Source organism: Amborella trichopoda, chromosome 2 (assembly GCF_054954075.1).
Source record: "Amborella trichopoda isolate Santa Cruz 75 chromosome 2, AtrichopodaSantaCruz75HAP2 v2.0, whole genome shotgun sequence".
In the NCBI taxonomy this organism is placed as follows: domain Eukaryota; kingdom Viridiplantae; phylum Streptophyta; class Magnoliopsida; order Amborellales; family Amborellaceae; genus Amborella; species Amborella trichopoda.
In genome coordinates, this window is record NC_142337.1 from 8707823 (window position 1) to 8779911 (window position 72089).

General features: G+C 35.0%; 1 protein-coding gene across 11 annotated transcripts; it reads right to left on the reverse strand.

Moving 5' to 3' along the window:
• Window positions 1–17837: 17837 nt before the first annotated feature.
• Window positions 17838–56171, reverse strand: LOC18443271 (Prefoldin chaperone subunit family protein). 11 transcript variants are annotated; one of them, XR_016049062.1, is made up of 12 exons: window positions 55954–56171; window positions 55722–55781; window positions 55537–55570; window positions 41064–41231; window positions 34043–34112; window positions 31564–31757; window positions 31158–31191; window positions 24872–25034; window positions 21672–21790; window positions 19038–19133; window positions 18722–18784; window positions 17838–18642 (listed from the first exon to the last, which is right to left on the reverse strand). XR_016049062.1 is itself a non-coding variant. In XM_088857834.1 (11 exons), exons 4-11 carry the CDS (start codon window positions 41121–41123, stop codon window positions 18580–18582), a joined length of 699 nt encoding a protein of 232 aa, XP_088713960.1. In that variant the 5' UTR covers window positions 41124–41231; window positions 52702–52829; window positions 55722–55781; window positions 55954–56171; the 3' UTR covers window positions 17838–18579. The 11 variants fall into 11 exon arrangements, 6 of the variants coding, with proteins under 6 accessions (XP_088713960.1, XP_088713958.1, XP_088713957.1 ...); XR_016049061.1 differs by having other exon boundaries at window positions 31564–31766; XR_016049059.1 differs by lacking the exon at window positions 55537–55570.
• Window positions 56172–72089: the final 15918 nt, after the last annotated feature.

Sequence of the window (72089 nt, forward strand, 5' to 3'; positions counted from 1 at the left end):
CATGGATTACATAAAATTCGATCATGGATTACAAAAACAAAAAACAAAAAAAAACAAAAAATTCGATCGTGGATTACAAAAAAAGAAAAAAACAATTAAATCATAGATTACAAAAAATTCAATCATGGATTACAAAAAACTCTATCATGGGTTACATAAAAAACAAAAAACAAAAAATTCGATCATGGATTACAAAAAAAAAACAAACATTTCGATCATGGATTAACAAAAAAAAAAACAAACATTTCGATCATGGATTACAAAACATTCGATCATGGATTACAAAAAATTCTATCATGGGTTCCAAAAATAAAAAATAAAATAAAATCATGGATTACAAGAAAAAAAAACAAACATTTCGATCATGGATTACAAAAAATTCGATCATGGATTACAAAAAATTCTATCATGGGTTACAAAAAAGAAAAAAGAACAAAAAATTCGATCATGGATTACAGAAAAAAAAAAAAACAATTCGATCATGGATTACAAAAAAATCGATCAAGTATTACAAAACATTCGATCATGGATTACAAAAAAAAAATAAAAAATAAAAAATAAAAAATAAATTATGTTCTTCACAGAGCCATTTTACATAAGCCATTTTAACTCAAAAATCCACCTCTAAGTGAATAAATTACATCCAATTGAGTATATTTTCTGATAAACAACAACATAAGGAATCAAAACCCTAAATTTTTAACACATTATTTCTAATATATCATGAAAACAAAATCAAAAGGCGGAAAAAAAAAAAAAAAAACAGTGGAATTTTGGTTCCGCAAACATCTCAGTGTTCATCTCAAATTTCATGCTGTAATTGACCAAATTGCGTAAAATTGAAAATTTTAAATCATCCTAGACACAATAAAGATTAAAAACCCTAATTATTGAACTCATTATGTTCAAAATATGCCGTGAAATAAATCAAATGGCGGAAAAAAAAAAAAAACCCAAACTTCTTACCTAATTTTGTGAACCGAAGCCTTCAATCTCCAAAAAACTCCATTTTTCTCAACGATTATCACAAATTAGTAACAAAAGGTTTTGATTCACAGCTTTACGATCAAAATGCCTACAAATCTTGAAAGATTCATGCCCTATTTGGCATGAAACTTTCAGAAAAGGCGAAAACCCTAAAAAAGCAAGTTTCGTGATCCAAAAACACCAAATTTTTCAACCATTTAATTTTTGAAAAAGCTGAATAAAGATGTTTACAGCCTGCAAATTAGATCACATGCCAAAAAAAACAAGAAAAATGATCAAAAAATAACAAATTTCAAAGAATCCCGTGAAGAACACTGTGCAACCCGTGTTCTTCACAGACTCGCCGATTCCGCACAGTGACTCGGCGAGTCACTGTGCAGAATCGTCCGGTTCTCTCTAGAACCGGACGATTCCCGATTTTTTAGCCGATACGATCCCCTCATTGCGATTTCCGAGTCGAACCGGGCGAGTCCGGTTCGACTAGGCATTTTTTAAAACACTGATTATTACCATGATGGTCCTAAGAATAATGAATCATCACGGCATTAATAGCATCCCGATGGTCTTTTTAGGTCATTAAACCATCATGGTACTATTAGTATTGTGTTGGGATATAAAACAGCTTGAGCTCTGAGAGTTGTTGCTAGAACATCACTATTCTAATAGAGCCATGTAGGGAATTTATGGTAAAAAAATTATATAAAGTTAAAGAATGGGTATGAACGTAGATTTCAAAAAATTTAGGTATTTTTTAAATTTATTAGGAAAATATATACTGAGATAAGTATAGAAAAAGAGATATTGAGATGAGCATAGTTGAGATGGGTGAGTGGGCTGGCCATGAGGGAAATTAGTAGGTAGGCTAGCCGTGTGTAGGGCAAACTCAATACACTAGTTAGGAGGGGAATGCCCAAAAAGACATAAATAGAAGTAGTAACAATAGATATGGGGACTTATGGTCTCACTGATGGTATGAACCTTGATAAAGCATAATGACGGAATAGGATTCATATAGCCAACCCCAAATAGTTGAGATGAGGCTCTGATGATGATAATTAGAAAAAGAGATATTTATGATAATTACTCTTATATCAATAAAATAGTTATTTTAAAAAAAAATCTATTCATTTATAAATACATCCACAAGAATTTTTTTAATTGCCATGTTATGGATTTATAATCATAGACAAGTGACAACATTTTAATAATTTGACAAACTTTAGTCACTTGAAGTAAATGATCTATAAAATACATCGGCTTATTCTAGGCTCTAAACCCATAACATGTTTTATTTTCATTCAGTCATTTATGCAAGCCAGTGATAGCTAATAATTGTCAAAGTCTTCATTTAAGAGTCTGCCGTTGAAGTACTCTCAAACTCATGTTTTACAACAAATTAAAGCACTATTTAATGGTCTTTGTTTTGGTGAGTCAGCCAACTCACCTATTATTGTGCGGTCCCTTCTCTATCTATTGTCCATCTTTAAGATGAATATCAAAAAAACATTACATCCACAAAAGGTTAAAATGGAAGGTGAAGAATGGAACTCAAAAAAATTACATTTATATTTTTTGAAAAATATAATTTTCAAATTTAGATCATTGTTATGGTTGAGATTATTGAACTCTAAAATTTTAAATTAAAAAATACATTTTTGAAATATATTTTATAGGAAGAGCGAACAAGAATAATGTAAGTGGACCGGCTCAACAAGCACCCTTCCCTATTTTATTCTTCTAAGGTCTTAGCATAGAGCAACAAGCGATTTATGACCCAGCATGCTTGTGGAAAAATAGGGGGACTCCATAAGTTGAGGCTTCTATATCCGACTCTTTAGTAGATTACATTTTCGAAGCAAAATTATCAAATGGCAAATTGGTATGGATAAAAAAGGAAAGACCTTTTTGACGTAAATAATCTGGTCGAGAGCCTGAAACAAGTAAGGCATCTTGATAATAGCGTGATTCAAAGATATAAATACTATTGCTTGTTTTAGGAAAAACCACAAAAGAATTTTTTAATAAAAAAATATATCCAAGGCTTCCAACTAAAAATGGGAGTACTCAGGTCATTTAACTCAAAGTAATTTTAAAGTGCTCAAATTATTAAAAGGAGAAGTATACAAAGGGATTTTTTTTTTTTTTTTTTTTAGTATAAGAGGGCCACCATCACTTTTGGCCATCAAATTATAAAGGGTACGGCTATATAGAGCCGATGCTCTAAACAATAAAAGTAAAGCGCACATTCAAATAGTATCAAGAAATGTGGTTTCAATAATGGAAATCTTTGTGGTAGCCTTAAAATATGTTTTCCATCTTTAATTATACAATTTAAAACTTCAAAAATAGTGTAGATCGAGTAGATCTATGAAAACTTAAAAATCTTGAAAATTGATGGTCAAAAAATGAATTACAAGATGTACTATTTTCAAATCTTGAAATTGATGTTTTTCTCATGTCCATGCATCTTGATGTCGAGATGATCAATTTAAGGATATTTGGGCACCAAACAACTTCTTCTAGTGAAATTTTTGATGTGGGATCGAATTTGATTGTTTAGAGTTTCAACTCTATATAAAAAATTTTCAATTTTAAATTGGGTGATTGTAAGTATGTCTTGAATAGACTCAAAGTTCAACAAACAAAATTTTGAACTTCACGACACATTCTAAACTATTAAATTTGACATCTAATGGCTAAGAGTGATTGCGATATTACAATAATAATAAATGACATTTTTAAATAAAATAATTGAGAAGGTACTTGTGAGAAACAAGCTTTAAAAAATAACCAAAAAAAAAGTAAATTTGTTGATTTACCCTTCATTGAGTTTTTGAGTTGGCATGACCATTTTCTTGATATTCTCCCAAAAATTTTCTAAAAATTCTCAAGGGCTATGACATAGCTAGCGCCACAGTCAAGGGTCTTCTAGCAGTTTCAAGCCATCATATAAGGTGGAACCAAGATAATTGTCAGTCAACACAGCAACCCTGTCGTCAAAAAAGTAGCAGTCGATTCACATCACCAGCGACTTTCTGTTTCTTTGCTCAAGATGACGTAAACATTTTAATTAGGGATTTTGGGCAAAATAAATAAATAAATAAATAAACAAATAAAGAAATGGAACTAGCTGCTTAATCGATCCATGTATAAATAAGGGAGAAGTTTATACAGAGCGGAGGCTCTACACAATCAAATTTGAGCTTACTTCAAAACTTTCATTAAAAGATGTTGTTTTGAAGCCCAAATATTCTCAAATTGATCATATGGACATCAAGATGCATGCGCGTGAGAAAAAAATAGATTTCATGTTTGAGAAATATTGTATTTTGTAACACATTTTTGGACCGTCAATTTTCAAGATTTTCAAGTTTTGATAGATATGTCGATCAACACTATTTTTGAAGCTTTAAACCTTATAAATAAATATGAAAATATATTTTAAGGCTATCACAAAGATTTCCGGTATTGAAACTGCATTTCTCGACACTATTTAAAGGTAGGCTCAAACTTGATTGTTTAGAGCCTAGCTCTATACAAACTGCACCCTAAAAGTAATTCCTAGGCTGGCAACGGGCCGAAACTGGCCAAGTTCAGCCCTGGCCCTAGACGTTCCCTATAGGGCCAGGCTGAGGGGCCAAAGAGGCCCTAGCTAAGGTCCGGCCAAGTTGAGCTTGATAGAATCAAATTGGTAATAAAAAAGACAAAAAAAAAAAAAAGAGAAAAAGTTGGGCCAGGCTCTCGCAGCCATGGACCAAGCCGAGATCTCGAGCAGTAGTGTTGTAGCCCCAGCCTGGCGAGCAGTAGTGCTATAGCCCCAGCTTGGCCCTCGGCCACATTTTGTAACCCACTCTAATTTTTCAGAGTCAACCTAACTGTGCTCGGATAGATCTCTCGACCTAGGGGTGGCGTTAGGTCGGGTCGGACCCAGACCCGAACATGGACACAAACCCGACCCAAAAAAAACAAATCTATGAATCTAATTGTATTTTTCATTTGTTGAGACCCGAAAAATATTACCGGACCTAGATCCAAACATGAATACTATTAGGGAGATTTGAGCCTAGACTCGATCCGACCTACTAGGTCTAATTTTTGAACTCATACCCAGACTCGGATTGGGTCTAACCGTCAAGTCGCAAGTCAAATCAGGGTCGATTGCCACCTCTTTATTGCCAAATCTAGAATATTATAAATGCCCCAAATGAACTTTATAGACATCATATCCCCAATACTTTTTAATATCACACATTCCGTGTTTTTTCTTATTACCCCCACTCAAAAAGTCATCATATTTTGGGCCTAGACTACCCTTCCCCTCTCTCTCTCCACCTTCTTTCTCTCTCTATACCCCTCTCAACCCACCCCCATCTCTCTTTCTCTAGTGTCTTTGTCTCTCTAGTTCATATTCGTTTCTGACTGCTTTTTTTAAATACGCAAAACCCCTTTTAAAACAATATGGGTTTTTTCATTCGTTTCTCTCTCTAATTATGACCCACCCTTGAGGCGAAAGTGCGTGTGCGTGTGCGTGTGCGTGTGCGTGAGTGTAAGCGGAAGTGAGAGAGAACGAAGGCAAGTGGAGAGAGAAAAAGAGAGCAGCTAGAGAGAGAAAGAGAGAGGGCCGTTGGAGAGAAAAAGAGAGAGGGGTAGCAAGAGAGTGCGGGTAAAAGGACTTTGGTGTAAAAGCACGAAAAGATAGCGTTGGGGTTAAGAGTATGATACTATATGTATTAGAGTAAGATATCTACAAAATTCATTTTGGAGAGCACTCAGATAGCATGTGCCTAAGTCCGCATATGGAGAAATATGGACTTGACAATAATTATGTTTTAAAAATATAACTTGATCTTAATCTTTAGAGAATATATAATCTTTAATATAAAGATTATGAATACAAAAATAAACAAATTTTAAAAATTATAAATAATAATTATATTAAAAAATATTTGAACTGTAAGTTACAAATTTTCCCTTAAGATTAGAAGGAGCAAGTTTGATGAAAAGCATGTGTAGTATGAAATCCAAAAAAAAAAAAAAATTAGGTAATTTAATAAGGATGGCGAGCTCATTTTTTAAATCATTAATAGTTTTTTTGTATGTTAGGTGAGAATGAAAACTTAAACCTTATCTTGAGCTTGAGCCAGTACCACCCCAACTCATTCTCATCTCAAATTAAATTCAACGCTGGACGGTCAAAACGTAGAGAAAATTACAAAAAGAAAGAGTTCCTTAGCAAGAAAGATTTCTCAATTACTTGGTAGTCTGACATTCTGACTCTCCTTTTCGAAGCTTTTTCATACTACTTTTCACAGTGTTGGTTGAATTTCAAGGCATGGTGGACTATGGTTCTCTATAATTTCATCCCTTGTTTTTTATACCTTTTCACTATGTTGGGATAGGCCGTAGGCCTGGTCGTTAGGGCAAACCTCAAAAGGAATATTTTCCTCAATGGTGTATTTGTCTTTGCAACTTAAGGGTTACATGACTAAATTAAAATGGTTTTTTTTTAAGATATATTATGATATTATTTACCACTAGTATAAGGCACAATGAATCCGATCGACTAGATGTTAAATTTGTGGCTTAGGGTATGTCCTCGAGTGTGAAAAATTTATCTCTAAATTTTGAGTCTAGTGAATGATATACTCACAAATATCGGATTAAAAATTTGACACATACCTTCAAATACTAAAAGTAAATGACTTTTTATATATTTTTCCCTGTTTTTAAGACTTCTTATAAATTTGTTTTTTATTTTGGCTCTTCTACTTAAAAAGATGAATTGATTATTTTGCTGCTTCTTTAACGACAAAATCATAGGGTCTATTTTTCTCTCATTTTATATTTTTTGTTTTTTCCTATAGTTTTTTCCTCCGCCCTATCTCTCTTTATCTAAAAGCCTAATTTTTATATTTTTTCTCGCATCGTGTCTCTAAAAATTATTGAGAATTATTCATTCCTCTTACATTCTCTCTCTAAACACTCAACCTATTTTTCTTCACTTTCACTTTCTCTCTCTAGAACCCAACTCACTTGCACATTCTCTCTTATATTCAATAAATAAATAAAAAAGAGAGAAAAATTAAAAGAGAAAATAAATCAAATAAGAGAGAGAAATGACACTTTTTGGGTTTCTAAAAAATATGATATAATTTCTTCTTCTTCTTTGGTTCGTCTTTCTTCTTGTTGCATAATTTCAGTTTTTAGAGAAAATGAGAGGATGCATAAATGGGCAATATTTTCAAAGAGAGAATGCAAGAGGAGGGAAAATAGGCTGGTTTTTTGAAAGAGAATATGAGGAGAAAAAAAGTATGTGTTGAATTTTTAGAGAGAGAATAAGAGAGGAGGAAAGAATGTATTGGGTTTTCATGGAGAAAATATGAAATGAGAGAAGAAACCATAGGAAAAAATGTCATTCAAGAAAAAGAAACTGTGGGACATAGAGTGGGAGAAGAGATAAATTTTCTGCTTGATAAGCTACATGATCTCTTTAGGATGGAGGAGATTTATTGGAAACAAAGATTAAGGGTTAAATGGCTTAAGGAGGGTAACAGAAATACCAAATTTTTTCATGCTATCACGAATGCTCGTAGAACATTAAATGATATTTCTACTATTTCTCTACAGGGTGTATCAGAAGGCAATGTTTCAACTCGTGATGAAGCCATTGTTAAATATTTTGAGTCTGCTTTTCCTAATGAATTTAACCTTGGGGTTATCTTAGATAGTGTTCTTTTTAAATCCCTGGCACCTTTCTTGGTTTCTGATCTGGCAAGAGATATTACTTTGGAAGAAGTTAGACTGGCTGTTTTTGTTCTGCTTGGGGATAAAGCCCCTAGCCCTGACAATTTCCCTCTTATCGTCTTCAGCGTTTTTGGGATCTGCTACATGATGATGTTTATTTAATGGCTAAGGAATTTATGTCCATTGGGAGTGTTGTCAAGGGCATTAATTCTACTTATATTTTTTTAATTTCAAAAAAAGATATCATTGTTGATATTGAAGATATTAGGCCGATTAGTCTCATGTCCAGTCTTTATAAAATTATTGCAAAAATTTTAGCAGAGAGACTTAAGTTGGTTCCCCTTTTATGATCTCTGATGAATAATCAGCCTTCATTAGAGACCGCATGATCATGGATAGCATTCTTATTGCCCAAGAAAGCATTCACTCTAGAAATTTTTATGTGAAGCCGGGAGTGGTTATTAAATTGGATATAGATAAGGCTTTTGACAGATGTGAATGACAAGTGCTCAGTGAGATTATGAGAAGACTGGGTTTCGGTGTTAGATGGATTTCTTGGATTATGGGGTGCATTTCTTCGGCCCATATCTCGATTCTTATTAACATATCTCCTAAGGGGCTTCTAGGGGCATTAAACAATGAGACCCTCTATCTCCTTTTCTTTTTACCTTAATAGCAGAAAGTTTTAGCCTGATGTTTAAGAATGTTGTAAATGCAGGTCTTCCTATAGGTTTCCAAGCTTTCTCATCTGGGCCTATGATTTCACATTTGTAATATGCAGATAACACCCTGATTTTCTGTGATGCCAATGAAGAGGAAATGCAGAATTTGAACACATTCCTCCTATGTTGCCACCTAGCTTTGGGCTTCAAGGTAAATTTCTATAAGACTTCAATTGTATGCATCTCTTGCTCTAACAGCCTTTTGGATTCTCTTACTTCAATTTTGGGTTGCAGAGTTGAGAAGTTTCCCCTTATATATTTAGGGTTTTCTATTTCTAATTGTATGCTCACTCGTGCAGCTTGGGACCCTCTTATTCACAGTTATTAAGTTAAATTTGACCGATGAAAGACCAAGACTTTATCTTTTGGTGGGCGTATCACTTTGGTTAAACCCACTTATGCACATCATCCTATTTATTTGATGTCAATCCTACAAACACCAAGTGAAGTAATCAAGCTTATTAAAAAATATATGCGAAATTTCATTTGGGGTAATATGGATGATAACCACAGTAAGTTTTATTTCGTGAATTGGGACCAAGTTTGTATGTCGTTAAAGCTAGGGGGTTCGGGTATCAGAAAGCTTAAACTTGTTAATTGGGCTCTTCTTTCCAAATGGTGGTGGAAAATCTTTCAAGACACTTCTCATCTCTAGAAGGAAGTGCTAATTGCTAAATATGGTTTCAATCATGTCACCCACTCGATTAAAAAATGCAGATGAGACAAATTCACCTCACAGATTTGAAAGGATATTTATAGTTGCAGAAATATGGTTTTCAGCAACATCAGATGGCTTATTGGCAATAGAGATAGCACTCTCTTTTGGTTCAACAAATGGCTTGGTGATGCACCTCTCTCTTCTATTTATCCTGACCTCTTTGCTAGAGTTGTTCAACCTGATGCAAAACTTTCAGAGTTAATTTCTCTTTCCCCCTCTAATTGTATGGTCTGGAACATTGGATGTCGCTACAACAGGCTACCGGACTTCGTTATTTCGCAGCTTCATAATCTCGTTCAATAGCTTGAACAAGTTTACATCTCTTCTAATGCCGAAGACTTGGTCATATGGGAATCAGAAACTGACGGATTTTTTTCTGTCAAATAAGTGTATAGGCTCCTTTTTATGGATCAGGTCCGTATGGTTGATACATCTTTGGGTTCTATTTGGAAATGGCTAGTTCTAGTTAAAATCCAAGTCTTCCTATGGGTTGCATGTCAAAGGAAACGTTTAAAAGCAGAAAATCTGCAAAAGATGGGTAAAATTCTTCCAAACATTTGCTTGATGTGCAAAAATGATGAAGAATCTTGCTCTCACATTTTCCTTCAGTGTCCTTTTACCTCTAGCTTATGGCTCCGAGCCTTCTCCCTATTAGGTTTTTTCCTCATAATACCTTTGAATCTCATCAACAATATTAACCATCTTTCTAACATTGGATTACCAAAAAAAGGAGTTGTGATTTGGAAAATTTTCAGAAGTGCAATCTTATGGAAAATTTGGTTAGAACGTAACAGGAGAACCTTTGTTGGGGTGTCTCAGACTATTGAAAGGGTAAAATATCTTATTTTACAATCTCTTTGGAATTGGTTTTCCTCCACGCCTGAAGGACAAGGTGCTCTTCGGACTGATATTTATATAAATCTAAAATTTTTGGCTCAGTCATCTTCTCACTCTAGCCGTCCCCTTAGAACTTGGATTGTACCTATAGAAGCTTGCCTCAAACTTAATTTTGATGGCATCTCATTTGGAAATTCAAGGCTTGTAGGTGTTGGTGGGCTTCTTCACAATAATTTGGGGCTGGTTCTTTTTTCTTATTCGGGTCCTTGTGGGTCTACAACAGCCAATCATGCTGAACTGGCTGCTCTCCTTCAAGGCCTTCATATTATCATCGACATAGGTTTCATTTGTGATATTGTACTCAAAGGGGATTCCCTGAATATTATCAAGTGGTGTATAAAAGAGTAAAGGATCCCTTGGTCCCTATTTACTCTTTGGTTAAAAATTCAAGACCTTTGTGCCTGGCCTAATTTGATGATAAGCTTCAGCCACACCATGCGTGAAACCAATGATGTTGCAGATGGGCTAGCTAAACATGGTATTTATCTTTCTTTTTTGCAAGTTTCTAACGATTGATCCAATCTTTGTAATCTCATGCTCTTGAAGCATTGCTTTAATATAAACTCATAACATTTGTCAAAAGAAAAAAGAGGAGATACAGTCTTTTAAAAGGTCCATTTGTCCCTCCATAAAATGTGTAGAGGTAAAGTAAAAAATACAATCTCTTCGGATTTAATTTCTTAAGGGCATGTTTGTTTTTCAGATTTTGAAAAAGTTTCACATTTGTTTCACACTTTCCATGAAAAGTTCATACATTAATCTTTCAACAAAAATTCTCATTCCTTTATTAAAATGTGAAAGATTAAATTCCTAAAAGGGTAGGAACTTAATCTTTTAGAATTTTTTTGTTGATCACTATTCACTACGTATAATATAAATACATAAGATTAGTATATATAATATGATATAATATAATACCATATTACTATAACATAATATTATATCAAATAATATTATATTATATATTTCTTTTATTAATACAATTTATATTATATAGTATATATTGATTGCATATTATAAGTAATATATAATATTACAATATATTTATATTATATTAATCTATATTATATATTAATTATATTATATATAATATATAAATGTAATATATATTTATTATATTAAATATATAATATTTTATATTATCGTAGATATTATATTTAATATGATAAAAAAAATTTATATAATATATATTTATCATATTATATATGATATTTATACTATAATATTATAATATAAAATATATTTATATTATACTAAATATTATATTTAATATATATTTACTATATTATATATATTATTATATTATATAAAATATATACATATATTATATTATATGTTATATTTTATTGTATATAATAAATAATAATATAAATATTATATACATAATATATAAATATCTTATATTATACTATATATTATATATAATATATAAATATCTTCTATTATATTATATGTTACATATGATACAAATATACGCTAATAAAATATATTATTTTATTTTATTTTATATATGTCATATATTTATATTTATATGATTAATATGTATATGTTTTCAAACACAGTACCTAAAACTTATTTAAACATTTCAGGATAAAACATTCAACTTTAATCTTTCAAAAAAACAAACGCACCTTAAAAGAAATTTCTCTTAGGAGCTTTTCTGAAAAAAACCCATTTAAAATCTTTGGTTTAGTCTTTTAAGATTATTTTTTATTTTATTTTTTATTTTTTTTCTTGAACTTTAATATTTTTCCACTACCTCTCGAGAATCTTAGACCCACCACAGCTCTTACGAGCGCGTCCATAGACCATTTATTAAGGAACCATATAGTTTTCTCATTTAAAGGGAAAAATGATTGATATAACAGATATGAGAAACCGTTCCTTAAAATGACAGGATACCCAAGTCCATGTATAGAGAGAGAACGTAGCCTTTCGATACTGGGAATGTTCATATCGCTCGGGGGTGGCAACGGATCATCAGTCGAGTTGGGGTCAGGTTCGCGTGGGGTCCATATCATATAAATATGGAAATATATATATCATGAGATTATTTATCTTTTGTAAAAAGTAGTCACAATTGATATTGACTATTGGATATGAAATTAAATGGCCATATTTATTCCATTGACCAAAGTCAAACTTGAAAAAAAAAATTCAAATTTGTAACTCACCCAAACTATCAAATTTCACACTTGATAGTTTTAAATTATTGTGATCTCGTTGTATCAAAGGTAAACAATATCATTGTATACAATTCCTATAATTATATAAGATAATTGTTTAATTTTTAAACCTAGATCTGGGTAGGGTCCGGGTCGAGATGACTTGGACCCAATGCATTGGATCTAGGTACAAGTGGAACTAGACAAGTAAGCTTCGGGCTGTGACTAGGGGTGGCAACGGGTCGGGTGGACCCAGACCCAAAAATATAGAATGGGGACCCAAGCCCAACCCAAAAATTAAAATATTTATATATTTAACTATATTTAAATAGGTGCATCAACAGGTCGGGTCAGGTCCAGGTCCAGCCCAGACCCGGAGCCAAAAATTAAAAAATATCTATATATTTAACTGTATTTAAATATATTCCATATATTGGGATCCAAAAAATATTACCGGACCCAGATCGAGTCTACCCCTAAGGTCCCTATCAGCTCCAAGGCTATTGCCATCCCTATATTTAAATATATTTCATATATTGGACCCAAAAGATATTATCGGATCCAGACCCGAATAGTATTTGGGTCCAAGGTTTGGACCTAGACCCGACTTGCCGGGTCTAAGTTTTGGACCCAATTGGACTCGGATCGGGTCTACCCCTCAAGTCCCAAGTCAGGTCTGGGTTCAAACTTAGACTTGGACTCGTCCCGGAACAGGTCCAAGTCATTTGGACCGAGACCCAGATCCAGCTCAATCCAACCCCTACATATAGCTACACCTGTTGCCAATTCATTGGTCATAATTGTTCACCAGTAACAATTGTCCATGTAACTGGAGTGCTAGCAGTCGCGACCCACATCAGTTCAAATCGTCGCACTCAAAGTATCCATCCAACGGCTGTCAAGCACCGTCAAGCTCGAGCCATATCGGTTAACCCATACCTCTCTACGTGCTGTTGAATGGCGTCGGGCCGGCTCCTTGAGGTCAAGCCAGTTGGGCTTTTCGTTCGCATCATGGGAAATAGTGAACTGATATCAACGCGGTGCAATTATTTGTCCTACCAAATAACCTGTTGACTGAGTAAATCATGTGTTTGACCTTGATCGCTTGTTCTGCATTCGTGCATAAGTTAGATTGTCTTAAATCTCCTCGCTATCATGGTGCACTAGTTCGGTTACCTCGATCACTCGCTAAAACGTCTTGGTCAGGCTTGACATCAAATCGATAAGGGGTTTGGTTTAGCCAAAATTGATTAAGTTATTAGCTAAATTATTTAAACCGAATCTAAAATAAAGTAAAATAAAATAAAGTGTAAATTAAAGACAAATATATTACAAAAAAGTATCTAACTTTGTACGTATTCTAGATACGAGTGATTTATATACTAACCTGAAAATTTTAGGTAAAATATGATATGCTCCATTTTGATGCTGAAATTACAAAAAAGGTCTGTCAACTTAGTTTTCTTTATTTTTTGAGCAATTTACATACGGACCCTAAAATTTTAGGTAAAATATAAAATACTCCTATGCATAAATCACAGAAAAAAGTCAGTCAACCCGTCTATTTTATTTTTTTCAAAATTGATGCTTGGTCAAGTCGAATTTTGGTTTTCTTTCATTTTTTTTTTGTTTTTTCGTTAGTAGGGTAGTGCCTCAAGCTTTAAGGCACTGCCTTACTAAAGAAAAAAATTAAAAAAAAAAAAATCAAAATTCAAGTTGACTAGAGGCAATTTGGAAAAAACAGAAAAAAGTGAATTGATCGACCTTCTTTGTAATTTCCGCATATAAGAGAAGCATTTACTAAATTTTTACTTTGGATAACACTATGCATGGTTGACGTGAACAGATCCACCCCAAAGCAATTCAGTCTGGCCTTGACAACTAAATGCCCAACTATTATGGTGCACTTGTCCACCCATAGTTACCCGAAGTAGCCCAACAAGGTGGTACTCCAACTCTAAAATCTAGCTCTAGACAATTTATAATCAAGATCTCACTCGGAACGCAATTATTTTATTTCGGGTTCTCACTCTCATTTTATAGGGTCCTCGTTCCGATGAATAAAAGGATCACAACCCCCACATACCACGATGCATGCTCACATTCTATAGGGTTCTCGCTCTCATTTTATAGGGAACATGATCCGTCCTTGATTGGAGTTTGATCATTTCAAAATAGGAATGCAATTCAACTTCAAATTGGATCTCGTTCCTATTCTGGATGGAAGCGCGATCCTATAACATATAGGAACACAATCCCATTGTATATAGACCGTGTCCCCATTAAGTAAGGATCTAGTTCTCGTTGTGTTGGGAACGCACTCCACCTTTATATGGGATCTAATTCCGCTATTTTTACCCTCACCAAAGCTCATTCCCTGAGAGCCAGAGCTTTGGGCAGCAACCGATGTGACGCTTCCGCTCCTGACCTCGAGGCGTTCTCGCTCCAGCTCCCAATAACTATGGTTTGGGTTGGGCATGGTGGCCCGGCCCGGCCCTAAAAAAATAAGGCCTATGCCACAAATTGTGGCCTAAGGGTTGGGCTAAGGCTAGTACCAGCCCGGCCCTCTTTTTTTCTTTTTTTTTTTCTTACTTTCTCTTTTGCTGGAAACCGATTCTGTCCCAGCCTATTCTTAGTCCGGAGCGATTTCCAATCCCAATCGCCATGTTTTAAAACACTGGATAGGACTGTGGCGATCTCACAACTATAGTCACTAACTAATACTATGATCACACGGATAACAGTATATTTTTTCCCTTGGAAACAATTTTCTCAATTTTTTTTTAATGTCACGTTTTTCAAAATTTAAATTTTATCTATATTTCATTTTTCGTTTTTTCAAAATTTAAATTTTATCTATATTTCGTTTTTCGTTTTCTTTTTTTCTTTTTTTTTGGTCTTTTTAATGGTTTTATGTTTGTTACTTTATTCCCACCTATTACTTACATATATTTCCAGTCAAGGACCTAGGATGGCTTCTCGCCATGCAGAAACACATTTTGCCTTCTCATCAATCACATGCTCCCATATGCCAATGGTTTTAGACAAAATAATAATAATAATAATAATAAACGCAATTAATAATAAAATATGTTAATTAAGAATGCCATACCATCCTGATGATTCATTTTTATCATACTTTACAGCAAAGTCATATGTGATGAATGCGGTGAGATATTTCTCCTTATTTAATCATCATCATTGTCAAAACAGAGCATTTTTCACTAATTGGATTCGGAATTTCTCTGTATTTAATCATGGGCTACAAATTAAGTCCAGTAATACCTTCAACTTTATATTTATTTATGGACCCGGTTTCTATGCGGCCAAGCTCGCATATGTAAAAATGCAGATCTCTTAATAAATCTATTTTTTAGATGGATTTTAAGACTTTAATTTTTAAAGATATGTAATCTCTAACATGGAGATCATGAATATGAAATAAATAAATAAATAAATTTTAAATACAAAAATAATAATTCTAGTAAAAAAAACATTTGGACCGTTAGTTTTTATTGTTTTTAGATGGAACACGTACTTGCATCCATCTTTAAGATGGATGCTTTACACTTTCTAGACCGCATATGTAGAAATGCGGTCCAGCCCACATGAAACAAATTTCCTTTATTTATATGCATGTATTATAAGATATAAACATAAGATCTTGCACTTTAAATTTTCAAAAGCTAGTGCATAGAATTTTAATTAATTTTTGTCAAATAAATCCTCAAACTTCTTAACAAAATCTAGGTTTTTTTTGTTTGTGAGCTCTTTCTTCGGCATTGTAATGATCATGAAGGAGAAATTCTTAAAACTCATAACTATTTTCAAATGATGAACATATTTAGCTGGAAAAAATTGCATTTGTTGCCCTCTACTCTCTCAATATAATTTTTTTCAAATTACTTTTAACAATTGATTTTTTTCTTCACCCTATAAGTTAATAATTCGTAGTTTCCACTTTTCCCCTTAGCCAAGATGGTTCATTGTTAACCGCACTGTCATTGTTAGCTTCCCCTCTTGATAACCGCATCAATCACCATTAAAGGAGGATAATCAATTTATGAAAATTGTGGCGACGACTGACAAGCTGATGACAATTAACAAAGACTTCCCCTTGGAAGCGTTAAGACAAACATGCAGTGGGATGATTAATGAAGAATTTCCACAATCATATAGTTCCAGGTGGGTGGAGAAAATAAGATGTAGTTATCCTATTAGACCAGATCGAATCGAGCTCAAGCTGACTTGTCTGAGCTTAAACATGACTATCCTGCATGACTTGGTTTGTCGAAAGCTTGCTCAAGTTTGGCTCATTACAAAGTTTGGTTCAGTACAACCTGAGGTAAGGCAGTGAACAAAGCTGGCTTGGCTTGTTGACACCCCAGATGCAAATCTAGTCACAGACTCCAACGAAACAAGGTCTCTCTCTATGTGCGTGTGTCCCCTTGCAAAGCATGGGCTATAGTTCTGGTCACTCTAATCATGACATTCATTGGTTGAAAAAGGAATTTGATGAGACCCAGTGAGAAGAGTAGAGTTTGGCATTTGGGTTGAGCAATTGTGTTTCAACCAATATTTTAGCCACATTAAATTTTATTGAAGGCTCTTAGTCTGCTTGCTAGTTAGTTCATCCATTAAGCTCTAGAATTTGAAGTCCTACACAAATATTATGTACCAAACCTCCAACAAAATGCTTTGAATCGTGCCATTGATTCGTACATCAAACTAAAATAATTGCAGTCGATGCGATTCTATTGTAAAATGTTTGTTTGTATGCTTCGTTAGGTCAATAGGGATGATGAGCCCCTATGGTAAAATGTGGATGATAATATGATTGTGATAACAATATGATCCCTACCACACCACTCAATTTTCTCTAGTTTTCTAATATGGATTATCTACTGACCATTTGTCTTTGTTACAAAGAGGTATCAAGTACTTCTAGTCATCAAATTGTATGGCTTGTGGTACATCACAAAGTTCGAATTTTTTTTTTTAATTTTAACTCTAGTTAATACTCTTACGACCACTCAATATGAAATCTAATGGATAAACATGATTGTGATCATATTGTACCAAAAATAACTTCTCTTTATATAACTTTCCTTTCCAATATAGCTTAAGGATCTTTTAGCAGCCAACACAGCTCCCTAATTAGCCACTGCATTTTTTGACACCCAAAATTATTTTCAGATTGATTTTGACCATCAGGGCTTATAAATGCAAGCCTCAACCAAATTTCAGCCTCATTTTCATCCGAGAATGCAAAAACACAGTATTTTCAGACAATTGAGATGGCATGGTTCCTCGTGGGGATCTACACTCCACTGAAAGATCAAGTTCTATCCACACCATTTGTAGTCTCCATCAACAAGTAGTCGAATATTCTCCACGTCAAAGAAGAGGCACATAACCCATACTTGCACTTGGATCATGCCAATTCGAGCACTTCTACAGCATAAATAGTACCACGGCCCATCCCGTACTTGCACGCCAATCCTGCCAATTCAAGCACTTCTACATAACCTTGGAACTCATTATACTCTCTTAAGACACCGTACTAGTTGCTATAATGCCATATAAAGTATTCATGAACCCAACTTTCAGGAGCAGATGAAGCATAGTTGTCACTTTACAGGAAGCATATGATCCCATACCGGGCCCATACTAGTTTTACAGAGATAAGCATTAATATTGCTACATAGTTGACAGATATAACCTAATGGTGCTTCTTTAATTGCAGTTTGGTTCATTCCCTACGTAATAAAGGTCTAAATTGTGGTATTTGTCATGATTGACCTGGCTACTTGCATATGGGATTGATAAGCACCTATTTCACCAAGGAATTTGTTTCAGTCCTTTAAAATCTACACAAATTTCACGAGGTACAAAGGCTGTAAGCATGAATAATTCATTCTTAATATTAGTCTCTGGGGATAAGTCAAGGGTTATTACTCCAGAGCACTGCTTTCTTATGCACTGTCATTCTGCATTGATTATCATGCTGCATTAATAATGCTTCAAAGTCCTCAAGAATGATTATCATTAGCTGAGGGCAGTAGTTTCTTTTCCAGCATTTCTCCTCCCATTTCCCAAGCCATCTCTTCTTCTGGTTGTGAACCACTGAAGGCATTGTTTCTGCTCAGGACTCCCACCATGAACTATCTCCACAAATTTCAAAAACTACAAGTAGATGCATGTGCTTAACATGAAATATAAGAACTAACAATAAATTAGCCGGTAAAAAAAATTCAGAATAATAAGGAAGTTTGCAGGGATCATTCACATTCACATAATTTGGATATAATATGAACATCATTGGCATCTCTAGGTAACAAGGAAATCAGCGGTTTCCCCTCTGCATCTTGAATCTAGAAACTGGTTTTGGAGAATCAGTACTAGGAGCCTGCAGATGGCAGAGTCTGCCATTAGAAGCTGGTCACTGAAAAAATTAACTGCATCAATCATAAACAAAGCATGGCAACCTGAGAAAATGTCTGGCCCTCATTGCTAGAAAAATCGCGCTCCACAATCAAGCCTGTGAAAGCCTGAGAATGATAGACATGGAATGAGAGGGTTATGCAAATATGTCCACAAATGTGTGTTGAATGTGTGTTGGCATGTGTGTGTGTGTGAGGAAAGGAGAGAGAGAGTGGGAGGTGAGGAGACAGGAGATTGGTATTAATAATGGCTCTCACCTAGTAACCTAGGATGCTTATGCATTCTTCGAGAGAGAAACTAATATTGCAAATAGGACAACCATACAAATTGAATAGGGGTAGCATGGATCAAAGAATATACCTTACGATTAGCAGCTCTGTCTCCTGAACTATGACTGCCTAAATTATCAGCAGCTCTGTCTCCTGAACTATGACTGCTAAAATTATCTTTGAAAACCTGCAAGAAAGGATCATCTACATATGAGTGTCCTCCATATGGTAGAAAAGAAAGACAAGAAATGCTCACCACAATTTAATTTTCAAATCAATATCCGGCAACAATTTATTATCCTAATGCAAGGGGAGCACTACTGAGAGGAATTGCAGCTTGAGGCTTTTCTAAGTAACAGATTCCACAACAATTTGTTGCTTAATTATGGGTGGATCATAACTATGCGATTGCCAGTTGTAAGTCCAGATGAGAAAGAAAGTGGGTTGTGTTAGGTTGGTAGCCAGCAGAAGACTTGCCACATCCCTATCATGAATCTTGATCCAACATTATATACTCAAGCTAAGGTGTTCCCTGTCTGACTGAGGGTATGACCCTTGATAGAGAGGATTAGCATAACAGGATTCATGTAGCCAACCTCAAATAGTTGAGATAAGGATTGAATGATGATGATGAATTATGGGTGGATTATATTTTCACAATGTCAAATGCGTAAAATAGGTCATATCTAGGACTTCTGAAATTTGTGCCCAAGTTTATAGATCCCATAGTTTGTACTAGGGTGTTGATTTGTAAGAAGAAATGTAAATGACTTAAATCATATAATTATATGCAAATTTTTAGCTTCTTTGGAAATACTAGCGTTGTGCGCATCGAAAAAACTGAGATCAAGTCCAGATAAGTTTATGCCGGTTGCATAGACTGGAGAAAGGGGCAGCCATCAGGTAGACACTCAACAAAGATTAACTAGAGAAAGAACAACTAAATCTTCAACAAGACGAAGCATGTAGTTATTATCCCAGCATCTTAACGATAAAGTATCAAAGGCTTTCATGAAAGCAATGAAGCAAGAAGCAAATACATTGCATTCAACACTAGAAAGACTGCCGAGTGCATGCGAATGAAATACACAATACATCTTTTAACTGCAACAAATCATATTAAGGGCATCATATACACAAGGAGAAAATTCCTACCAGCCCCTAATGAGTTAGGAGAATAATGGTTATTTGAATAACCAATAAGATGTACAAGCTCCAGTAGACTCAGAATCAGATAATTATCTATCTCAGAAATGGAAACACATTACCCTTAGAAGGAATTTCAAACATCAGTTGCACGTCAAGATTTTTTGAGAAACAACATAGTTGAAACAGTTTGATCACTTTTCATGCAAGTTAAGTACCACAGACCTTTCTGTTGAGAAAATCTTTTTGGAATGTTTTGGACTCAGAACTATGAAGAATTTGCACATCAATACTACCTGCCCTGAAAATTTTGTAACTTGGCATCAGAACTAGATAAGTAAGTCATTTTAAGGATCAAATTCCTAAAAACAGAGTACCTTTAAAGTTTCAGGACCAGGGTTTCAAAATTTAAGTTTAGAAGTACTCTGATAGTTATTCCTGCTTACCCAAAAAATAAAGCAATCACTGACTGAACATATTTCTGTGAGTAAAACAACTCCTGCTTACCCAAAAAATAAAGCAATCACTGACTGAACATATTTCTGAGTGTAAAATAACTCCTGCTTACCCAAAAAATAAAGCAATCACTGACTGAGCATATTTCTGCGTGTAAAATAACTCATTAGACTAACTACAGTAATGTGCAGTCTGTAGTACTGGGCTAACCAGACCATACTTGTGGGATAACTGGACTCCAGAGTGCAGGCAAAGGTTTTCCAGGTTCACCAATGACAATTGAAAAGAAGGAAGGCAAACCAAACAGCTGGGGCAATGAAACTTTGGTTGTGGATTCCCTAGATTCTAGGGCGCAGAATAGCTTTCCTGGATACACACAGGTAAACATCCATCACCACCATGAACTGTCAACAAACACTTTACATGTTGTTCACCCATATTGCCCGTAAGAAATGAATGAATGGAGATTCTTTACATCAAAACCATATGTGGATCTTTGGTTACACTTCCCCCTGGTTATAGTTATTGACAATTCAAAGATGGGTGCATTAACATGAGTTTACAGTTACACAGCAAGCATAAGGCTTCTCATGTGGCAACAGGTTTCTCTCTTCATGAGGAAACCTTTACCTGTGTTGTGGTGGACCACAACTTCGAAATTTTTTTCTTTCATCTCAACGCGTAATTGGTCAGCACCAACTGCCAACTACTCATGTGGAATGAAGAACCAAAATAGTACATTTTGCGTATCACTCTCAGACCTCCATGATTCCACCTATGACATTTTGCATAATTTTTTTTCAAAGTGCATGAGCTCTACAACACCCTACAGGATCAGTTCTCATATGTGCTTTTTACTATTACCGCCTCGGGCATCTAAACTAAGGAGGGGGGCTTTCTAGCCAGAGGTTGTTCATGGGCATGGGTTTCGGCCACAGTGAGAAGCTTTCTCAACATCTTCATTTTGTTGTTTTTTTTAGTTTTGTTCTTTACTACACATTTTCATTAGATTAAATTTCATTGATAGCAATAAAAGCAGTATACCAAACTCCACTTTCTAACTTTCATAAGTATAAGCGGTTCAGTTCAAAAAACAACAAAAGTTGTAGCAAATAAATAATACCTCCCCCTTTGTTGTAGTCCTCATAGAAATTTTCTCCTCAAGTCTTGGAAAGTATTCTTCCATCTTCACATTGCTAGGCATTCCCAAACTCTTGATTACATTCCCTTCAATGGACTCATCTGAAACCCGTAAGAACCCAAAGGGATCAGCAAAACCATTCAGGTGCCCAAGCACCCTTAACATAACATGTTACCCACACCCAGTAAAATGGTAACATAAGATTTCAAACTTTTGAAAAGCAGCTTGCTCACTATGCACAAGTAGAATAGAGTTGACTCACTTAACTAGATTAATCTCAACCATAAAAACCAACAAGAAGGAACATATTACCAGAATTACCAGAAAATATAACAATTTATTATGAGAAAATTATTTAACGGAAGACCAAGTATAAGAATATTATATCAGATTTAACAAATAAGAAAGCAATTTATTATGAGAAAATTATTTAACGGAAGACCAAGTATAAGAATATTATATCAGATTTAACAAATAAGAAAGCAATTTATTATGAAAAAATTATTTAATTGTGTATCATATGAGAATATTATAACAAACTATCCCCTTAAATTTAAAACCCTAAACTCCTTATAAAAACATGGAACATTTGGAAAGTCATTGTAGGAATAAATTTGACACACATCCTCAACCAAATATGAGAATATTATAATAGATGAACAAATGAGAAAACAATTTATGATGAGAAAATCATTTAATTGATCACCAAATATGAGAATATTATGATAGATTGGCTCCCTACATTTAAATCCTAAACTGCTTAAACAAATAAACCATTTTAAAAGTCAAAGCATTTTTTAGGAATACATTTGACAAGCACCAGCCTCAGCTCGCACTAAATAATATAGAATAGATGAACAAGTATGGAAATGAGGCACACAATTGACATGTATGAAATTAAAAGGAGCCTCTTTAGACAACATAAATGAACCTAATGTAAGCTGCATAATATTGTAGAATTTCACAAAACAATAAGAAAGAAGGATCATAACTACAGTAATGCAATAAAGGATAGTGAAGTAGTGATGAACAATAATGTTTAAAAAACGGACCCATCTCAATGTTATTTTCCAGGCTAAGAAGTACAAAAGGTTCATCAATAATATAAAAAGGGACTATTTAATGTGAATATGGTAAGAACAGTTTATCATTAATAAAAAATTTCCAGCAGACCCCTTTGGGAAGTTTGAATAATTTGGTTCACAAACTACAGTAATTTGCATATCAAACTCTGGACAGAAATTCCACGTCAACACATTCATAGAGGAAGGAAAATGAAATTCCAGCCATTTCCTTTTCCAGTACCAGTTAGGCAGACAATATGCCAATTTACTTATCAGAGAACCTACGTAAAACGCCCAACGCATTACAAGCTAAAAGCTAAACACACTCCTCGGAGACAACCATGAAGCAATGATGATGATAGTTGATGTTAATTGTAACATTGACATTTGAAGGTGTAATATTGATAAAACCCAATCTTGCAACAACAAAAAATAGGGCATCATCATTGATGATCAAAAAGGAACAAAAGATATAGTGAACAAATAGTAAGATTATGGGTGACATCAACTTCTCAAAAAAACAAAGAAAAAGAAAACAGAAAAGATAATGTTGCAATAAACCAGTCCACCAATCAACTACTGCAGAGTGGCAAACAAAGCTCACAAGCTTGCTAAGAGGTGAAATAAGGTGAACGACAGAAGTTGAGAATCAAAAAGTTGAGAATCCACAAAAGTACGGAGAATAACAAAGCTGTCAAAAAATAAATTTCCCAATTTGAAGTTCGTTTTGAAGAATATGCAGGTAATACTTTGGACATGTGAATGAATTACAAGGTCTCATCCTCATTCAAGTTGCAGGATTCTCAGAATAGTGCCATTTCAAGGATTTCTATTAAAAAACAGTAAAAGCATAACGTAATGGATTGTGAAGTGGATGGAACTGTGGAACTATTAACTTTAAGAAGAGGATGACACAGAAACTTTGCAACAGCACTGAACCATTACCAGGATAAGGTCAATGGAATAGTAAAAGGACACTAACAAATTTAAAGGATTGAGGGAATATTCGTTGAATTCTATGCGGTTGCTTCCAGAATGGAAACTGATCTTGGTAAAGGATGAATAACATTTATCATATTTATTGTCATGGAGTAATATCATTTCATTCAGTATAATGTTTAGGAGTTTAACGCCCTCACACATCTTAAAGATAATTTGACCCCTTACTCTAAAACTCAGCAAGTTGACTACAAACTTGCCGCATTTGAATTGCATAGGGCACTTGGTGAGTCTCAAAAGACACATCCGAGTCATTTAAGTTATTTTATTTCCTTTCTATTCTTCAAAAAAGACTTCACAAAATACTTGGTTGAATCTTACCAAGCTGACTTGGCTCGGGACCAAGCTGAATTCATGTTTAGAAACCTAGATAAACCAATCAGCTAAGTTTGCTGGCCTCGCCTAAAACTTATGCGTCGTGTGAGCGCCAAAAAGCCCTAACAAACTTTTCAGATGAATCTATGTACAACAAGCTCTACCAAGTAATGCAACAAATTTTTCAATCATAGGACATAGTGGATGGCGGCTCCACATCAAAGAAAGACGGCTGTATAGGACACTTACAAGAATAAAATGCTAATTATTGATCATCAACAGTATTAAGTAAAAGATTCGGCTTGTTATGTTCAGTTCCGTGCTAATTATCAATCATCTAAAGCATTACGTAAAAGATTGGCCGGGTATGTTCAGTTCCTTACCATTGGTTCATGCCTGAACCATTCTCTCGCATTGCATGTTTGCTGGGGTATGGACAGAAACCAAAAGAAAAAGGAATGTGTCACTGGTGATTGAAATTCATGGCCACTTGTAGACTTCGGGTTTTGGAAAACAAAAGCAACACTGGATTTTTCAAGGTAAAGCTAATGATGGAGACGCATTCACTGAATAAGCCATCCAATGGCTACATTCAGACCAAAGTGAAATGTGTGAGATCTTAAAGCATCTAGGATTTTCACCAAAGAAACAAAGAGCCACGAACAACGCAGGATGGAAACCACTGTCATCAAGTAGAATCTCGATGATGCATACAATGGAAATTTGAGTCGAGTAAGGTGACAGGCTCATCTATGCCCATCTTTAGGACCAGAAGATGCATCATGGGCTGAAGACAGAACTTACCACTTTATGGCAGGTCCATTATCAGGTCCAGCTTGCTAATTTGTGAATTGCCTCGATAACGATAGTTCCATTATTAGAATAAAGCTCTCGCAATTCTGAAAGGCGCAACTGTACATGAGAAGGTTCACTTTGCCAATGACACCATCACACCTACCCAGATTTCCTACAGATGTATCAACAACATCCAATGTAATCTTACTCAAAAAAGAAAATGAAAAATAAAAAGTAGAATCCAACTAATGATGTCCCAGGGGGGAAGGTTTAATTCCAGCCATCAATTGCTCCACGGATAGGCAAGATTCTGGAATTACAAAACATGTTCGTACACTTCCCTAAAATAGAAAAAATCAGAGGAACTTATTCGAAACTTGTGGATAGTAGACCTACCGACACCGCTACTAATTCCATCATTAAGAATCTGTTTGCATCTATGTTAAACAATAGCAGCAAAACAAATAAATATTGGAGATGAATCAGTGGTACATTAAAACTTTCAAATTACCAAAAGAATTATCAAGAACATTCTGAAGAATATTGTGATAAATAACAAAACTACACAGAATATTGGCGAGAGGAGATTTCCATGTTTCCAGTACAACTAGCTAAATGTTACTTGTACAGTGGCAAATCTCACATCCTTGCATGGATCGTCCTCAAAACCACTTTAAAATGCGTAAGAACAGGAACAATCTCTTAACATCAAATACTTGGATCAATATTAAATGTTTCAACTTGAAGGTTGGACAAAGGTGATCTAGCATGGTGAATACAATTTTTATTTCTATTTTTATTTTTTGTGAAGGGGTTTAGCCAGGGCTTTCCATATTTAGAGGATCCGAGATTGACCATTGATCATGTGCGCCATTGGAAGAAGATACCCGGTGTGGGGTGTACTAAGTCCAGTTGAGGTAACTTTCGGCATCTTGCTTTATGGTTTGCAGTATTTTATTTCTTATTCCTATAAAGCATTGTGTTGGTTTTATTCAATAAAGAAAATTATAAATAGAGGCAGCAAGTGACAGCGATTTATTTATTTATTCTTTTCTTGAGTTGAATTTATTGTAATTGGACCATTGCAAGTGTTCTAGTCGGTGAGGGGAAAAAAATTAAAAATTGTATACACCGTGCTAGATCACCTTTGTCCAACTTTCAATGGTATCAGAGCTATATCTACTTCTTGTCCTATTTCATTTATTTTACTATTTTTGGTGAGTTAACCAATGACTTTTGTGGTCAAGTAATACACCTCTAGAAGAATTATTGGCACGTTCAAACACCAAAAAAGCACTCTGCAGAATCAGGATTTCTGTGTTGTTTTGAAGCACTAATATGAAGAATATAATGAGGTATTTCTCTAATGCATACTTTAGTGATATTTTATATTTTTTAGAGTATGATCTTCCTGCAAAATTTCAGTGGGAGATCCTGAGGGAATTGAGAGTCATGGACTCATCATTGAAAGGTGTCAATTCTGACCCTACAAAATTCGAGAACTGTCCATTGAGTTCCATGAATTTTTCTACCAATCAAATGATTATATTTTTGGGTAAAATTTGACTGCAACTCATCAAATTGAGTCTACTTTCAAACAAAAATAATTTCATGGAGAAAACCCTTGTGGTTTGAAAGATATGCTCATTTTATTGAAGGGTGCACAAGTTTTATTTTCTGCAACGAAAATTGTTTCAGTGACAATTTTCCTCTCCATGAGGGTAGAGAGGAAAGACAATTTTCTTAGATAGCGTTCATCCTAGAAGGGCTTACAATCTCTCTTCTCCACATTCTCATCCCCCCAATTACAAACTCTCTCTCAAGCATTTTTCACTTATTCTCTCTTATTACATTAATCCTGGCTTTCACAATCAATCCTTTCACAAAGGATTTATGGAGGCAGCGCCTCATTCTCTTTGTTGCTCGGATCTCATCCCTAACATGGTCTTAGTCCATCTTACATGTCACATCGCGAATCATAGACATGTCGTAGAAGATCATCGTGTACCCTTATCGTATGAGGTCGCATCTTCAAGGGCTCAAAGGAGTTCTTCAATCAAGTAGCTCCCTTCTGTAGCCATACAACTAGCACCACACCTTCGGGTTCTATGGGTGAAACACATTATAATATGTTGTTATAGCTTGCTCGTCAAACATAAGCAGGTGCTCCCACTGGAATGTTGAGTTTATCTGGATCTGAAAAACCACGTAGTGTGGTTCCTGGGATTACTTGATCATTGCTTTTGTTTGCTGACGAAGTTTTGTGATCTTGGAAGAGCACACAACTGATGAAGAATCACTTGGTCATCATATTCTACATGTCGATGAAGCATCAACTTCTTAGGCCTTTGGATTCTCTCGTACTTATATGAAAAAATACTCTTCTTCATGTTAGCACACCAAAATTCACTATCTTGATTTTTTTACAAATCGTGGGGTATATATGCTGCCACTGAGGCTCTCTACACATGGCTTCATTGTGAATAGAAACCAAGATGTTTTCATAGGTATTGAGTTTCTTCTACTTTCTGCAATTCCCAGATTGAACACGCTTCACATAGAGTGTCATATCTCCCCAACTTTGTATTACCTCTCACAGAAGTTTTACTATACTCATGGCACACTAGAAAACTTTTGAATGAGCCCTAAAAGGCTTCCATTGTGAGGAGTACAAAGATGTGCCTTAACATGCCACATCCTTTAATTTACTGCAGAATAAAAGATGAGCATCCCATGATAAAAATATAATATCTCTCAACTCACAAAGAGTTTATCTCTGAAACCTTTTGAGTAATGAAATTAACTCAAAAATATAGAATAGTGCTCAGTGTCATCCTCACACCATTTAGTGAGTCTACGATTTAATGACATTCACGTCACAATACAATTTTCACAGCAGAAAATCAAGTTGCACACCTCTCACTAAAATAATTGTTTCTCTCAATTCACAAAGGATTTCTTCCTCAAACGTTTTCTGTTCAAAACTAGACTAAAAACTAAACCTTGAAATCATAGTGTGAATCCCAAATAATATTTTCTTCATAGAAATAAATAATTGACATTCATATCACAAAACAGGTCACTACAGAATTCCAAGATGAACACTATCGAAGAAAATTACCTTTCCTCTCTACCCTCATGGAGTTTCCCTTTCAAACGTATTTTGTTTAAAAGTAGACACTGAATGGCAACACATATGTTTCTACAAGCCTCATATCACTTTGTTAGGTAGGCTTAAAAAATGCTGATATTCACTTCTCAATGAACACACCAAACTGCAAAAAGTCAGAATGACCTCCCTCCAATCAAAAATTTTTATTTCTTATTTCCCATGGGCATTTCTCTCTAAAATAATTTTTATTAAAAATAAAATTGCAGTTTAGAAACTTAATGTGAGCTTTAAAAAATTATGTTAAGAATGGAAATCAAATCATGACCTCCATGGCACTTAAACAGTTTTCGTAACAGAAAATAGCACTTGCACATCCTTCAATAAAATGACCATATCTTTCAAACCACAAGGGTTTTCTCCATGAAATTATTTATGTTTGAAAATAGGCTAAATTTGGTGAGTTACACTCAAATTTTACCCAAAAACAAAATCATTTGATTGGTGGAAAAATTCATGGAACTCAAAGAACACTTACAATGGTCCAATTACAATAAATTCAACTCAAAAGAAAAGAATAAATAAGTAAATCAGTTCTCACTTGCTGCCTCTATTTACAACTTTCTTTTATTGATTAAAACCAACACGATGCCTTATAGGAATAAGAAATAAAATATTGCAAACCATAAAACAATATGCCGAAAAATTACCTCAACTGGACTTAGTACACCCCACATCGGGTCTCCTCCTTCAATGGGGCACAGGATCAACGACCAATCTCAAATCTTTCAAATATGGGAAAGCCCTGGCTAAACCACTTCACAAAAATATGAGAGCAATAACTACTTGATCGAGCCATGGCATCAATGCCTTAGTCAATTTTATGAGTGAGGTGTGCCCACCTCTATAGTCTCTTATGGGGCCGTCCCCCCTATTTCTCTTTAGAGCGATAAGACCTTCAAGAGGGAGAGAGAAGAATTTCCCAGAGGGTGGCGTGCCACCCTAGAGAATTTACACAAAGATAGAGAGAGAGAGAGAGAGATTTTTGGTGTAGAGAATGAGAGGTGAGGAGGTCTCTATTTACAAACTTTTAAGGGGAATAAAGTTCATAGGGATAGCCATTCTTGTAAGTCATTCAATCATCAAATCCGCCATCATGATTCAAAGAATGATGCAGAACCTTATCCTTCAGTGTCCTAAATCTACATCCCATCAAATAATATATAAGTAAAATATCAGATGGTATCTGTTTATGTAAATATCTCTTTTACATAATTCTAATCTTTTAGGAGTTGAACTCCTTAAAACATATCTCTTTTAGAAATCCTAATCTCCTTAGGACTTACAGAGCATATCTTTTGAATATCCAAATTTTCTTACTTATCAAATAAAGTTCCATATCACATATCCTATTTAATAATCTTTAATCAATATGATATACAAATCAAGTAAGAGATGCAACCACCAAAAGTGGTGTGACCTACATGGGGGTCCAAAGTGGGCCCCCATGCACATCTCTTATAAATTTATGGTGGGCCTCCATATCACATATGATATTTATAAAATATGGAATTGATTTTTAAAAATTGGGAAGTAAACTTTATTTTATCTCTGAATATCTAAATACTGAAAAATAGAATATTTTTAATTTATAAATTCATTTTGCAAAAATAAAATATCCAGAGATTTATAAAAAAGGTGCTGTTTGTACAAAGCCTAGGCTCTAAACAATCCAATTAGAGCCTACCTTCAATAGTGTCGAGAAATGTGGTTTCAATACTGGAAATCTTTTTGATAGCCTTGAAATATATTTTCATCTTTGTTTATAAAGTTTGAAGCTTCAAAAATAGTGTAGATCGACAGATCTATGAAAACTTGAAAATATTGAAAATTGACGGTCTAAAAATGCGTTACAAAATACACTATTCCCAAAATTTGAAATCCATTTTTTTCTCATGTCCATGCATCTTGATGTCGAGATGATCAATTTGAGGATATTTGGGCATCAAAACAACCTCTTCTAGTGAAATTTTTTAAGTAGGCTCTTATTTAATTGTTTAGAGCCTCGACTCTATATAAACTTTTCCCTTATAAAAATCAAATAATCATTCTAAAAATCAATTAACATCAAAATAAACAAAACCAAACAATTTTGATTGGAATAGGATCCTTTTAGGTTTAAGAATTAATATTTCTGAAGCACTTCATCTTCTACTATGAGCTATAATCCACACTTGCTTTCTAAAACCGACCTAGCAATTCTTATGACCCACAGACCACTACAAGGGTTCATGATTGGGCTACCAAAGTCAGCCAATAGGCAAGGAGATATAATCCCAGTCTATGGATTACAGGTTTCTCCCCTAGAGACGAACCCATGGTCACCAAGACCAGATGCAACCACAGCTCTATGGTGCATAAGGGTAATATCTCGAACATGTACACGTTGCACCCTCAATGGTGTCTTGCTTTCCCGATACGGCTATCATATGCACATGTCATGTGATAGTTCAGTGATGAAGCTTTGTCCCTCGTCTCTATCGGCCAACCATCAGACACAATAGTCACATAGGCCCTTGGCTCACTCCCCTGGGCAAGTCCAACCTCATCAAGGGATAACCCATAAACCCTAATCGGTTGTGCTTTATGCCCAGGTATTTCGGGGTTTTTCCAACTCGACCGGCCTAGCTCGTCAAGCCAAGTCTGAGTACCGAAAAATAGCATTTGCCTATCTCGATCCCCCTGGACCATAATCTCTCGGTCCCTTGGAACACAATCTCTTGGTCCCTCGGGACCATAATCTCTTGGTCCATCAAGACCATACTCCCATTGGAGTTCTTTGATCCACTATATTAGATAATGATTACATGCTCTCATAAGGTGTTTAATGGCCTCAAAACCCTACACAACTCACTAAAAGCATGCAACCCAAAACTAAATACAGAATCTCGAGCAGCAGTTGGCTCGAATTGCACGTGCAAAAGAAAAGTAATAATTAATTGGTAATTTTGTATAAGTAGCATTTAAGTAACATATAATATAATTTTATGTACAGTCATGAGCACACTGAATGATTACGGGGACAATGGATAGATTACAAGAATTCATGGATAAAAATGGCCAGGCTACTTTCTAATCTTTATATACCAATCAAGTACAAAGAAATGAATTTTTCCACATGTATACCTTGTTTGTGTGGCTGATTCTTGATATCTTCACCCTGTATTTGAAGCATAAAGAGAAAAACGTAAGTATTTGTCTAGTATGAGAAGTCTTAACATGAGGAGCATCGTCAAACAGCAACCAAAAACAGATAATAAACATTTAACGAAATTATAAAGCAAGAAAAGAATCCATAGAAGAGGCACAACAAATAACTCAGTAAGAATGACGGCAGAATAACCAGCACACTTGCTTAACAAACAACTCTCCTTATCCTTAAATAAATAAATCTGTATTATTCAAACTCGCGGTTCCCAGCCCTTATCATACGCAACTTATCTAGTGTCAATCATCCACAAATTATTCACTGCACAATTGCACATATTAGTTTCTTCAAGAAGAAATCTCAAAATTAAAAAGTTTAACTTACTTCATCACCACTACAACGAGCAGAAGTTTCATCATCTAAATCGGGAAGTTCTTCCTCTTCAATCCCTGAAGCATTTTCATCAGCACGAGCTTCTTCCAACTCAAGTTCATCTAACCTCAACATCATTCGGGCATATTCTTCATCCTCAGAAGATCTGTTGCCACTTGTTCTAGAGGAAGGATCAGCATTTGATTCTAATGCACCTGACATGTGCGAGAAATCAGCAAAAATGAATAAAAATATAAATGCAAGTAATCCCCATCCACCCCAGGCTTAACAGCTTAATTGCTACAGCAACAGATAATTTGTAAATTACCCAAAAAAAACAAAAAAATTGTACCAATCTGCATGATTTGACTCTACATTCCTTAACTAAAATCATAATACTTATTAGCAGATAATAATTACCTATCTTGAATCATATGACAAAACAGATGGAGCAATGACATACATGGTACTTACACATTGCAGAAGATAGACGCTTTGCAAGTTTTATCACGAAATCCTACCATTGAATATGATTTCTAGATAGTTCATAATCTTTAAGAGAAAATATAAAGCCATGCAATAAAATGAAAGAAATTTGGATAGATTTAAGTATGAAAATGCCATACAGGCATCAATGAGAGACCACTATGATTAATTCTAGACATGTTACTGCCAAAGTAAAATTGAAGCAAGAAAGAAAAAGTTTTCGTCCATGACAAACTTCTGAAGGTATTGAGAGTATGGGTTTTACCCTGCAGTCCTGAGGTCTGAAGCCCTTCGGTCAACCTCTAAGTTGTGGGTTTATATATAATGATTATCCATTGAAAAAGATTACAAACTTGCCAAAGAAACCAAGAAACTAAAATCAAAAGCCCAAGAAAATGTTAATTTTTTCTCTTGATTTGTTGGACACAAATCACATATCTTTACAAACAAAGAAAGCTTATCAGTGAATCTTGAAATGGAACAGAGAAGAATTGCAAAGATTGAGACAAGAGATGCACAAGCAACAGAAATCATAACCAACAGCACAATAAACAAATTTTTATATTTTCCTGAAATAATCATTAGTCTAGGTAAACCATTCCCATTCTTTGGCCTTTGAGTAAAGCACAGCTGTCCACCAATATTCGTTCTGGCACTAAAGTTGAGAATCGTAAGCAGTTATGCTTTAAAAGTCGACTCTAGAACATGGAAATCGGACTGGTGAGTCCTAAAAAAAAAATCCATCCAAACAATGTCAAATATTCCAAAAAAAAAATAAGAAGAGAAAAAATTTAAAAACCTTGGAAGTGCATAATAAAGAACAATAAAACCACATCACAGGTTTTTAGGCTCCATTTGGCATACACAAAGTTACTGGGGTCTCCAAATTAAGGTGGCAATCCTGCTTCGGAATCACGATCAAGCATTCCTTCTCCATGGGAGAATGATTGAATTTTAAAAAAAAATTAATTGAAATTTCTATTTTTATGGCAATTATTTATTAAGTTAACAAATTATACGAAATACGCTCCCGACCTAGGGAGCTTCCTACATGTATTGATCTGTCACTCCCACTTCCAGTCCCCTGCTCCTGCATTCGCTCCAAGCAACTATGGATATAAACCATGCTGTCTGTATCTTGATATGCCTGATTTGTTGTCTTCAATGTGTATACTTCCAAGTTTCAATAGTTGAATATTTAAAGTTTATACTCTATTCATAAATTAACTATTTACATTTGAATGATTTTCAATAGAGGTTAACATTTTTGCCAACCATTTTTAAAAATATTAACAACCATTTTAAACTATATTTAACCATTTCTTTCAGGTTTTTATATTGCATTAGTTGAGAATCAAGACAAAAAAGTTCTTAAAAGAATTAGTAGACCTGCTGACACAAGTTGTTTTGGTCAACAAATGACTTCCAAATTGTGATTAATTTCCCAACTATGCTCTCCACTTTACACCTTTATTAATTACAATAATCCTCTCAAATTCTATAATCTTAGACACTCCAGCAATGAAAGTTCTAAAAAATTGTAAGAATTCTTGTCCTAGATGGTATCATATTGAGTTGTACCATAGTTTTGTATGTTAATTCATGGGTCTCCAATTTTGCTTCATTCCTTTGTATCATATTGTAATCTATCTATATACATGGAGTTGTGTCACCAATTGATAAACAATGAAGGAAGTCTCTGCTATCCAAGCCATTAGGCCCTACTTCTACCTCTCAATCTTCACCTGAATCTTACTTCTCCTCCTATCCTAAGGATCTGACAACCAGCACAACAAAATATATGGAAACTAAGAAACCATGTATCCAAAGTTATTAGCAAATGTTTCTTCTATACTTGTACAGAGGATGATCAAGAACCACATGATGACAAGTGTACCTCAAGCAAGACCAAATTACAAAGTTCCTACTTGAAGTCATTAAGAGAAACAAGAGAAAGGCTATTACAGTAAAAATACAAAAAAAGCATGGATACCAAAATAGATACCAGTCTGATTTTGGGTCGCTATGTTAGTACTTTGTTCGATGTAGTCCTCCCTTATTTCAAATAGACCTTCCTATTGCAAGAGAAGAATGAAAAGCAAACAGGTTATGATATGAAAATACAAAGTTATCATGTAAAAATCATCAGAAAATCAATAAAAACAATGATTACAATTACAATGACCAATGATGTTATTTTACTGTATCCACTGATATTTAATAGACAAGATACATTGATCACTTATAAGGATAGAAGTCTAAAATTATTTTGCAATAGACTGGTATTCTGGCCTTAATTGCAAGGATTTCCTATGACCCACTCCAGCTACGTGATCCTAAGCTTCCTTATGTTGGGGGGAACATGGTCCCAAGCCAATAGGAGTTAGTCACTAGGTTAACAAACCCACTAGGTTAACAAACCCAAATTCTTCATATTTCAAATGAAAAGGAGTAATAAAATGCCCAACAAATAAAAAAACAAAAGCAATAAGTGCATATCCATCATATAAAAAACAAGAATTGCATATCAGTTAAAAAATAAAAAAGCAATAATTACTCAAATCCACTTTTCTTAAAACTTTTCAAAAGAAAAGGGTTTTGTAAATATGGGTTAACCACAGAAACAAAGTTATAAACCCAATGCTCCCGAAATCACATTTAATGTAGGGAATAGGGGCTACACCTTTCATCACAAATGGCTAAGGGATTTTGGCCATTTGTACAAATGTGTACAAGATCTCTCTCTCTCTCTCTCTCTCTCTCTCTCTCTCTCTCTCTCTCTCTCTCTATATATATATATATATTTCAATATTTAATTGCTCGATTTACGTAATGCTTTAGGTCATTTTTGCGGTTAAATTAAAAAGGAAAAGGATAATGTAAAGGAAAGGGATATGTATATTTTGACTGCAATAATATCCCTTAGAATTAATTATTATGGAATATCAATTAGAGATCTTTAATGTATTCTGAAGAGCTATTATATGAGATGACTTATAAGTAAATACGAGTTATTACTCTACTGAATTTTATTTGAGTAAATGCATTTCAAGTATGGTTAAATACATTAATCTTTTATATTTAAAAAATTATCGAATGCTATATATTTATTGTTAGGGTACCATCATGCCACTCCCAAAGGACGAAGTCTTAGCAAGCAACAACCCTCCACACGCACTCCCACCTCAACAACTAGAACTCTAAACTATTAATAATACTATGACATACATGTAAATCCATGCAGACAATAATTATAGAAAACTCATAACTCAGTATTTTAAAAAATGGATCTGTGACCTAGAACGGCCACCTCAAAAACCGGGTCGGATCAGTAGATCGGTGATCAGGACTGGAGAATCGCTCAGATTGGCCGCTTCTGGTGACAAAAAAATTCAAACATCACTAAAAATCCCTAAAAATAGTGTTTTTTGAGTTACCAAAAAATTGGGGGTATTGCATTATGTACTTTCATTATTTTGCAAAAATACGTGAATATTGAGATGTTGTTTCCCTATCTAGATGTCTGTTGATCATTACATTCACATCATTGAAAAAAAAAATAGAGTGCGCAATCAAATATCTTTATGCAGTATATTAACTCAAGTCATGCAAACATGAAACCATTAACGTGCTTTCTCATAAAGGTATACTGCCATGGAACCAATCGATTTTTAATGAAGCAGTCACCTTCGCATGTTAGAGTTCAATCCAGTTCAGAGATCATAAATCAGCTAATTAAACTATCAGAAATGAAGCCCTAGACTGCATCCTACAATCATGAAAGGCATGATTTGTGCACCAAGTGTATTAGGAGAAGAATCCAATCATAAACAACAGGAAAAGTATGGAAGCGAATGCAAAAAAATCACATACTAAAGCACACGAAAACCAGAATTTCATATTATCAAAGAATATTAACCTGTAAAAATAGATAATTAGAACAAAAATTCAAATTACAAGATTTGGATTATGATGTATTATTATAATATATTGCTCCATACATTCATGCTATTAGATTAAAACAAAGAAAAAAATTCAATTTCCATGTTATAACATTAAAATTTTATTTAAAAATGAATTTTTTCTGATAATCTGCAAAATAAAGACACAAAATTCGAAATAATTATAAAACAATGAGAAAATCTAGATAACACACCATAAATAAATGATTTTTTTCATCAAAAAAATTTAAGAAAAGAAAATACAAAATGATAAGTGAACATACCTAATTTAGATGAAAATTAAGTCTATGGAGCTAGAGCACACTCTGCCCCATATAAGCTTATTTTCTTAATTTCTCAAACCTTTACGCACTAAAATTAATATGGTGCAAAGTTCTGAAAATTAGCTTAAAAACAAAAGGACAGTAATAAACTGGACCAAGAATACGATGCAAAGGGTGAACCATAGTTAGCAAGTAGGGGAATAATAAGCTATTGGTGCACCAAAACATTGTTAATAAATACGTTTTATTTAAAAAAGACGGAGGAAGAAATCGGCTCAAAAATACGAATCGCAAAAAAAAAAGGCCAGTTATAGAATCGTGAATATTTTGGATTTGGCTCAAAAAAACAGAGTGAAAAAAAGGCAGATATGTAAAGATGACAAAATATAAAATTATGATTTGCAGTTATTGTATAGATGCATTAAAGCCATTGAACAATAATTTTATAGCCTTACATAGTGTCATTAGAGTAATACTTGATAATTTATTGTCTAAATTTTCGATAAATCCAATAACAATGCATATTATATTGTCGCAACACAAAACATATCATAAATTTATTGGGAGTATAAAATGAAACAATAACAATGACACTAAACACAAGAATATATTCGTAAATAACAAGAACAGTAAACCAAGGTATAGGATTATTGTTCAAAGAAAAAGACAAAAAAGACCCTCAGTAAAAGATTGTAGTTAACTAAAACAAAAAAAAAAGACCCAAATATGTAACATAGTGGTCCATCCAAAATGCTATGTTGTATAAAATATAACAATATGAAATTAATCAAATTTCTCTATGTATAAATTCTTGAGCAAATTCAAATCTCACACTCAATTCCCAATCTGCCTAAATTTTTAGCATCATTGAATTTCTCTCTTGCATTTTACAAGGTCGCTCCGGGTTTTAACAAAAAAAAAATATTTTCATTGGGTTACTCTTCTTCTAACTCTACCTATTATTTTGAGATATACGATTGTTACGATATCATATTTTTTGGGGAATATATTACTTGCATTTTTTTGTACACTTCTTTTAAGGGAACTTATTGTTGAAATTTTGAATGGAAAGTTTTGCTAAATCAAGATTCTTAGCTTTAAACCTAAATTCAATAATATTAAGTTAATGAAAAATAAAGTTATAGGGAAAAAGTTTTTTTGATTTTTTTTTTGAAGAAAGATAAAATACAGATTTATATTGGTTCCATTAAAAAAAGTTAATTTTTGAAGGTCTTTTGAAAAAAATTGTGTTTTAAACGCAGACTTGCTTACCATGGAATGAACCACCACATAAGTTCAGGTATAGTGCAACTCGAGAAAGCATAATCTGCTGCATCTTAGGACTAGTATTAAGAAGCGCACTCCTCAATGCCTCAAAAACTTTGTTGACCAGAGTTTGTGCAATGATAGAGTCTAGGTTTTCTCTTAGATCACTAAAGTTCCAGTCCCAACACTTTCAAAGGTACTTGATTTCTAGAGGGTACAACCTCGAGGGAAAAGATCAACTAACTAAAAGAGTGGGCTATGTAGAGTTGCACAGTGTATGAATTCAAAACAGTCTCTCTTTTTCTTTTATTATACAGGTAAATTCTACTTACAAGAGCCAATTACAACGCAAAATCAGAAAAAAAAAAACCTTCTATAATGATCGAACTCTTACTTCCTTAAAAATAAACTTTACTCATAAAAAATAATGAATTACAAATAACAATAAAATACGAATCAAGAACAAAAAGTACCAATAAAATGGCAAGAAACTTGAAAAACTGAGCCTAGGATCACCTCCGTAGGACTTATCACCACACTCCCGATTACCAAGTCAATAATGCACTAATCCAATGGTCCTTGTTGAATCTTCTACAAGATGAGCATCTATGGAAAACCCTAACTCAAACTGGGGCTGAGAGCATAACCACGATAACCCTAGGGTTTCTTTTCAACACTCTAAAAAGCAACTAGGGTTTCTTTACAACCCTTAATAAAGATTCTATTGGTGGGGCATGCCACAATGTGGCACCACCCCTCTTATGGGCTGGGCGTGCCTCTCGATGACTCACCTAGGTGGCACAATAGGCAGGTCAAGGTGCAGCGTGCCCACCTAACTAGAGCTAGAGAGACAGATGAAAGAAAGGAGACATGGGAGGGGGGAGGGTGGGGGAGAGAGAGAGAGAGAGAGAGAGAGAGAGAGAGAGGGAGGGAGGGAGGGAGGGTAGGTTCCGGTGCTAAGAATGATAGGGTTTATGAGGTCTAGGGTTGCCATCTTCAAATAGTATTCAGCTTTGACCAAGGAGTCCTAAGTAATATGTGAGGTGAAGAGAGAATTAATCTGAGCCATCCAATTTTAAATCAGTCATCATGATGACGGGAAGAATCCTAGAGCCGTTACCCATTAGATCCTTGACCCTTATCCTCTACTAGTTCCACTAGGATTAGATTTCTCCATAAATCCAAGTTCCATTAGGATTAGGACTTCAAAATCTTCTAGAGATAATTTTCAGTCAGAAATCCATAATCCTTTAAGAAAAAATAGTTCTCATAATTTTATAAATAAAATTATTTTAAGAACCTTATCCTTATCCCCTTCAAATTCTCTCTCTCATAATTACCTCATCCACTTGTAGGAGAGAGAGAAAGAGGTGCGTGGGCAGAGTAAGATGTGGGTCCCATGTAGGGCCCTCATCCCATATTAGTAGGGACATCAAACACACGTGGGGTCGTGGCCTTAGGCCCTCCATGTTAGTCAAACACTTTATAAGACCCATAAAATATTTGCAAATTGTATAAATGCTCATAAAACAATTTTAAGAAATAAAAAAGAATAATTGCGAAGATTTATTTTAATTGAATTAAAAAACCACATTGCGAAGATTTATTTTAATTGAATTAAAAAACCACATGGCATAAATAAAATTTGGAAAGTTATTTTTGGTGTACCATAATTATTCAAAAACACAAATAAAAACTTTATAGAAGAAGACTAGTACCAACTGGTCAAGAATATGCGATATCTAAGGCACTCCACCACCTATGCTAAAAATCTGTGACCCACAGACTATCTCCTCAACCCAACCTAATGGGATCCATGACACTCAATCAATCACAAGGGCTCATGACAGGCCCAGTGAAGTTGGGAAATAATTAGTGGGAGCGCGATTTTATTGTATGGATTATATGCTCCCCCTAAGGACAGATCATGTATACACGCCATGTGGTGGTTGTTAAGGATTTGACCCTTGCCCTTACAAGCTTCCAACTACATGCAGGACAAACATCATCCCTAGACATCTCTTGGACATCAACGCAAGATGACCCTTCAATGAAACCCTCAAGGGTTATGTCATATGCCCAAAGATAAGGATTTTGGACTCAGTCCCAAGCCTGGATCAGTCAACCTAGGTGAGCCAACCATTAAATTATAAAATACCATACTAGTCCCATAAGGACCATCTCCCATTGGAGTATATATCCACTATTATAATGATTTTGCTCTTAAGGCGTTTAATGGCCACAAAACCCCAATACCACCAAAAGCTTCTATCAACTCAAGCATGATCCAATCAATATTACTTCAACATATATGTCCATATTCCCCTAGCAAGTGACAAATAGCTCATTGAGTTTTGCATATTTATCCCTAAGCATGATGCTCCAGAGTAGGGATCTAAAGCCTCAATAGTGAAGAAGGTCCATTGAGTGAGATGATGTGAATGCAAAAGAAACTAAATGACATTATTTGGCCACCAGTGGACTTCTTAAAATTCTTACTTTTGGCACATACTCTTTAAGGAGTCATAATATTTTTGGATGTGTCAAATATCCTCTAGTCATCTAGAATTGCAAAAAGGTCTGTTCATAATGGAATGCAAAGGCATATAATGTGTGTCACAGACATGAACTAAGCTTGAGGGTTCTCAGAGAGGTAAGCACACATTTAACAATTCGTAAGGAAATAGCCCTGGTGCAATAGACATTTTATTTAACCCAACATTCATGAGCACAAGGAACTAACAAAAGCACTTTGTCAAAGTATTAATGAGAAACTGATTGATCGACATCTCTCTTTACCATATCACCACAAATCAGCATGCAGATCTCCTAAACATGAGGATACATACTCTCAAGTACATCATCTATTTCTTTCCAGCAATCTACTTAAGGCAGATCCCTAATCAGTTTGACATCAATATGTTGTTGTATAGTGTTAGTCTGTTAGATATGAGACATGCATGTTGAATTGAGTAATTTGGCCTGCAGGTCTGTAATTGTATATATGGGATAGGTGATACTTTAAGTAATTCAACCTTTTTCTAATGGATGAGTCAAATTTGTCTCCAACAAATATGTGTAATAGTTATGCATTGGCTTCTACGAAGAATATAACAAAAAAATCTCATAGATCCTACAGCAGCAAAAAGAAACCAAGTGCAAAAGGCCCGTAAAGATGATTACCAAAATTTCACATAACGCCACAATAATCTATTGTGGTACCTATTAGATAGTTCATTCTTTATAGTAAACTTTTATTGAATAATTCTGAATTTAATCAAATCCAATTCATTGTAGACAGAATTTTGAATATGTGAACAAGTTTTGTTATAAATATCAGCTTAAAACTTGAAGAGTCCTCAATAATTACCAAATCATAATAAAATGGCTCAAGAATCATTTTACAAGGGCATCAGATATGAACAAAAAGCATCCATAAACGCATGAGCACACGCGCTTAAGCAAGCACATACACATATATACATATAAAAAGAGACGAGAGAGAGAGAGAGAGAGCTAGTTAGCCTAAACTTACAGCAGCTTCAGCAGCCGTAGCATTGAAAAACGATGCCTCAGCTTCAAGGTCTAACAACATGGCTTTTAGGCCCTCAACTTTAGACTCCAAGGTTTTCGCTCGCCTGTGTAGAATCTCTGAAGTTTGTTTCGAACTACGTTCTGCGTAGTATCCATCTCCTAACAGAACCTACAATGGATGTGAAAGTAAGTTATGGAAGCACAAAAAGAGTTGCAGCTGGAGCTGCAGAATAGAGTTAAGAATCACATCTATACATACATAAGTTATACATGTATGTTTTTATGTACGAGGGGGAGAGACAGAGAGAGAGAGAGAGAGAGGAATCCAATATGGTCATTCACAGCACAGTGTGTATTACCATAAGTATTTGCTACGTGAACTAATCAACCAAACTACACAAATCTGTATGCATAATTAGATGGAAGAGCTCGCAACACATTTCTCCACAGCTTGCATTTGCATCTGCATCAACTATCAATATGAACCAAAGTTGTCAAACTGGACTGGGCATCAAACTAGTGAGGGCACCAATCGGTCCAAACTGCTCAGACAAGATAGTTCACTAGTCCAGTCTTAAACATATGGGTAAAAATATATAAAAACCTGTCAAAAGTGGTTCAACCAGCTGGCAACTGGTTGATTTAAACCTGCCATTTCCGACCAGTTTTGACAAATTGCTGGTTCAGTCATTAGACCAGATCGGTTGGTTCGGTGATCAGACCAGACTGGTTCCAAACCCTAGTTCGACAAGCTGGTCGTTTCCAGTCTTACTAACATTGACATGAATGCACACAATGCCAACTTTTAGATGTCTCTGGATGCCAAAGAAGTTACACAAGGTTAGGGTAAAGATGCCATGGGGGGGCTTCACAAAGGACAAAAAGAAACAACTGAGGAAATTGGTGAAGCATGCAACACGAGAGGTCACCAAAATACATTAAGACATGAGAGAGAGGTAGGTAACACACATTTAAATGGAAAGAAGATGTATAATATGCATTTCTGAATTTTCAAAAAGACAGAGAAGCTGTTTTTTCTTAATTCAAAGTTCAAACTAACACGTATCAAAATGGGCATCCTAAATTCCATGACCAACACTGACTTCTAAAATTTTACTAAGTTCGTATATTTTTTCTCTAACATCAATTCTTAAGCAATTTGCACAAGAAAATGAGAGTCATCCATTTATTTGAGGGAGAAGATAGGAGAGACATGCAATTGGCAGAAGAAATTCTCAAAAGTTTTTATACACCTCAGGAATGAGAACTTGTAGTTATTGAAAGCTAAACTGCAATGACAGGTCCGACCCAAATGATAGGGAGGCCCGTAGTCATCCCGACTATCTCCATAAGTTTAGGAATGAGTCTATCAATGAGTAACTTCAATTGTCCCTCCCAACGGAAAGTCCCAAGTCTAGCCCAACCGTCGTGCCCACTCTCACCCCCCCACTCATGCTCCCTCCAACAACTCCATTTAGCTTCATTGTCATCATCTCCTCCCCCACCATCCCTTGCTTCTCAACTTGTGCAACTCTTCCAATGGATGTTGAAGAAATGCTAATTCAGATATGTATATGTATAGGTTGATTCGATCGGGAATCAATGGATATAAGTGTGGTTCCCAATTAAAACAGGGATCAACCAATCCCCATATAACCGGTCAGTTCCTTGACAAAACCAACCAGTTCTGTTAGGGAACCATGCAATCTGGCATTTTCATTTTTTTTTCCAATTTTTTATTTTTGTTTTCAAATTTTTATCTCTCAATTCTCTCGGCCAGATCACCAATTTGGATCAGGGATTCTCCAATCTGAATTGGCTTTGCGAATGACCAGTTCACCCAATCGATCTGGGATTTTAGCCATCATCTTGCTTTTTGCCTCCTGAGCAGCTTCATCTCCTTCCACTTTGATGGGGCCCAACTATTCTTCCAGTATGCTCTTATTAAGAAGTGACTCCTCTTCGAGCAAGGTGCAAAAGGACTTGAGAGCAAACCTGGATCCAGCTGAATGAGATATCTTCGAGCAAGGTTTGTTGTAAATTTCCCATGAGCATACATACAAAAAAAGTTGAGGAACAACCAAAGTCTAATAGTTTATATAAACATGGCTTGCATTACTCATGATGACGTAAGCCGGGGAAACTTCATCAAAAACTCTTTTTTACCTCCTTCAAAGCTTAGAGATCCAATCTCTCCATGCAATATTTCACCTCGTCCATGATCTCAATGTGAGTTGATTGTCCGGGGTTATAGAAGTATGCTGGGTTGAAGAAGAAACCTCAATAGCATGCACATTTAACACAGGATCCCATTGTTAATTATATGAACCCCAGTCAATTTTAAAACCATAATCAAAATTCCAAAATTCAAATGGTTATAATTATTAGATGTCTAAAAGTCAAAAATACTTGTTGTCTGTTTTGGTTAGTGCAACAAGTTACTCTATCAATCATCAATTATTCCCCATATTGGGTGATGGAATGAAAATGCGTCTCTAGTTACCTGCTTCAACTGGATTGCTTAATACAAGAAACCCATCACAAGATTCCTCCTATAGGAGTCCACCATCTTCAGAACTATCATTTATGTGTTCCTTTTTTTCTTTTTCTTTTTCAAGAGATCATCGGGGAAGAGGTCCCTTACCCATGATAGGAATGGAACTCAAAACATCATGTTGTGACACCACCAACACCACTCTCTCATTCCCTATGAACCTCTCATCTCTCTCTCATCCTCCCTCCTCTCTCCCAGATTTCTCATCTCCTATCTCGCCCTTTCACATCTCTCACCCTCTCTGCTTTATGGTCCATACCCCTCATCTCTCTCCATCCTTTGAACTTCTCTCATCCACTCTCCGATCTCCTCTCACTCTCAAGGAGATGGGTTACCATGAACTGTTCTGCCCATCATAATCCCCAGGGAGTCACTTTCGCTCCCTTTTCATATCTCAGGAGCGTCCAAGTGAGTCGGACCCTTGAACCTCTTGGTTATCCACATCAACAAAAATCAAAGTTTGACCGTGACATACGTATATGTCAAATTGGGATGCTCCCTAACCCCATGGATAATATTTTGACCATGACATACTTCTACTAGAAAGGTAGATCAACTATTAATTAGAAACAAAAGAATCTTGGAACCTAAACCTACACATAAATTAAAATAAAATGAAAACAAAAAAAATAGAAGAGGCTTTTCATACACAAAAAATGCATGTTCCAAAATTTTGATCAAATTCTTTTTGCCATTGGAAAATCAGAACTTTTGGACAAAAAAAGAGTTATTGACATACATCACAAGGCATTTCAATCCCAAACATGATAAGGCATTTCAATCCCAAAAACAATTGAACATGTTTTGGTGGTATTAACATCCCTGAAAGCATCAAACACCCATTAACGTGTAAGAAGGAAAAAATAGAAAATTATGCATAAAGTAGATGAAAAGATAGAAAAATTGGGAGAAAGTCTTGAAAAGTCATAAATAATTTGAAAAAATCAAGAATAATTTAGAGAAAATGAAGTATGGAAGAATAGAAATATGGAAATAAGCATTTCCCATGCTAAAAAAATGACATTTCTAACTCTCTACAGAAACTTTCTACATACTAGCTGTCAGTAAGCAAACAAAAACTAGATCTAGCTGAATAAAACAGAAATCAACATAGATCTAGAGCATTTAAAAGAAATCAAACGATATCTATTGCTTTAAAATGAAAAACTAACACTGTAAAACCAATCATGTGATTAACATTCAAAGTTCACAAAATCTAACCACTCAAAAGTAATTCTGGGGTTAGGCTTTGTATTGACAAGATCCAAAGTTTGTCAAAGCTTTTTGGATCTCAAATTGAAGATTTCGATTTCTCTCAAATCTGTAAAATTTTGATCTTATTTAACGATTCGATAGAGGGTTGAGAACAACCATAGAGATGAAATTTGGGGATTGATACCCTAGATTGGATGAAATGCGTCAACTATTCACCTTCTCTTGCTGAAATTAATATTAAAATAAAATCAAAAAAGAGGTCAGTCTCCACAATTTGGGCTACGACTTCAAGGACTCACTCGAGTAGGCCCATGAACTCGCCAAATCCCTACAAGAACCAATCCAGTTTGAACCTAGATCTAAGTCTACCAATTTGGGACCTCCATACCTAACAGGGAATTGGATCCAAGTGACTCAAGCAATTCCACAACCTAGTCACCAAGTTTTGCAACAATGGTTGAAGTGTATCTAGTAGCTCATGTGAAAAATAATGAGTGTTTCCAATTCAAAAGAATATAAAATTGATCAAGTTCTTTATACCTTAATGCAAATTGTTCACACGAGACAATGTTTGCTCATTGGGATTCGTTTTGTCATGTTGTTTACTTGTTTGATGGCTTTCTTATGTCAGCTTGGATATAGTTCACGCATGCTAAGTTTTAGAAGAAAATTGCTTTACGACCTTTTTTACTTGGACAACAATATTGTGAAGAGTCTCAAGTTTCTCTGAAGAGACTCAGTGTCCACTAAACATATGAAAATACAGAGTTGTCTTTTATAAACAAATTACATATGAGCAAAATAGAAATAAATCACAGATACCTAAACTATACCAAGACTTACCACAAAACACAGAATACTGCATCTAGTCATCCCATATATACTGATTACAATATATACCTTCTATATTAGCATAGTATACAATATATAGTTTCCTTTCACACTCCCCCTCAAACTCAAGATGGTAAGAGAAAGAGCAGTTGGAGTTTGAACACCAAGTTGCAGCAACTAGCAGTTGCATCTTCAAGTGCATAGCGTGATCAGTAGAAGCAGTGGTTGCCATGCTCAAATTGCTTGAACAACAAGCACAGAAAGCAATGGCGGATCAACAAGCCTTAGGAACAGATGGCCTCAGGAACTGAGGGCCATATCAGAGTAGGCTCGATCAATCAAACAAAAATTCTAGACAAAGCAGTCGAGACAGTTAAAAGAACATAATGGCACTTGGAAGAGCCAACAGAACTCGGTATGGATCCGAGACAGATTCAACAGCTCGCAGACCAAAATAGACATGATCGAATAACAGGAAAACAAACTCGATCATACAAAAAAATTTCAGAACATTTTTTTTTATTTTCTTTTTTCAAGTTTTAGATGGCCAAAGAATAGGATTGAGTAATAGAGTAACAAACTTGATCTTACAAACAAGAAGAGACAGAGCAAGGATAAAATCAGAATAATGCATGATTTTATTTTTTTAGGAAGCAATTTTCCGAGGTGGTTTGTCAATAATGAGAACAGCACAATCAGCCTCTCAGGTACCCATGATCATGTTCTTGATAAAGTCCCAATGGCCGGGGGCATCAACGACAGTGCAGTAGTACTTGGTTGTCTCGAATTTCCATAAGGCAATGTCAATGCTGATACCACGCTCACGCTCAGCCTTGAACTTGTCAAGAACCCAAGCGAACTTGAATGACCTCTTGTTCATCTCAGCAGCTTCCTTCTCGAACCTCTCAATCACAAGCTTGTCAATACCTCCAAGCTCGTAGATAAGGTGCCCAGTGGTCATGGACTTGCCAAAGTCGACATGGCCAATGACCACAATGTTAATGTGAACCTTCTCCTTACCCATCTTTCAATACGCGCGATATAACACTATTAGTTGCAGGGCACTAGAGTGAGAAGCGAAAAGATCCCCAGAAGCTCTAGAGAGAGAAAGGAAATTGCAAAGCAGATCAGAGAGTCGCCAACAACTCAACAGAGAGACAGAACTGAGAGTCGAAATACGACTCAGCAAAGAGTCGAAACACGACTCAATAGAAGTTGCACCAACTGAGTGAGCAACAGGCGCGTCTTGAAAATCGGCAACAATGCAAGGACGAGGAATGGACACAGCTAAGATAATTTGGCTCTGATACCATGTAAAGAGTCTCAAGTTTCTCTGAAGAGACTCAGTGTCCATTAAACATATGAAAATACAGAGTTGTCTTCTATAGACAAATTACAAATGAGAAAAATAAAAATAAATCACATATACCTAAACCATACCAAAACTTACCACAAAATACAGAATACTTCATCTACCCTTCCCATATATATTGATTACAATATATAACTTCTATAACAGCATAGTATACAACATATAGTTTCCTTTCACATGACCAGAGATTTAACAGTCTCAGGCTCACAACATAGAACTTAACTGGTACTGACAAGTTTCTTCTTGCCAATGATGTCATTCCTCGTAGTATATCCTACAAATAAACTACTACTAGATAGTAGTCATAGAAAGGAAAAAACATGGCTTACATAAGATAGAGCTGGGGCCAAAAGCCAAGCCCCAGCATTGGCCCCACGCCGAATGGCACCTCCCATGATGGAGGAACTAAGGAAACAGCTAAAAGAGCACATGCCGGATTCATTCAACCTGCGAAGGCACCCTATTGAGCCCTAGTACCATTCCAAAAGAAGCAATATGCACTGATTATCAGGACTTAAAATTACAAAGGAAATTCACATGAGCATTTATGAGCACTTGGATTACAGTGTTTTGTTTGTCATCAATCTTACTCAAGGAATGAATCTATCCAATAACCATTAAACCATTTACATGGGATAAAAACAACATGGATATCCTCCATATTTTAGAGTGTCCAAACTTAGATACTATAAAATCACCACTTTTTATAATCAACCAAATTGTTGAAACTCAATAAGAGGAGAAACAAATCGGGTTGCAATGTTTGGGGACTTAGGCAGTCCATCATTACATGAGAGCATTATCTTCAAAGGAATTATCAAATTTAACTAATAGCTCGTAGGAACCTTTGAGAAGACTTCAGAATTAAAAGACCCAGCTGGGAACAAATCTTTTCGTTTTCATAGTTAACACAATGAAGTCTCTTTCCAGACAAAAGAGCCTATGAACAGCAACAAAACAAACCAAATGGAGGAGCAACCATCAAAATGGATGTTGTTCAACCAGCCATTTGGGCGTCATGTAGTATATACAAAAGCCTAGTCATCTCAACCAGAATAAACCAACAAAACAGATGCAGCTGGTGCTAGTGCAGTATGCAGTTAAAAATCCATTTGCGCACATATTAGATGTGTGAGAGAGAGAGAGAGAGATACAGAGAGAGAGAAAGAGAGATCTAATGAGGTCACTCATAGCATATTAGAGATATAAAACATTTGATACCTGAACTAATCGAGCAAACCACTAAATCTTTTTACAAAGTTTGCAGAAGCACACACTAACCATCAACCAGAGTTTCTCGGAGCTTGTACCAGCAACAAACGTCTACCAACTTTTAGGGCTCTCCAAGTAACAGAAGTTTTTCTTTTTCTTTTTTTTGTTACTTTTTATCTGACTGTTGCTACTAAAGAACATAAAAAAGGTTGGATAAATAAATCACTGAGTAAATAGCTCAACCACGATATACAAGGGATTAAAACACGTGCGAGAGGTAGGGGACAATTTTAATAGAAAGAGGAGAAGTGTTCGATGATATATAACAATTATTCCTAAATTTTCAATAATAAAAGGTTATCATTTCTTTTCTTAATTTGGTTGAGAGGAGGACTATGTGACACGTATCAACACTGACTTCTTAAATTTCAACAAGTTTGCATAATTTTCTCATAACATCAGTGAAACCTTAAATGATTTAAACAGGTAAATGAGAGATAATTATTCATTTGATAACCACAATTAAATCATAACACTTCATCTATTTGCAATTAAACTTCCAATTCTACCCCTCAATTTTCTAACACAAAGAAAGGCGGCCTTTGGAGATGATGATGATGAATTCTCTACCACAAAGAAAGTCACAAATACCCTAACTTAAATAAATAAAAAACCATATAACATAAACCTAAATAAAGCCTCGTAAAAAAACATTTCCACAAGGATAACAAAACAAGGAGATGCAGATTGGATACATACAAGGGTAGTTCATCGTTACATTGAACGGATCATCATCAAACTAGTTGAAACAATCCAATTCAACTAGGAGCAGGTAGCCACCATTGAGCAATCTCAAGAATTGAGGGCTACAACTCGGTGGAAATATGTTCTTTTTCAATAGTCAAAAAGACAAACTCTAGTTCTAGACCATCATCATCAATCCCTTTTCCCAACTATTTGGGGTCCACTACACGAATCCCGGCCTGTCATTCTATTCTATCAAGGGCCATACCCTCAGTGATGCCATAAGTTCCACACCTTTGCTAACTACTTCCAACCATGTCCTTTTGGGCCACCCACTCTGGTTCTAGTCCAAAGTACCTAATTACTTATGCTAGTTACATGGGCATGACCAACACAGAAAAATAAAACAAATGGTACTAAAGCAACCATTTTTGCATTTCTATATCATATAGCAAAGCCTAGCCTGTAGCGATCGTTAAACGATCTTGTATTTATTTTATATCTCATAGAAAGTGTGTTATTCCAATTGTATATAATTAGTATACTCTATCTTACAGTGCAAGTTAACTTGTTGCACAAGTTAGCTTTGGTTGTATATATACATGTTGATAATAGTGGATAAATATGTGTGTTCCTTTTTACCACTTTATGTGTTTTAACAGAGCAGCCACTGATCGGTTTTGTCCATTACTTGGGCTTGTTTTACCAAAGATCGATTATTCTTTGATTGGTTCCTCAATCACGGTTCTTCTCCTTTTTTTGTGTTCTTGATCACCATTTTCTTCGGCAAATCAGAGTTTTATTGATCGACGCAGTTTCTTTCTTCGGTGAATCAGATATCCCTAATCATTGTTGTTATTATCTCTTCCTCCGACCGATCAGTTTCCTTTGGTAGCTCCCTTCTCTCATAAATCATCTTCACAAGGGCTAATTCATTGCCTAGCCCGTGCGGCCTTGGAACTCACGTGGGTTACTTGGATGCCAGGTTCAGCCTCTCTCAATGCCACCACAGAGCAAAAGAGCATACTTACAAGGGTAATGTGTTGTTAATCCTCTGTCACGCATTGCCAGCATCTGGTCGTGTCCGCCATCTCTCAGTCACACACCACTACCTTGATCATGCACCACAGTCCTATGCCCTATCAACTGCATTCCACTGCTCGACCCTAAGGCCCCCTTTGGGATCCAAGACGGTCAGGCCCTCAGCTTCCTCATGTCAATACGCACTTGTTCGCAATGTCTAAACCCTTGCACCAGGCCCTCCACCTGGCTCCCCACACACACATCACACTGATCACATGAGCCTTTTGGAGAAAAGGGGTCAAGCCTTCCCCACCTAAACTCAGACATCCTCATCGGATGTTTGGCCTTCACTTGGTCCCCATAAACCACAGCTCCAACCAATGCCCATTTCCACACACCTGTCGCGTCCATTGCAGCCACCAAGCCTCTCATCATACACACACGGTCCGTCCTCGCGTAGTCACCATGCACCCGAGTGAGTGATCAGCTCCCTCACCACCACGTCCCACTCACCGCCTGCATGGTCTATACCTCATGCCACCACCATGTCCAGATGTAATGGCTAGGTCCACTGATGCCACCATGATCAATGTTGTTTCCCGCGGATGTCTTCCAAGTGCTCCTTGGGTCATGACACGAGCTTCGTGCCTTCACCGTAATGCAACTGATCCACATGAACTTGAGGTGGTCCACATGATCCTAGGTACGTGGCCAATTCAGTTCCTTCAACCACGCCCAATACCTGCTTTAATATCATCTAGCTTCAAACCTCGAAGGTCTAAAGGATCAATAGGTGTAAAACACATAAAGAGGCAGAAGAGAAAACGTCTTTATTTACTATTATCAACATGTATATATACAACCAAAAGTAACTTGTGCAACAAGTTAACTTGCACAGTAAAATAGAGTATGATTACTATATACAACTGGAATAATACACTTTCCCTGATACACAAAATAAATACAAGAACTTTCAACGATCTCTACACTCCCCCGCAAATTGAGGCTGGTTGAACAGCATCGGTTTGTCAATGAGATCGTCATGACAAGCACGAGTCATTGCTTTAGTAAAAATATCTGCAAGCTGTTGCAGTTAAGCAATGTGTGGGAATGTAACTTCTCTAGCCATGAATTTGGTACGAGTGAAATGACAATTAAATTCTATGTGTTTTGTGCGCTCATGAAGCACTCGATTGGAGGTAATACAAACAGCGCCCATATTATCAGCATATAACGGTGTAAGAAATCGATGAAGAATGTTTGGGTCATGTAACAGATCTCTCAACCAAGTGATTTCACTACGAGTGAAGGACATAGCTCGGTATTTGGCTTCTCTGCACAAGATTTCGACACATTTTGTCATTTATTATATTTCCATGATATGAGAGTCACCCAGAAATACACACCATCCAGTGGTTAAGCATTGAGTATTTGGGAATCCTGTGTGGTCAGCATCAGCATAGGCTCGTAACTCGAGAGAAAAATTAGAGGAGAACAACAACCCTCTAGGGCATGTCCCCCGTAGATAACAAATGATGCGATGGACAACCAAGAGGTGGATCCAACGAGGAACTGAATCAAATTGACTAACTACCTGCACTACATGTGATATATCAGGATCCGTCATAGTGAAATAAAGCAAACTGCCAACCAGTTGTCTATAAAGAGGGGAATCCGGAAGTTTGTCCCCAACATTCTTTCTATATTTTACATTCACGTCAGTTAAATTTGACAGTTTGATCAAATATTTGGTATACTTTTTAAATTAACTATATATCCATCAAGAGAGTAATGAACCTCTAGGCCACGAAAGTAGGTCAGCGCACCCAAATCCTTCATTGTAAATGTGATTGAGAAGCTCCTTCAAGCGTTGTATATTGTCAGGACTATCTCCTATGATAAACATATCATCAACATATAGGAGAAGAATTGTTATCCCTAAGGAACAATGGTGGTAAATAACGAATAATCATGAGCACTTTGTGTGAATCTAGCATTCAGAATGACCTATCGAAACCTTTCAAACAATGCTCTTCAAGCTTGTTGTAAGCCATACAAGAATTTCTTCAAACGACATACTAGAGTCTTGTCATGGCAATGCCCAGGAGGAGGTCGCATACATACTATCTCTTTCAAATGTCCATAAAGAAATGCATACTTCACATCCATCTGAGAGATAGTCCACTGACGAATAACTGAGAGCATAATCATTGTACGTATGTATAGTGCTCACTTTAGCAACTGGAGCAAATGTTTCTTCACAACCTATGTCATACTCCTCCTTGTAACCTTGAGCAACTAATGGTGTTTTATATCACTCAATCCCTCCTTTAGATTAAACTTCGCAGAAAATATCAATGTAATTCCAATAATGGATGTGTTAGGAGGGCAAAGTACAAGATCTCAGATGTCATTTTCCAACAAGGCACTTATCTCTGTATGCATGGCCTCCTTCCAACATGGTATAGTAGAGGCGTGTTGGTTAGGTAGAAGGAATACCAACTGAATCTAAGGGGGTAAATGATGATCTACGAAGCAAACAAAGATCTAGGCGGTTAGAAGGAATATCAAGAGAAGCAAACAAAGATCTAGGTGTAGTAAAAAGTCACGTGAAAAACGTCGTAACTGGATAGAGCTATCAGAAGAAACAGGGTTATGAGAAAAGGAAGAGGGAGGAAAATCACTTACAGGTAGGGAAAAAGTTTGATCTTGCTCTGCTTTGTGAGCTGAAGGAGGCGTGAATTAGTTTTGTTTACCCTATTGTTGATGCACCAAAAATTGTGATAATGTCTCAGAGGAACTAGCATCGGAGAAATCTAGTAAGAAAGGTGCACAGGACCCTGTTCGTTTAGTAATTGAAGAATACTAAAAGAGGCTTTTCAGAAAGATAACATTACGAGAAACACGTACATGACGAACTGCTGGATCATAACATAGAAATCCCAAGTAACCCACAAAAATACAGGTGTTGCTTGAACAGAAAATTTCATTCTTTCATGTGCAGGAAGATGAACAAACAGACACATCCAAAGACATGCAAGAGAGAATAATCATGATGCATACGAAATAATGAATAATATGGAGACTCTTTATGCAAAATTGAGGACGGGAAATGGTTTATGAGATAAACAACCATTGATGCAGCTTCAACCCAAAAACTATGAGGAATATGGGAGTCATGCATAAGGCCTATCTTCCAGTATATGACGGTTTTTCCTCTCAGCTATGTCATTATGTTGTGGAGTATAGGGACAAGTTTTTGTGATTAAAAATCCTAAGTTTTCAAATCTGTTTGAAAATCATGTGATCAATATCCCCCCCCCCCCCCCCCGAGTCTGACAGTAAGCTTTTAATTTTTGTACCAAATTGTGTCGCAACCATAGATAAAAAGGTTTTGAAATAGGAGAACACTTCAGATTTATGACACAAAAATATAGCATGTACAATCATCAATGAACAAAACAAAATCCTTATATCTCATTCTAGATAAAGTTGGAGCATGACCCCATACATCACTATGAATAAGATGAAAAGATGTAGTTGATTTATCTACTCGAGTAGGAAAAGGAAAACTAGTGCTTTTATTCGGACAACAACTAATACAAGATTTATTGACAGAATTTAAAGCAAGTGCTCTATTAGGCAAGGAACCAGAACGAAACAAAGTATCTAATGTATTTGCATTCAAATGACCAAGTCTTTGATGCCAAAGATGCCATTATTTTTAGAGAAAAAAATTAGAATCCGACGGAGTGAAGATAAACTAGTTTCTTAATGATCCATCACTACTATTTTTACTAACAATGGATGCATGCTCCTTCTCTCCCCAAAAGATGACAAATTTCTCTCCTTTTTTGCCTCTTTTTTTTTTTTTACATGAAGGGGGGAACAAGGAAAGCCCACTTCCTTTTAATGATGCCCATGATCACTATTTTTTCTCTCACCCACTCCACCACGTAATTTAAAAGGGAGTGGATTTATCCCCTTCTATAAGCGACCCTTTAATCATTTCAAGGGCCCATCACCACATGCAATAATAAACCAAGGATCCCCTCTCTCTCTCTCTCTCTCTCTCTCTCTCTCTCTCTCTCTCTCTCTCTCTCTCTCTCTCTCTCTCTCTCTCTCAAACTTATAACAAACAAGACCCATAAGGAATTTTACAAAGACCTCTCTCACTAAAATTACAGAGAAGAGCATCCTCTCTCTCGCTAAACCCAAATACCTCTCTTAATCAGATCAGATACCTAATCAACAGAGCACGCTATGGAAAAACCATTAGAAAATGGGACAAAGAAGCCAAAAATAAGGGGGAGAGAGAGAGAGAGAGAGAAACCCGAGGAAGAAAATTGTGAGAGTGCTTCATATGAGCTTTTCTCAGGTGCAAATAACAAAGGCAGCAGATCCGCAGATGGTGGAGTCGGTAGATCTATCATATGGCGGTTTAACAAAGGGTTTCAGATCAGATTTTAGAAGGATTTCCGTTTCCCAAAGGCAAGTTAATTTCAAAAGGGGAGGCAGTGATGTCAGATGTTGTGATTTTTAAGAGGCCATTTTCGAATGGGCGTTTTTCAAAGGACAAAACGGGAAGTATTTCAGATAAAACGGTTTTTGGGATTTTTTTTTTTTTTTTTTGGACGAATTTTTAGAGGGGTTTATCGCAGAGAACCGGAACAATAATTTCAAATCTGGTTGAGACAGATCTGACCGAGCGGCTGAGGGAAATCCAGTTGACTGAGTAAGTAGCTAAATGGCTAGGTGGGTGGCAGATGGGCTCTCAGGCTCATAGATCAGGCTTTCAGCCAATGAGAGTAGGCTCAAGCAACAGACAAAATCTTCGGATCTTCACTTGAGAGAGAAAAATAGTCGAGACAGTCTAGAAAACAAAATGGCACTTGGAAGACCCCAACAAAACTCGCCGCAAATACGAGACCCATTCAGCAGCTCGTAGATAATCAGACAAGATCGAGTAGCATAAAAGACTCGATATTACATAAAGGAATCATCCTCGGAGATAGAAAAGAAGTTGAGGCAACCGAGAAAACAGAATGGCACTTGAAAGAGCCAACAAAACTCAATGAAAATCTGAGACCCTGTGACTAGCCTCAGTTTGAGGGGGAGTGTAGAGATCATTGAAAGATCTTGTATCATAGAAAGTATGTTATTCCAGTTATATATAATTATTATACTCAGTTGTGTATACACATGCTGATAATAATGAATAAAGACATGTTATATGTTTTACATAGCCATCTCAACCAAAATAAACCAGAGAAATTTTTCTTAACTCCTCAATAACTGATGCAGACAAAAGAGACCAAACGAAAGTAAAATATAATCTACTATTACTTCATATAAGAATTTGAATTCATATATTTGATCTAACTTTTTAGAACTCAAAAAATGACAAAAGTCTGAAGTGTGAACAAAGATTGAGAAGAAATCATAGGTATTCAACCAAATGATCCCTAACTCTTCTATGAGAATGAAACATTATCAAAATTAAGAGCAGAGAAGAAAGCAGACCAATGTCAACAACTCCCTTTCATGCACAATTGACCTACAACAAAGAAATCAGGAAGTGAAAAGGACAAACATCATCATCATCATCATCATCATCATCATCATCATCCGAGCCTTATAAGGACTATTTGAGATTGGCTAAAAATAAAGTAAAACAAAATAAAGATCGAAGAATTAAAAGAACATACCAGGAACTCATTTGTGTGAATTAGACGGCCAGGGAAGAAGGCCACCTTTCCAAAGGGGACCTGCAAGATTTCAATTTCATCAGATACAAACTAATAAGAAGTGCAAAATGTAAAGAGAGAAAGAGTTAGACATTAAGATGGGAAGCACCCGCAACAGAGAGAAAATCAGCACATAGATAAAGTAATGGAACAAATAAATTGTACAAATAGTTATACGGTTCCAAATTTTCACCATGATTTCGTGAGAAATCTCGTCGGGGAGCCTCTGCACAAGGTTCATGAGAGAAGAATTCTCCGAGATGAAGAGGTTGAGCTGGTCCAGCTCCTTGGTCCTCTGCGCTATCGCTTCTTTAACTCTCAGCTCTGCCTTCATCGCTTCTTCGACAGGAAACAAGGAAGACAGAGAAGTCACAGTGCCCTTGCTTCCGCGCTCCATAGCTACTTCGTGACTGAGAATTTTCACGGCGAGGCTTTATAAACTGCAAGGTATTGCCATCCTACGGTTCCCCTTGGGACTCTTTGAATTTGCAAGGACGGAGCATTTGGGGTAGCCCGCACCTAAATAACTAGGGCACGTGTGGGCCAAAAACATGAGGCCCGAGGACCAGGCCAACGCGGCCCTAAGGTTGGGACGGGACTCGTCCTGGCGAAGCCCAAGCTTTTTTCCTTAACTTCATTTTTTATAATGTTTTTAGGCGGGCCTCATCGTCACTTGGTCTTCCCCAAGCCTGACCCGTCCCGACAAGCATTTAGATGTTCTTTTATTTTAAAAAGTTTAGCTTTAAAGCAAGAATGACGTAATTTATACTATTTATTTTTATTTGGATAATGCAGGATGGATACTATATGCCGCTTTTGTTTTTTTACAGAAGACATATCAAATCTATTATTGTTTAACTAAAATAAATAATGAAGAACACCACAACATTATTTTTACAAGTAATCTTTTATTTTATTTTATTTTAAACATCAAAAGTCACTCAAATGTATTTAATGCTTTACCCAAGTGTTTTAAAAACTAGCGATCTACCAATCTAGATTGGAAATTAGTGGCGATTGAAATGGTTACTAGTTAGAACTAAGACTTGGTTTGGCATCCTTAGAATTGGTTGATTATGTCCGGAAACTTGCCAGTTTTGTTAAGAAACTAGGCGATCCAAACTAGATGGATAATTATTTTTAATTGTTTTACATTTATTTTTTATTTATTTTTTTTTTTTTGTGTATTTATTTTTTTTTATTTTTTTATTAGCCAACTCTCAACTGGGGGAATCAATCATAATTAGCCACTCAGTGGTCCGAATAACCAATTTCCCTGATGGCCATTTCACCTAGCACATCCGGGTTTTACAACGCTACTTTACCCATATTTTCACTTTTGGGGGGTAGTTGGCAATTCAAAATTTTGTTGCCAGAAACCAAAATTTTTAAAGGTGCACCATTTTCTAGTTAGAAGGCTACAATATGGAAGTTCATAACTTCTTGAATATGAAGAGTTTACACTTTGAAACCCCTCGTATAACTCCAAACTTCACAAAAAGTAAGAACCATTTGCCTATCTTAATTTTGAAAATTAGATCGAGATGAAATTTTGAGAGCCCAGAATGATCAATAACTTGTATCTCATTGGTGTGTGCATATGTAAAAAGGTAATAATTTTTAAAATTGTAAAATGACTAATAAAATTTTCATGGGTATTTTGGTTATTTTATTTTTAAAATTTTTATTTGTATTCTTTACAAGTGCGTAAAGGTAAGAAGTACTGGCATCTGAAGTCTTAGCTTAGTCTTATGTATAGAAAAATAATAATATCGAAATACTCTTATGTTATCTCAATCACCCAATCAAGATCGAATAGTTGAGACCAGTAACATTTTATTGGTGAACTATAACCACATTCTTTTTATTTTTTATGTGATTAAGACCATCAATTTTGTTAAAGCTACTATCTATGATTTCAAAATAAAGTTCATTTAACCAAGACCACCCTTTCATCAATAAAAACTACACTAGACGATAAAATAAAAGATTGTATACTATGAGACCATTTAGTATTGGTACCAAGAGGTCACAATCGTTTTTAGCCATTGGATGTAGAATCTAATATATTGAAGTGTGCTACAACATTCGACAAATTTTATTTTGAACTTTGTGCTGAAGCAATGACACATCCTCAATCACTCAATTTCACATTCAACAGTCATTAATGATTGTAACCTCTTAGTGTAAAAAATAAAGAAAAAGTTTATATAATGATGTTACCTTATAATGTAGAACTACGGATGCCCCTCAAAAATCTACCGGAAAAGGTAGTTTTAATGTTGAAAAACCCTTTGATTGATCATCTCAACATCGAGAAGTATGATTATGAAAAATTAAAAGATTTTAAGTCTCTAAAATAGTGTATTTTACGATATATTATCTACACCGTCCATTTTCAAGATTTTTATATATTTATAGATCTACTTGAGTTTAACTATTTTTTACATTTTAAATTTTATAATTAGATATAAAAATAGATTTTGAGATAATCCTAAAAATATTTTACATCAAATTTATATACCATGATAAAATTTGAAGGTGTGCATTACCACTACAAGTACGAATGCATCCATATGCCAACTGCACCCAAAAAATAAACGGTCTCTTTACATATATTTCCATAAAATAATAACTAATTTCTATATTTAGAAGTTAACAAAATCCATGTTAAGCCAAACACAATTTTTCAGAATTCCCAAAACTTATTGCATTTTTTAACCAAAAACAATCTTTTCCTTATCAGGTACTCAAAGTTTTAGCTTCTAAATTCCATAACTTGAACCCTAGTGAATCCATGTTCCAATTGCCAAAGGCCCCCTTAGTGTCAAAACGCCCACCAATGGTACATTTTCATGTTCAAAAAATTGTGGTAGGTGCACTTTTCACTTTTGCTCCTCCATCAAGATAGAGTGAGGAAGTAAGAGTTTTAAATTAAACTTTGGACAAAATGGGTCTAGAAATTCAGCTGGTTTTGAGCTTGGGTCTCTCTTCAATTATGCCTTTTGGAGGTGAGATATTGGGTGTAGGTTTATCTCTGCAAGTTTTTGAAAGGCAAAAATGAGATCTTTTGCCTTTTAGATGAGATAAATGGAGGGTTGGGTTTTGGGCTTCCTCTATCCACAAATTCCTTTCTTTTACTGTACTTATGGATGTGGATGCAGGAAATGGAGGTGCATGTTTTGGGGTCATGTCAATATGTGTTTGCAACATTTAATTTTTGAAAAAATAAAATTGGGACTCACCCAAAGCAATGAACCTTATCATCCATTAAAAATATCCCACCCAAAGATTTATTCACATGATTAATGAGCAATTAAACCCTAAAGTGGTTTTAGAATTTTTTTCACTGTGATACCCACTTTATCTTTAGGGTGTACACTAAATATTGCAGAGTTAAATTGTTATCAAATGTAAAAATAAATAAATTTCAATAAATTTGGCCAAAAAATTCTGCAATGTTTTTGTTCCTAACCAAAGTTTTAAGGTTCATCTTAAGATAGTCATAAAAAATATAATTAAGCAATCCAACCTTCTATGGGCATTAATTGAAGTAGCAAATGACACATGAGTTACATCATTCTCCAGCTGAAAGTTAGATGAAAATTATTGTTTGAAAAACACTTTTTCTCTTTTCATGTCATTCAATATTACTTTTGCAATTGTTTTATTTTAAGGATAAAAGACATAAACTTCCCTCTCTAGAATTGTAATTTTAAATAACCCCCTGGTCCTGTAGATGTCCTATGGAACCCCATAGTTAACGAAAATTGATATTTAACCCGCTCTTGCCTTTTCTATTGTGTAAATTATAAAATTTACTCTGTTTTTTTTTTAATCACCATGCCACCTAAGTTCTAGTAAAGTTCTCATTCTCTTCATCTTTCTTCCTCATGCGTGAATTTCTTCTTCCCTCTTTCTCTACCCGCCTTGAATACTTATTTCTCTCTCATCTTATGAACCTCACAAATAAATTAAAATAGGCATCACAAACTTGATTTTCATGATGCGGTTGTTAGAAAGAAGAACATGAGTAAACGTCCTTTTATGTTTGACTTGGGGGTTTTATGCGTTTTTTTTCAGGTCAAGGGGTTATTTGGGATAATAATTTTAGAGATGGGTTATGCATCATTTTTTTTTATTTTAAAAAAAATTACGTAAATATCTATTTTTGTTTCCATTATTACCAAAATAACTAATACTTTCTGTTATTACACGCATGTCTGTTTTTTCACTTCATTACGAAATTTTTTAAAACACGTTGCCAATTTCTGTTTTTGAAAAACCAAAAATTAAAAATTTTCGATTTTTGAAAAACTGAGAACTCATTTTTAATAGGACTAACCTTCTGTTGGGTTACACGATATTTTCGGTTTTTCAAAAACCGAAAACCCGTAAATTTCAATTTTTGAAAAACCGAAAATGTAAGGTTTTTAGTTTTTGAAAAACTGAAAACCCATTTTGATAGGAATAACCTTCTGTTGGGTTAAACAATATTTTCAATTTTTCGAAAACTAAAAACCCTTAAATTTCGATTTTTAAAATATCGAAAATGTAAGGTTTTCAATTTTTGAAAAACCGAAAACCTAATTTTGATAGGACTAACCTTCTGATGGGTTAAACAATATTTTTGGTTTTTCAAAACTGAAAATGCAAGGTTTTCGGTTTTTAAAAAACCGAAAACCCATTTTTGATAGGACTAACCTTATGTTAGCTTAAACAATATTTTTGGTTTTTCAAAAACCGAAAATCTTTAAATTTTGGTTTTTCAAAAACAAAAAACGCAAAGTTTTTTGTCTTTGAAAACCCAAAATCCCTTTTTTGGTAGAACTAACCTTTTGTTGGGTTAAACAATATTTTGGTACGGCTAACTTTGTATAACAATAAATTTAATTGGTCCTCATTGTCGTCTTTTTCAAATAGTTATTTTTTCATTTTTATTGTTTCCTTCATCATGTTGTATCCACCACATCAAAATTATTTTTATTAAGGGCAAACTTTTTATGTTTCCCTTACAGCATAGAAGTTCTATCATCCTCCTTATCCAACCCTCCATTCTGAATGGAGGGCTAAAATTGCTCCAATCACAATGTCACATCTCTACACTATTTTATTATTAATTTTTTTTTATAAACTCTTTTGATACCAAATTTTGGACGTCCATTCCTCTATTAAACTCGCACTAGCAAAAAATATAAAAAAAATATTTTCAATAAAATAAAATAACCAAAATACACCTGAAAATTTCAAGGGGTATTTTGGTTATTATATTTTATCGAAAAAATATTTTTAATATTTTTTATAGGAGAGCCCCAATGAGAAGATGGTGTGTACCAAATTTCATATTCATACAATTTGTATAAAAAAAACTAAAAATAAAATACTTTGAGACATCGGATCTAAGATCAAACGGTGAGTGGCTCTCTTAATCAAAATTGGACGGCTGGATGATAAAAGAAGGATAGAACTTCTATACTGTAGAAAAAACATAGAAACTTTTCCCTTTTATTAATAGTCACAACTGTAATAGAAATCTCAATCTTGTTAATAACAGTGTATAACTCACCACTTTCATCTATACATGTGTCAAAGATAGCATAATAGACATATTCACATGCACAAACAACACATGACTGCACCCATAGATATGAACATGCACCATGTGGAAGTGAGTACATGTATCCCATAAAATTGTCCCCTAAAATTTTAGGAGTCAACCGGAGACACAACATGTTTATGTATTAATAGAAATCATCCCATAAAATTGTATTTTAAGTGACATAAGAATGCGGGTTTTAACAGCACTCAACAATTCCAAGTACAAAACATTCAAAACCGTCGAAATGCCTTCAACATCCATCGAATTGAGTTAAAATCCGTCCAGTTATGATTTTTTTATTTATTACATAATGGATCTTCTTGTAAGAGAGGTAAGAGAGAGAGAGAAATTACAAAGAGAAGAAAGAGGAGCCTCAAAGTTCGATTGTTGTGAGAGAAGCAGAGGTACATAGTGTTTAAACGAGCCATGACAAATTTGGTTTTGCAAAAACCAAAAAACAGGTAGAACGTTTCTTTTTATTTAGAAAATCATTATGAAGTGGAAAAAACAGACATACGTGTAATAACATAAAATATTAGATATTTTGATAATAACGGAAATTAAAACCGATATTTATGTCATTTTTCCCTTTATATTATGTGGAACCTTTTCTATTGTCCAAGATGCAAATAATTAATATATAAAAGTTTTATCCTATATATTTATCTTAAATTTTCTCATTTTCTTTATAAGTCAATTAGAGTCGACAAATTTATTCTTATTTTTTTAGTTTAATTTGGTTTTTTTATTTTATTTAAAAAAACCAAGATTTGGATAAAGGGTAAGCCTTCTATGCTTCCCCTTCAGCATAAAACTTATATACTTTCCCTTATCCAACCGTCCACTCTGAATGGAGGGCTAAGATTGACCCAATCACAATGTCACGTCTCTACACTATTTTATTTTTTATTTTTTTTATAAACTATTTTGACGCCAAATTTTGGACGTCCAATCCCCTATTAAACTCGTACTAGTGACAAATATATATATATAAAATATCAATAAAATAATATAACCAAAATGCCCCTTAAAGCTTCAAGGGGTATTTTGGTCATTATATTTTACCAAAAATTATTTTTGATAATTTTTATAGGTGCGTCCCAATGAGAATATGACATGTACCAAATTTCATATTCAAACAATTTGTATAAAAAAACTAAAAATAAAATACTTTGAGATATCAGATCTAAGATCAAACGGTGATTGGCTGTCTTGATCAAAATTGGACGGTTAGATGGTAGGAGAAGCATAGATCTTCTATGTTGTAGGGGAAGTATAGAAACCTTTACTTTGGATAAATTATGAAATATATTTTTAGAGGAGGTAGATACTTTGAAGGGATGCTCTAGAATTTTTAAAATTAACTGGACTAAAATAAAATATATGGAATGCAAGTTTACTAATAATAGGAGTAAAAACAAGGTAATAGTTAATATTCATGGCCAGGAAATACCTAAAAGAGATTACTTTTGAATCTTGGATCGATAATCTATAGAGAAATTGAAAAAGGTATCGCATATAGCATTAGAGCTGAGTAGATGAAGTGGAGATGTGCTTCTAGAGTTCTGTGTGATCAATACATCCCAATGAAACTAAATGTAAAGTTCTATAAAACAGTTATAAGAATAATCATGCTTTTATAAGAAGGAATGTTGGGCAGTCAAAAACAACATATCCATAGAATATGTAGTTGAGAAAGGGGTATTGAGATGGTTAAATGGCAAGACAAGAAAGGATCGAATTTAGAAATAATACCTAAGTGAACTTAAGGGTGACTCCAATAGATGATAAAATGAGGGAAAATAGACTTAGGTGGTAGGCCATATGTAGCATGGGTTTAGAACAACATTGGTTAGGAGGGTCAATTTGGTTCAAGCGGAATGGCTCTAAAAGGGCGAGGAGAAGATCCAAACGTATCTAAATGGAAGTAGTTAGAAGATATATGATGATTGTGGTCTAGTTGAGGGAATCGCCCCTAATAGAGTGGAAGGGCAGAATAGGATTCATGTAGCCGACACTAAATAGTTGGGATAAAGCTCAGACGATGATGATGAAATACGGTTATGGTAACTTTGTTATTGGATTTAGATAACTTTAATATTGGGTTAACATAGCAATTTAAATAGATTTTTATGGAGAGATTTTAGGTATAAGACTTGCCTATATGAAAAAGTCAGTCAAGGGAAATTAAAATCTTAAGAATGAATGATACTTGAGAGAAAAAGAGAATAAGTATAGTTTACTCTTCTTCTTTTTATAGGTTTGGTAGAAAGGAGGAGGGGTATTACAATATAAAAAATTGCAGTCTTATTTGTTGCTTTTATAAACACTTAGAGGACTTACTTAGACTATTAGATTCATGGGCACCTGCATGATCTATGCATGAAATGAACTTTTAAGGAGACATTTTTTCAACATAGAAAGTATAAAAAGTAGAAAGTTTTACAAATTTAGCGACTTTACATGCACGCCGTTCGCATGGATTTTCAAGGAAAAAGAAATTAACATCCTTTGATATAAATATTGCAGTGGGAGGCCTCTCTAATACACTGGGAAGGTCGAGGGCCTTTTATACTGTGGGATAGGAGGGTCGGCAACTGGGCCAAGCCATACCAGGCCTGCGCCAACATTGCTCCTAGCCCAACCCCAATCCCCGTAGGGTTGACTAGGCCGGAATCTAGCCCTATTAGGGTTGGGTTGGGCCGGACTGACTCAAATAAAATAAAAAAACAAAGAAAAAAGACAAATGAAAGGAGGGCTGGGCGAGTTGAACCGAGCCGGCCTGGCCTTATCCTCAGGCCATGGTTACCTAGCCTTAGCCAGGACCTCAGGCCACATTTCATGGCCCAAGCCCTATTTTTTTGGGGCTGACCCCTAGAGATTCACAAGCACTAGGAAGTAATTTGGGAGAACTAAAATAGAAAAAAATGGGACACATATTTCCTCTTGAACTCAAAAGCAAATTACAATGTCATTGTCCTCAACACAATGAATGCATCGTCTTAGGTTTCTCCAAGTTGCAACAATTCAAGATATTTGTACTTTAGGGCATACCCATGTTAAACAAATAGAGAAGCACGGTGTTTGTATTTACATGAGAAAACCCATATACTTATACAAGTATTTTAGCGTGTATGTACTCATTACAACCTTTAAAATACGAATTGATTATCCTATACAACAAACTCATTCAACCTACAAGAGCCTTATCATTATCCTACTTTACAAAAAGATAGACATTCAAACTACAAAGATATGTATTTGCTAACACTCCCCCTCAAACTGATGGGGGTGTAACAACATCAATTTGCCCATCAAATCATCGTGGCGCCTTTTGGACAATGTCTTAGTGAAAATGTCAGCAATATGATATTTGGAAGGAATATGGGGTAATGATATATCTCATCATTCAAACTTTTCTCATACAAAATGGCAATCTACCTTAATAATCTTTGTTCGTTCTTGGAAAACTGGGTTAGTAGCAATCTTCGTTGCGCTTTCATTGTCGCAAAATAGGAGAGTGGGGGAAAGCGTAGTGACGCCAAGATCGGCCAGAAGTCGCCGCAACCAAATAATTTCGCCACATGTAGAAGACATAACCCGATATTCTGACTCTGTAGAAGACTTCGACACTGTAGCTTGTTCATTAGATTTTCAAGAGATCGGGGAAGTGCCAAGAAAGATACTATAGCTGTTAGTGGAATGACGCGTGTCAGGGCAACCAACATAATCAGCATTTGAATACGCTGCCAAGACTAAGAACGAAGAGTTATCAAATGAAAGGGCTATGTCAGTTGTGGATCAAAGATAGCAAATAATGCGATGAACAACATGAGCTTTATCTGGCCGTGTCACAGTAAGATATATTAAGCTACTAAGAATCCTCCTATACAAAGACGGATTTGTTATGGGGTCACCATCAGTCTTCTCATATTTGACATTTATTTCCAATGGTGTATCGACTCGCTTATCATCACTGAAGCCAACCATTGCCATCAAATCCTTGATGTATTTTCTTTGACTAATTAAATAGCCTTTGGGTGAGCAAGAAATTTCAAGTCCTAAGAAACGCAAAATATGCCCCAAGTCCTTCATTAGAAAGGAATTTTGGAGAACCATTTTTAAAACTTGTGCACCTTGATGATCATCACTTATAATTAAGTTATTATCAATAAAAACCAAAACAAAGACACTCCCCTTGGACATGGAGGAAAAAAAAAAAGAGTAATCATTGTTACTTTGATGGTACCATTCTCTCCTATTGTGGGTTTTCCCCTGAGTGGTGCTTTATCTCTCTACCTTATGCCGGGGGGTTACGTCAATCCATTTTTGTTTTTTTGTGGGTTTTGTTAACTTTGCCCACCTTTGCTTATTGTTGGATTTTGATCTCACTTATTATTTCGTTGAACGCCAATTCATCCTTGGGTCTTATTCTGTTTCTCTTGGTTGGTTGCTTTGTTTTTTTTGGTGGGTAATTTTTCTAGTCCCTTTTCTCTCTCTAGGGAAATTTTTTTGGGTTTCTTTTTTCTTCTTGGCACACATGGATTCCCATAACTTAGATGTTAAACTAAATGGGAAAAACTGTTTCTTGTGGGCTTCCTATTTACAAAATTTTCTAGAAGGCCGAGAATTATGGGGCTGCATCAACGGTTCTATTGTTAAACCAGCAAGTGGACTTGTTGATTCCAAATGGATAGCAAATAACACAAAAGTAAAGACATGAATCATAGAGTCTGTTGAAAACTCCATTGCTTTCAATATGTGCCCTTTGCGCACAACAAAGGCTATGTGGGAATATCTTAAGCGTATATATCAGCAATCCAATGAGGCAAAGATGTATCAACTTGAGCAAGAATTAAACTCTTTGAATCAAAGATAAAAAGCTATTCATGAATTTTATGCCATGATGTTAATTTGGAATAAAATGGATATAATTGATGTTGAGATTCCTGCTGGGGCTATAGATACAATACTCAAATTTAGGTAACGATCGTGCTCTCGACATTTTTTAATGAAACTATGATATGAGTTTGAACATGTGCGAGCTGCACTTCTCAATTGAGATGGTAGCCATGACATTAATAAAATTCTTTCTGAATTGCTTGCTAAAGAAACTCGCTGAAGGTCACTTTCCATCCATGGCGATTCTTTCAGAGATTATGCCCTTTTAGAAAATTGAAGTAAAGGGAAAGATCGGGATATGAGCAAAGTTTAGTATTATCATTGTAAGAAGATGGGTCATTTATCTAGTAATTACAAGAAAAGGAATATCAACTACTGTAAGGAAGTTGGACACCTAATCACTGAGTGCAGAAAACGACCAAAACATGAGGCACCTCCTAGAGCTTATGCTGCAGTTACCACCACTGCAGAAATGACCAACACTCTCACCCCACCTTTTGCCGTACCTACACCAATATTCCCTAACTCTCCAAGTCAGTCACCTCCTCTTACACCATATTTTCTTCAACAAGTCATACAAGCACTCCATGTTTCCGGTTTTGGTAAGGCTGATCTTAAAAATTCATGGGTTTTAAATTCTGGTGCCTTTAATCATATCACCAACAACTTGACATTTTTAAAATATGTTGTTCCATATAAAAGCACTCAAAACATTTATATCGCAAATGGTCAATCACTTCAGGTATCGAAAGTTGGCTCATTGCTCTAATACCATGTTAACAAATAAAGAAGCATTCTTATTGTATTCACTTGGGGGAAAACCCATATGTTTATACAAATATTTTAGCGCATATGTACGTGTTACAACCTTTAAAATATGAATTGGTTATCCTATACAACAAACTCATTCAAACTACAAGATCCTTATCCTTATAGCCCACACCCCATTTCAGCCCGTTGGATCCCATGTCCTTTTTCATCTAGTAACCTCAAAAATTATAAATAGCACTAGACAACTTGCCTTAAGAAAGTCCTTCTAGATTCCAAAACTTAAATTCCGCTTTAATTCTCTATACAGCACAGAGGCCCATCCATGGCATGTAATACTCCATGGATGTCACGTAATACATTATGGTGTCAATTTTAGGCCTAATTTCGACAGTAATCAATTCAAAGGGCTTTGGCCTTGGTGTGGACCAAAATATGCTTGAAATATAACTTACAAAAAAGGGAAAAGGGCACGGTTTCTCCGAGTCCCTGAACTCATATGTAGAAATTCCGCTTCCCTTAATAATTTATTTTTTTTTAAAATTACGATCCTGGTTTTGAAAGAATATAAAATCCGTAGCATGGAGATAACTAATGAGCAAAAAAAAAATTTAAATTAGAAATGACATTTTTTTAAAGAGGAAGTATATGAGCCATTATTTTACTACTTTTGGAGGGACCAAAGTTTACATTCATCTTTAGATGCATGGTCTATGTCTCAGAGGATGCAAATATATAAAGGAAAAGCTTTCTATGTTCTCCCTACAACGTAGAAGTTCTATCCTCCCCCTACCATCCAGCCGTCCATTTTTTATCAAGAGAGTCACTCGTCGTTTGATCTTTGATCCGACATCTCAAAGTATTTTATTTTTAGTTTTTTTAATACAATTTTTCTAAATATGAAATTTCGTACGTGCCATCTTCTCATTGGGGCGCACCTATAAAAAATATTAGCAATAATTTTTCGATTTAAAAAAAGACCAAAATACCCCTTAAACTTTCAGGGGTATTTTTATCATTTTATTTTATTGAAAATATTTTTTTTATACTTTTTGTTCGTGCGAATTTAATAGAAGAATGGACGTCCAAAATTTGGTGTCCAAACAATTTATAGAAAAATAAATGAAAATAAAACAGTGTAAATACATGACATTGTGATTGGGGCAATCTTAGCCCTCCATTAAAAAATGGATGGTTGAATAAAGGGGAGGATAAAACTTCTATGTTGTAGGGGAACATAAAAAGCTTTCCCATATATAAATACTCGCCCAATGCATTATCTACTTTAATTAAAAATAAAATAAAAATTTATCTCAATTGGTAACCCTGAAATTATTTGACTTTCTCAATTCATGTTCAAAATTTGCGCAAGTTGCATATGAATGAAGACGCCCCTATCACCTGACCAACATATGAAATATCACTTTAATCCGACATTCTGGTTGAAAGTTGTGGGCCCAAAAATGGTTGCAGTGCAAAATATTAATTTGGCCATTCTGGGTGATGCAGATCGAATGCCTCAGGTGCATAAATGTTGTTCATGACATGTATGTGTCCTGCATGACACCATTTATGCCTTTGACTCTTTACGATTAGGGGTGGCAATGGGGTCGGGTCGAGCCACGTATCGGCGGGTAGATTTTATCTTGTCCAGGTCTAGGTTCAAGTTCTGGATCTGTTTGGGTCGGGTCCAGATCCAAAACTCTGGTCTTGAGTAAGATTAGGTCGACTTGACCTGGAGTATATATATATATATAATGATTTCATACAATCGTTGTATAGGAATATGATGCAAAAACTTTAAAAAGCCATTTTATGGCTGTTTGATCCCAAATTTGAAATATACACTCTTTTCATTCTAATGAACAATCACAAAAAAAAAAAAAAAAATTGAAAACACAGCCTAAGAAGTAGTTTTTTAGCCCAATTAACATAGGCCGTTCATTTTGGTGAGATGCTTAGATCTAGGCCTTAAAAAGATTTTTTCTTTTCCAATTTTTTTGGATGGATTTATTATCATTAGATGAACAATGTTAAAAAAGAAAACAATGATTTTGAGTTTATAAAGGCTAAGATCTTGAAATTCACAAAATGAATGGTCTATATTCGTTTTTGCAGGGGATTCATTTTGACCATATCCAGTGTTCAAATTTAAATTTTTTTTTTTGGGGATTGATTATTGAGATGAAGAGAGTGTGTGTGCAAAATTTGAGGTCATACAAATACCATAAATATGGTTTTCTAGAAGTATCGTTTCATGATACTATGATACAACCGTTGCATTGGATGATTGCCATATATATATATATATATATATATATAAAGAGAGAGAGAAAGTCTTCCCAACACCTATAGGATTAAATGATTAGTGATTTCGCCTATACTCATCACCATCCAAAGTTCATCGCACGGTCATGATTGTTCAATACTGTTTCAATTTTTATTTATTTTTATGAATCAGAATAATCTGAAATTTGGAGCGTATGTACATTGTATTGAGGCGCACATGTACATCGTATTGAGGTGCTCCTAATAAAAATATGAAAAAAATATTTTGTAAAATATAAATTGACTAAAATACCCCTATAAATTTTCAGGGGTATTTTGATCAATTTATATTTCAATTTTTTTTTTATATATTTTTATTAGATTATCCTATTTTTTATGAACACACGCTCCAAATTTTAGATCATTTTGATTTGTAGAAAAAAATTGAAACATTATCAGACAACTGTGACCGTGCGATGAACTTTAGCGGTGATGAGCGTAAACAAAATCACTGTTCATTTTCGTCTATAGGCATTGCATAATATTTTCTCTCTCTCTCTCTCTCTCTCTCTATATATATATATATATATATATATATATATATATATATATATATATATATATATATATATATATATATATATATATATATATATATATATATATATATATATATATATATATAATAGTTTTTAAAATATATAATATTTTGCTAAATTTGCTTATATATGATGTGTGTGTATATGAAATAGACGTTTTTTTAATATTTTTCAAAACTTTTTTGTTAGGTTCTAGACCCATAATGAGAATGAGGTTGGGTCCGTGTCCAAGTTTTGGACCCAATGGCTAGGCTTTGGGTCCAAACCCTCGACCCAAGTTGGGTTTGGATTGGGTCCAAGTCCAAGTCGACCCGAACCATACCCGATCCATTGCTACCAATGTTATTAAATTCACTTCGCTTCAACCGAAGATGCCAAAGCCTTCGGATTTTAAGCATAAACCGAACATAAGAGAAGTGTGGTGCGGCCACTTCGATCAGATTCGGGTCTGCTTTGGCCAAAGCTTCGAGCCACTTTAGTCAGAAAAGAAATACCTATATAAAAATATTTTTTTAAAAATAAAATTTCTTTATTTTTATATATTTTAGATAAATACCTAATTCATTTATATTAAATTAAAAAAAAAAAAAAAGTCTGAAGTCTTCTCCTGAATCGGTCAAAGCACCAAATTGCTTCATTTTTCTCATCAAGTCGAAGAAGACTCCAAAGCAAATATGACAACATTAATTGCCAACCTTTTTTCTTTTTCTCTTTTTCTTTTAGGGTAATTGACTGGGGAAGATAGGCCCTATTTGTTTTTTATAGATTAGGGAGTTAATTTTTTTTAATGTGTCAATAGGTGGTGTCAACATGATTGAAACCACAACGTTGTAAATAGATACGTGGTGCTACCAGCACGACCTAGCCCCTTTCCTACTCGTTGTAAATATGTATGTGGTGCTACCACCACGACCTAGCCCCTTTCCTAATCCATTGCCATCCAAGCCCTTTAGAGGTTTCCTTGTTCGCCATGGCAATAGAGAACAAAAATAGAAGGATTTTGAGTTAATTCAGTTCTGATTAGGATTCATAACTGGCACCTTTATAGTTAAACTGCCAAAAATATGTCAATTTTTATCCAAATCCTGTCAAGTTGTCAATGAGTTGAATAGATATTTTGATACACCATGTAATTTCGACGTCCCATTGAGGGGATATGGCCAGAATGACAAAATTATCCATGTTCATACAATTACTAAATATTACCATCTATGCATGATTTTTTTTTTTTGGAACGTTAAATGTATGCATGACATATATTGTGCCTTTCACCGCACACACCACATCATGGGGTTCAAATCACATAAATTTATTCTAAACGCACTTGTGATCAGATTTGGATGATTTTTTTTTGGTGTTTTGGTCCTGATAGGCCCCTCTTGCACTATAATAGATAAAATGGTGTGATTTGTATAAGGTGCCGACCGGTGTTTGAAAAGGCGTACGGGGATTGAAAATTGGCTCATGGCCGGTTTGAGTAACCGGTAAATTGGCTGGTTCAAATGGCTTAATTGGGCAGAGCCCAACTAATCCAAAAAGTGTTAAAAAAATACAAAAAAAATTTAAAAAAGAAAATAAAAAGTATATTTGAAGCATGATTAAACAAAGCTCATCCAAATAAAGTTGAAAATTAGTGAAAAAATGATTTTAAAAAACTGATTTGTGCCAGTGGTATTTTTTTAAATATTTCTAAAAAGATGGAAAAAATGTACAAATAAGTATTCATAGACAAAACACTTTCCATTCTTTGCCAAAATGATAAAAAATATCAAAGAGACATTACAAATAAATCCCTTATTTTTTGGGAGTTTATATATATATTTTTTAAAATACCCGATTGGACCACCAAAACCGGATTAGCTATTGCCTGGTTCCGAGTTGGATTGACCGAGTTTGCCAACATTGGTGCTAACTTTATACTATTAAGTAAGGAATACCTCTAAATTTTATTGGAAGATGCAATTCCAATATCGGAAACTTTATCACCCTAATTATAAAATTTAAAATTTTAAAAATTGTGCAAATTGAGCATATCTATAAACATTTAAAAATCTTGACCAGATAATTTATTACAAGACACATTTTTTTCTAAGATTAAAAATTATTGTTATTTTAATATCAATATATCTTGAGGTCGAAATGATCAAATAACTTTGAACACTCTTTTTCTATTAGATTTTTGAGTCCACCTTA

Coding starts and splice junctions, on each gene's coding strand:
- LOC18443271 (XM_011628362.3), bottom strand. CDS start 56,157: ATGGAGCGCGGAAGCAAGGGCACTGTGACTTCTCTGTCTTCCTTGTTT. Junction 31,767..34,042: donor AGCGACCCAAAATCAGACTG/GTATCTATTTTG, acceptor CGCACATGTCAG/GTGCATTAGAATCAAATGCT. Junction 18,785..19,037: donor ACAGAGCTGCTAATCGTAAG/GTATATTCTTTG, acceptor TATCATTCTCAG/GCTTTCACAGGCTTGATTGT.